The 72,089-nt window shown below is 42.7% G+C and overlaps 2 protein-coding genes across 2 annotated transcripts in view; both read right to left on the reverse strand.

Moving 5' to 3' along the window:
* PRKG2 (protein kinase cGMP-dependent 2) overlaps positions 1-3,095 on the reverse strand; it is a 22,113-nt gene extending 19,018 nt beyond the window's left edge. Inside the window, exon 1 of the mRNA XM_059845624.1 lies at positions 2,602-3,095. Within this exon, the coding sequence (XP_059701607.1) occupies positions 2,602-3,095 (494 nt within the window). The remainder of the gene's footprint in view (positions 1-2,601) is intronic.
* A 13,086-nt stretch (positions 3,096-16,181) lies between these two features.
* On the reverse strand, positions 16,182-43,359 carry RASGEF1B (RasGEF domain family member 1B). The gene is made up of 14 exons (XM_059844067.1): positions 43,217-43,359; positions 31,053-31,235; positions 29,480-29,602; positions 28,567-28,704; positions 25,785-26,000; positions 25,611-25,685; positions 24,216-24,311; positions 23,534-23,636; positions 22,870-22,949; positions 22,379-22,474; positions 20,864-20,959; positions 19,076-19,199; positions 18,362-18,434; positions 16,182-17,542 (listed from the first exon to the last, which is right to left on the reverse strand). The coding sequence occupies exons 2-14, from the start codon at positions 31,227-31,229 to the stop codon at positions 17,518-17,520; spliced, it is 1,422 nt and encodes a 473-aa protein (XP_059700050.1). The 5' UTR covers positions 31,230-31,235; positions 43,217-43,359; the 3' UTR covers positions 16,182-17,517.
* Positions 43,360-72,089: the final 28,730 nt, after the last annotated feature.

Here is a 72,089-nt window from a genome sequence, read left to right on the forward strand (position 1 = left end):
CTGCCTTGTTTAGACCTTGTGGGATGGTAGCCTGGTTAGTGAGGGACTTGTCGGTGCTGTAGTCACCTGGTGGAACAATCCCATTGAACAATCTTGTTCTCACTGCTCCCTGAGACAGTCTCTGCATCATTTCCTCTTGCAGTAAAAGCATATAAATGGGTGACTTGTAAAGACAAGAACTGTCTGTATTTGAGCTGCTGGTGGCAGAGCCCAGTGGCTGGATTTTAAGAAGGATAAAACATGGAAAATGAAACAATGGATGAATCTGTGGATAAGGGTTAACCAGCCAAAACAAAGCAGCCCAAGAACCCATCAATTTGGTGTATGTTCTGGCTCAAAGGCATCCTATAAAGCAGTGCCTCAAGTCCCCACCAGAAATAAAGGCAATTAAACAACTTCTGCACTGATGGGGCTTTTATGGCCCTGCTGATAGTTTTCTTTTACTGCTGAAGTGAAGGATAAATTCTGCCTTTGAGTCCTTATGCTCTTAATGTTGACAAAGTCAAGACCCTGACAGATTTCTAAGGCATTTAAGGCCTCCTCTTGTTTTTATTCATAAAGCAATGGGAGGTTGTCATCAAAACTAGGTTATGTGGGAAAAATCTTCCAAGGACAATCCAGGAATGAACAAACCTAGGGCACGTAAATACACTTACATTGTTACTATTCATGTAATGACTGAAAATAAGTAAAGGTGATGAGATGACGCAGGAAAATAAAACCAAGTAGCTATGGTGAGGACTGTGTTTAGAAATAGGTATCATAACTTTCCTTCTGCTGAAAGCAACAGGGTTATTGGAATATAAGCTCTAACTTAGTTTTCACGTAAAGCCAACCTTGCTAATTTGATTCATCCTGCCTGCATCATGTGTACAATACTGCAATAAAATACAGTAATTGCATATAACCTGAAACGTGAAATGAGCACAAAAGCTTCCATAACTATGGAAGAGGAGACTATGCTTCTAAACTTTCATTAAAATCATCCATGCTGAGATACTCCAAACAAAAGTATGGCACTCAAACCTCTGCCATATGAATACCATCAAATTGTGCCATTTGTTTTACAAATATTTCCAAATGGGACTAGTGACACTCTGGGACCAATGCAAATTCAAGAAGTATGGAGCTTCCCCTCCTTCTGAGGCAGCTCCTTGCACAAGCAGCACTATAAAGATACCTTACACAGAAGTGGGGCTGCCTTAAGTCCTTTCTCTGTAAAGGGGAGGCAGCTACTGGTAGCAGCAACTCCAAACACCCCTACAGACACTGTCAGGCTAAGGGGTCAGTATTTGCTAATTATAGCACACAGGATTCTGCAGACATGAAGGTTACACTTTGTCCTTATGTGTCTGAACTGCCTGAAGTTGACCTACTACAATATTTACAGACCCGGTAAGGAAATCAAATGTCTGTGCCTTTCATCATTTGGCTGTTTCAAGAGCAAGGTGATGGGGTCTTGCACAAGTGCATGTGTATCACAGGCTTATCTAACATAGAGACATAGCAATGCCCAGCACTACAGCTCTGTGGTGCTTTTTTTTGGCATATGTTTGCTTCCAAAATATTTGGGAGATCAAATAACACTATGACCACTACGACATCAAAAAGTGATGTGCATTATGTTTGGACTGCTTAAGCTGCAATACTTGCTTTGGTTCTGGCTGCAGCACTTTGCTAGTCCATGCCTCTTCTCCTGGCTTCACTCCTCACTGCTGTTACAATTCTATCTCTGAAGGCACCCTAGAAAACCATGTGTTGGACTGCAGTACAAGGATTATGCCAAGGAGAAGACAGGTTACAAACAGAACACTCTTAAAACTATGATTTAAGCTACCCAGGTAGTTGTGATAAAATATTAATGCAGTTCCCTTACTCTGGAAAAACACTGCCAGCTGAAGTTCTCAGCTCTTTGTGGTGACTCAGGCAGCCTTTCTGATTCATGAGGCACCCTCTAAGGTGCAGTGCTGGACATGATGGATGAGAAAATATGCCTCATAACTCTCAGGTCTACTATGATAAAGATTCAGATATGCCATGAATAATAAAGCTCCCCACAAATCTGAAGGCACTAAAGTCACTGGCTGAAGTCCAGGTAGAGTCTGGCTAGCACCATGTTAAACAGACTCTCAGGTTCTGTCTACACTGCAAGGTAAAAGAGGGTCTAAGTTATACTTAAGGATACCAGTCTGATATCTCTGTCTGCAAGGTCAGCTCTGACAACAGAGGTTTCTGGGTCTGTCAGAGTCTAGAAGGTGTAATTGGATTCAAAGAGGAACAAGTAAGATTCAGTTCCAACACCATGATTGTTAGAAGCTGGAGGGAAGGAGAAAGCTGGCAATAAAGACAAGTCAAAAAAACCCTGTAAGATTCTCATCTGAAATACAGAGGCTGCCCACCACTCTTCATCTGAAGTCTGAGGGACACAGACGATTCTTGGTTAAAGCTACCCACAAACACAACCAGAGTCTACCACAGCTGCAAAGCCCACATGAAAAGGATGAGTACTTTGATCCTGACTTATCATGAGGAGACGATATAATTAGGATATAAGTAATAACCTTGTAACACAAACAGAGAAGCCCTCTGAAACGAGCTCACCTGGAATCCTTTCGGACGGTTGCTTTTTCAAGGGAAAACAGAGTTCGCCTGCTCAAATCACACAGTCCTGTTGTTGGCTCTGCAGATACACCTTCCTTGGCTCCTCTCCTCCTATCAGCAGAGACTTTAAATGGAGAAGGCTGAAGAGAGTGCTCTCCTTGAGTGCTAACAACATCCTGGAGCTTGTTCAGCTGTATGCACTTGCTCTGAAGCTCCTTGGTGAGTTCTGCTATGACCTTAGTCTGCATAGCCAGCTGCTCCTGAAGCTCAGCAACATGGCTTTGACTCTCTTGCAACTCCTGATCTTTTCTCTTCAGCTCCTTTTCCAGTTCAAGTACCTTGCAGCAGAGGATATCAGCTGGCCCATTGATCACATTGATGCCTAGGCATGGGTCCATTAGAAACTTGTGGCTGGCAGCACAGCCAATAGCCAGGTTTGCCACGTGCCTGTTTGGCTGTCTCAGGTGCTTGGGTTTCACTAATCTGTTCCCCATTTTGTCCAGAGACCTAGGTGGGAAAAGAAATCTGCAGTTTTATTTCATTCCCGAATTAAAAATAAAATTAAGTCATGGAATGTTGAGCAGTGAGTTTAGTAATTAGCTGGCAGCTGAATTTGCCATATGCAACTGTAGTAAACACAGCTGATTGCTTTCATCCTCTCCAGTCCTGCAAGTCAGCAGAGTAAAGGGCAAGAAGAAGAGGCAGGGAGAGGTGGTAGAAACAAAGCAAAAGATCTCACGGCTACTACTTCATTTTTGTGAGTTGAAGAGATGTGTAAGCTCCTTTCAGCCTAACAAAGACAAAACAAACAGTAGGAAGAAAAAATGCTTGTGCTTGACTGCTAAAGCAAGAAAATTGTTAGAAGCAAAAAATAAAAGTTGGGTCACTTCCCCACTGAGGAATAATTATTGTGTAGACTAATTTAATTTAATAGACAGGCTAATTTAACCAGTGGGTACATACCTGCCTGGCATAAAGGATATGTGATTAGTAGGTATCTGTCTTAACACACAGGCAGCTGGCATCATTTCTGCAGCTCGCCTACTCATCTAAAACTGGCTCGTATTTGTTAGTACAACTGCTGTAACAGCTGCTACTGCTGTCAAGGAACAATTATGTTTTTATGGGGAATTACCCCTTTCCATTGGCTACTCATGAAAAGTGACCAGGAAAAGAGGTAGTCCTGGGCTCCTGTCAGAACACACCTATGGCTCCAACAAGCACTTGTTGCAAACCAGCAGCCCTCAGTAGATTTGCAATGAACTGACCCCCCTTCTTCCTTGGACACAATCTTTGGTAAATTTCATTGGATCATTTCAGGACGAGCAAGGGATGATGCTGCTGTTGCAGTCAGGCATCAGCAGGCCCAAAGTAGCTGGCTGTCTGCCCCATGGATGAAGGACACCTTTTTCAGGCTGAACCCTAAGTCATGTGGATTAAGATAATCTCCTTCACCATTTTATTGGAACTGGATAAGACATGGCCCTGACCAGGTGTGTTGGTCAGATGACAAGCTCCAGCAATTTGCTTTTCCTTGTTAGCATAACCATACTTTTAACAGATGCACAGTTATGTTCTGGTTTACAGCCTTCAATGGGTCAGAACTGAAACAGCTGACAAGGTACCTCACATTCCAAGTCTAGTTTTAACATAGTCTTTCTTAGCTCTGTCTTGCTTATTGTGACTTTGAATAATATTTTTCTCTTGTGCCAGTTTCACAGATGCATTTTGAACAGCTGGTGCTTCAGACTGTTAACAGAGACACCTCAGTATGTCAGAAAGGAAGCCAAATCTGTACTGCACAGGAGAATTTAAACAAATTGCACATCACCAATTAATTCTGAAGAGGCACCTGTGTGTCACTGCACATGGCTTAACCAAAGATCTTAGCTCAGTGTGCAAACATATTTAAAAACAACCCCAAACAACAATCAACATAAACTAAAAGTTACAATATAGAGAGGAGATTATGGGAAACACATCATCACACTGTTGCAGCCCCTGCTACTAAAAGCAGTGGCAGTGAGTGCATTTCCAAAAAAGGATATCCCACACACTTTAAAATAATGTACGGCAGAGTGACTGCCCCAAGGCACAGAAAAACCAACTGTTTGGATTGTACCCAGAAACAGAACAGGTTTACTGTGTGATGTTTGAGGTTCACAATCTTCCAGCCTCACTGGAGTGACAATGTTAGCAGCTTCTGTCTTCCCACCGTATATGCACAGTTAATTGTCAGTGGAGAATGGAACAGGCAGCTGGATCTGACAGATCTCTGTTTCCACATCGTGCCCTTAACTGGCCGCTTGTGTAGGAAACTCATATATGTGACAGGAATTAATAAAAGACTGACAGGTGATTTTGGTAATTCAGCATTACAGTAGCCCATTCTAGCAGAAACTTAAAGCCTTGCTCCTCCGAGGTCTGACCAGCTTTACCCGCAGCTCCGGGGACAAAAGGCACAACAGGGCATTCATTGCGCTGTGTCTGCCCACAGGGCACCTCACACGCTCCTTCGGGTCACCGAACAAACGGGGACATGCACCGGAGAGACCCAAAACCCACCCGGGAGAGACGGAGGTGTCCGCGCCCGCCGCGGGATCCTCGGGGGATGCCCGGGGGATCCAGCGCCAGCCGAACCTGGATCCGCCGCAGGCCCGCGGGGTGCCGGCGCTGCCGGGCCAGAACCCCCCCGGTCCCGCCCCGAGAGGCCGCGGCTGCCCCGCTCCGGCCTGCCCCGGCCCCCGCCCGCCCGGAGCCGCGGGCTGCCCTCACCTGCGTGCCCAGGAGCCGGGGCGGGCTGGCGGTGGGCACGGAGCGCTGCTCCCCGCGGAGCCGGGCTGGGCACGAAGCCTCTCCTGCTCCCGTCACGGCGGCCGGGGCTGCGGCGGGCGGGAGAGGGGCGGTGGGGCCGGCCCGTCCCGCCCTCGGTCCCTCCCTCGGCCGTGCGGGGGCCGTGCGGGGCTGAGGGGCTGTCCCCGCCCGGGCCGCAGCGATGCGGGGAGGGGTGCCCGGCCGGGCTCGGAGGGAGGCGGCAGAGCCGTCCCGGTGGGCAGGAACGAGCCGGGCTCCTGAACGCAGCCCACCTGGCACAGAGGTGATGCGGGCCCAGCTCAGGCCGACAGGTGTTTGTCCTGTTTGCTTTCTGGTGCTCCGTGTGCGGGTTCTGCTGTGGGGCACGCAGCTGCAGAGATGCTGCAGCCCTTGTTCTTGCAAACTGACCCTCAAACAGCGCTGCACAGCCTGCAAGGAGCTGGCCCATGCCCTAGGATATATCTTCACTCGCGCTTGCCCCAGAATGGAGCATTGCCCACGTTCAGCACTGACTCTTGGTAGAGTGCAGTGTTTCACAAGGGCTGTTCTCTCCTAGCACATATCTTTATGTTGATTGAAAACATATGTCTCCAAGGATTGTTCACTCAAACAGCCTGACAAACCAGGGATGACAGGATTTTATAGCAGGCAAAGAGCTGCATGTGTATCTCTCCTAGGGATGCTGTCTAGAAGGCTTGGTCTAACACCAACCTGTGGCCTTTAGGACACTGGCTCTCCAGTTTTCTTCTCTACAATTGCCCTCTCCTTTTGGGACTGCCTACTTATAGATGTTTCTTTGGTTCCAACAGATCTCAGTGCTCCACAATCTCTGTTCATGTCTGGGAAGAAGCAGCTCACATAAACGCTAACAGGACTGGCCCCCAAAAGAGAAAAATGATTAAAAAATGCTGATCACATACATTTCACTGCTCAACAGCCTCAAACTAGAATTGTTATAGCGCTCAGTGAAGCATGTGATGAGAAAACTTGTCCCAGCAACCCCTTACACTCTGCAAGTGGGCTGCTCTGGGATGCAGCAACTGGCTCCAGTTCCCTGAGGCAGTTTGTCAGCACCCTCTCCTCTTGCAAAGTTCACAAGAAATGCAGCCAGGAATCCAGAGCCTGCTCCCTATTTGTGGTACAGCAGGGCTCTGTGGGGTCTTGCTCTTTGCTGTATGGTGAAAAAGGTAATGGGAACACGGGGAGTTCACCTCCCAGGAGCCTTTGGAGATCAGCATTCCAGACCTGAAAGGACTGAGGTCAGCTGCAGGGCACTGTCTGGAGGGCCTCATACCTGCATGGGCAGGTCCAGCTGTCACACCTCTTCTAAAAATTCCTTAGATATCTTACAGAGCTTTTTTATCCCTTCAGAACTTGTTTCAGGGTAGCAGTATGTTTGGGAAAAATTAGGGGTGCTTTGGTCAAGATAAATTAGAACTTCATTTGATACAAGTTAGCTTGAAAATTTGGAAAGCTTGCAACTTATTTTGGTGTTATTGTGAAAATAAAAGCTGTGCAATCATATCACACAAGGCCTGTATCCCATAATAACCACTGTCCTATCTGCAAACTGCAGCAGTAAGCCTGTGAAGCACAACAGGGGTGGTCTGTTGTAAATCCTTTACATTTGTACTGTTGTCTTAGAGAGAAATAGTTGAGACATTTATTGCCACAAAGTATTGAGGAGCAGGAGCTTGAAAACATGGGGATTTAGATTGTACCTTTCTGCTGCTTTCATGTTTTGTAGTAGAATAAAATTGATGGTGTTAAATGTTGCTTGCTTGGTGGTGTTTTGGTTTTTGGTTTTGGGTTTTTTTTTTTTTTTTTTTTTAGGTAGAAATCAATTTTTTTTAGGTAGAAAATAACAGTGCTTCTGCTTCTTTCATGCCTTGAGAAGTATTTCTTTAAGAATTTTGCTCTTAATTTTGTGACTAGCCTGTTGAGTCAGTAATCTAGAAGAGGGACTTCCACCTGAAACACAACACAGTCTCACTTGCTCACTGTACTTCCAAAAAGAGTGTTTTGTTTGGGGTTGATTCCTTCTTCCCTTCCACCTCAAATAAAAGGTTTTTTAATTGTGGATGTGGGGTTGTTCTTGTGGTTTTGGCTCATCTAGTAACGTAATTAAAAATCAAACAATCAGAAAAACATTGTTTGAAACCTAAACACATCAATAATCTAAGCTCCACTGCTGTCAAGAAAAAAAAAATATAGCATGTTTTGTCTGCTAAGATGTATAAACAGCAGAAGGTTTTGGAAATTGTCATGCTGGCTTTGTGAGTTTGCCACTCAGCACCCATGTCTGCACAGAACTGTCAATAAATGTCTCAAGTCTGTGAACTGGCCTCTTGCACACTGGGTGAGAGAAGCATTTCTGGGACAACACCCTTGACAAGAGGTGGTGCTGCAGTCCTGGCTTGAGGCTGGGATCCCAACAGTGGTTGTTCAGAAGGCAGCAGATAACAAGTGAGATCCTGCTTTTCTTTCTGTCCCCATTTGCAAAAAAAAAAAAAAAAAAAAAAAAAAAAAAAAAAAAAAAAAAAAAAAAAAATCCTTCTCCTCAGCCTTGTGGGAAAAATAGCTTCTCATCCTGCTAAAATGATCACTGGGCAAAGTTCACCATATTTTACTGCCTCTCTTTACAAGTGATTGACAGGTTGAATGTTGCTAGGATGTCTTGAGCAGCCTCTTCATGCAGATATGATAACAAAGATTATGGCATACAAAAGAGGCACTGTGGTATTTTTGGGGTGCCCCATTGAAGGAAGGAAATGATGAATCTGATTCCATGTTCTTAGAAGGCGAATTTATTATTATATTATATTATATTATATTATATTATATTATATTATATTATATTATATTATATTAAAGAATACTATACTAAAACTATACTAAAGAATAGAGAAAGGATGCTTACAGAAGGCTTAACAAGATAATAATGAAAAAATCATGCTCTCTCCAGAGTCCTAACACAGCTGGACCACAATTGGTCATTAAGTTAAAACAATTCACATGTTGGATAAACAATCGCGAACCACATTCCAAAACACAGGAGAAGCAAATGAGAAAATATTGTTTTCCTTATTCTCTGAGGCGTCTCAGCTTCCCAGGAGAGAAATCCTGGCCAAGGGATTTTTCCAGAAAATATGACAGTGACAAGGGACTGTATGAGGGAAATGGCACTGCTTCTTAATTCCCAAACAGTAACCAGTCTTTAGATTACTTGGAAGAATAGGTGGTATTAGGATTCAGTTGTGACCTAGCACACTTTGAAAAGCACACTCATTTTTTTCTAGTTCAGCTATCACATATCAGATTTCAAAGCATCCTGCTATTGTGGTTACTTTTTGCTTGCAAACCTTTTCTTGTCTTGACCCAGGTCTCATCCTTACATTGAAAAAGTTCTCCTGTGGGACTGCCCATCAAGTCACAAGTTTGAGCAGTCAGGTTAAACTGCCACAGCAATGCTTCTGAGCACTCCCTTTTCCTGAGCACTCTCCAAAGAGATCTATCTCAGCTCAACATCACTGGTGTGGGAATATAGTCCTGCACTGTGGAATGAAAGCTCACCAGGAGGGCCTGGATCATCCCTGCCTTAGGGGTGTTGAGGCCTGGAAATAAACCCTTACAGCTCCCTTCACATTTTCCCTCCCTGTCACTTTTTGTCTCTTTTCATTTTTTCCCCCAGCTGCTCATCTCAGGGCTGCATTTTGGTTTTCTGTTGGATGCAGACATCTGGTGGTCGAGCTGGTGATGGCAGCCAAACAAGGGAAGCCAAACAAGGGAGGGCTGCAGGGTCTTTTTTCCTTATACTTTGGCCCAGTGATAGGAAAAACAAATTCTGCTATGCAGTGAGGATTTATTTTGTTCCCCTTTTACCTTGTCACTCATTCTCCCCTCGTCAAGCCTCAGGAACCACTGGCCCTGGGCGTTTAGAAGAAAGGGCAGACTGTGCCCAACTGATTGCAAGTCACTTCTGCAATGTAAGTGTGCTCAGAGCAGGAGAGGAGGCTCTTCCAGCAGCACAAGTGACACCTCCCCAGGTGTCTGCCACACAGATGCTCCACAGTGCAAAGAATGGCTTCAGTCAGTTCTGCCAGCTGCAGATAACTGCACCCCACTCCTCCCTGAGACAGCCAGGAGCAGCTGGAAGCAGGAATATTTCCAGACAAGGTGTGTGGTCCTTTCTGGACCACCTCCATCTGCCTGCAGTCTCCAACCCTCTTTTTCTGGGATACATTTTGTGTATGCTTTGGCTCTGTAGTGCAAGAAGGGAAAAGAGCTACACATCACCTTGTTTTAGTGCATGCTGAAGAACTGCTCACTTAAGACACAGATCCTTCAGATGACACATCTGGAAGGGTATTCAAGCTCTCTCACTGAGACAGTGTTCACTAGGACATGTATATTTATTCTATAAACTGAAAGAAACATGTAGGGTCAGGGACTACTCCATACTCCATCTGCTAAAGGTGGGATCAACCCTAATTTTACCTTTTCCAGGAAGCACAGCAAAGAGTGAGATCACTTTGCCTGAGAGTAGATGAAGTGCTGGAGGTGCCTGGTTCTTTACAGTGTCTTAAACTGCATGTGCAACACCCTGGCTTGTAGGAATGACATCAGGTGAATCTCTCAGTACACAAAGCTCTTTTGCCCAAAGAGTCCAAGGCAAATGTAACTTGACACAAAAGACTGGTCTCAAAAACGAGCAGATACTCCCCACTGCTGGCTCTGGTCTGTCTCTATCACTGTTCAGTGTTTCTTCAAAACTTACTGTGTTTCCAAGACAAGCAATTTCCTCAACTTCAGACAACTGTTTTGAGGCCATTTTGCTTTCAAATGTTTGCTGCTGGAAAAGCAGGAGCCAGCCTGTTGCCATGAGCTTACCTACGTTATATAATTTGCTCCATAACCAAGTAAATTCCAAACTGTAAACTCGATGACTTGTCTGCTTACAGGAGGTTGTGGAAGCAATGTGATACCGAACTGATAAATGAATGGACTGAGAAAAGCAGCAAGAATGTTATTGAAATCAACATGTCAGAGACAGCACTTAGAACCAATGTTTTTGCAATTGACCAATGACAAGCTTGGGAGAAAGGGGAGAGAGGGAGAATAAATTTATTCATAACAATTTTAATATGCTCATTGGGTTAATTCCCCAAGTACTTGAGTATTTGTTTCCAAAAATTAAATGTGTGCATGATGGCAGGCTTGTTGCTTTTTTCTTAACAAAAACCTAGAATTCTTTTTGGGGTTTGCATGTCCCCATCTGCAGTTAAGAGGGAAAAAAGGAATTACAAGAGAAAATTTCTGTGGAATCATATACCACACATGGCCAATCCCAAGAGAAACATTCAATGAGTGCAATCTTGACTCAGTAGGATGTAAAATGACAGGGAGAAAACTCTGATAATGCTCTCGATGTTTTTCTTTTTTCATTCTGCATTTTACTTCATCTCAGTCTCAAAATACCTGAACACTTTTCAGTTGGGCATTAACTAAAATAACATTGGTGCTGAGTCTCATTTCCTTTACTCCAAAGAAACCATCTTTCCAGGTGGTTCAAAACAGGATGCAGTGCCCTACCTGAATCACTGCTTGCTTTTAGCTTTATTTCAATTACAAGGTAGCTATTCCAGGGAAAAAGCTGAGAGAAGTGAGGTTGTGCAGGATATGTGCCCCAGTAAAATTCCTTATGATGCTTAATTCTCATTGGCTTCACACCACATGTTGGCAAAAGTTGAAGAGTGTGGAGATAAAGCAGTTGCTGGCTTCTGGGTATGGTCACAATCTAAACACATCTTTTCTTGGGAACCTTAATTCATTTTTCCTCATCCCATCTCATCCGGATCTCTGGATTTTTTTCATTTGTATCACAAGAGGGCACCCTGCATCAGCCTAAAGTTTCCCATCCATATCTTGAAAGGCAGAAGCTGAAACCAGGAAAGTTGGTGGACTGAAAGGGCTTACAGGGAGAGGGGCACTGAAGGAACAGCCACAGGGACCAGCGGGCTGCACCCTGCATTGTCAGTGTCCTCTCCTGGCATGGGAGGGACAAACACCCACCCTCCTCTACTCCCACTCAGAAGAGGACCTCTGCAATTTTTAAAACTCAATTCAAAAGTAGCAGACTACAGATAAGGGATTTAAACAGGACAACCATGTAACTGAAAAGGCTCTCTCAGTCACGTTGGATAACTGGAGTGTCTTCTTCTTTTTACTGAAAACCAGCTAACTCCTGATACACCAACTGGCACTCTTCACAAGACATTGTGTAAGTATGACTTCCATGGCAGCTAATAAAAAGGAAGGAGTTTTCTTCTTTGAGAAGAAAAGCAGCATTAAATAATCTAATCAAGTATGCTACTATTACATGAAATGTAATTTGTGTAGAAAAATATATGGACTTAAATAAATTCCCACTTCACTTCTAAAGGTGGTGAATGACTGTTTCTTAAGTATAACAAGCACCTGATAGCACATCAAAAATACTTGTACTGTGTCCTGAAAATCTGTATTATGAAAGAACTATCTGGGATAAATCTGAATTTGATTTTGTACAAGGAAAGGAAAATTCTATCTGTTAAAAAGCAACACTGTGATGCACTGTTATCATCATACACTTACCTTTTTCTTGAAACTTAATCTACTAATGACATACTCTGTGAATATTGCCCCAGAATATATTTTCATTAATCTTTTGTTGAAAACAGTTCAACATGTATTGCAATTTTAAGTTCTCACTAGACCTGTTGAAACAGAAATTCACAGATCAACTCTCCTTAATGCTCAACCCTCCAAATTCAGATTGGATCTTCACATGAGACCTGTCCTCTGTGAGGTTGCTTGAGAGTATGTAATGCTGTAAGCATTTTTTTATGGGGGGCAAACAGCCTCTGAATTCCAATTCTGCTGGTTATCAAATTGAGTCCCACAGGGATCAAGGAGCATCACCTGCTGATTCCTCTAGGCCTGATCCTGAACTGCCAAACAGAAAGAAGTACCAGAAGAGTTGTATGTTTGCTCAAACAGAAATTAGGGAGAAACAGTAATGTTCTTCTTTGTTAGCATCAGAATAGATTGTTACCTTAGCAACAGCAGTAGGATGAAACACATTGGATGTAGCCAATACTCGTTTTATCTCCTGTTTCTACATGCTATTTTTCTAAACTTTTCTTACTAATTGCTCAATGTTTTTGTAAACTTCTGCTGTCATTCTACTAGGTTACTCTGGTTGGCATTGGATGTTGTCTTCTCTAAAGCCTGGTAGCAGATGCAGCACACCTCTGATCCCCTTCACAAGAGAATCACCGTGGGATTTCTGAGTGGAGCTTCTTAGGCAGCAAACCTGAAATTCAACATCTGCAAGTCAAACAAACTACTGTAACTTAAACTTTTATTGCTTGCACTTCCTTCTATCCAATCCTGCTGGCTACAATTATGTGACATGCCTCAGGAAAGGGGTGCCAATTCATTTCTTACCAGATTCTCTTTTCTATTACTCCATATATCCTCTTCTAACATTTTAAATGGAAAAGCGGAATTCAACTCCTCTGAACCATCTGGAGGAGAAAAGGACAAGGGAAAGCCTAAGTCCTTCTGAAATAATTTTCTCCCAGCTCTAATTATTTCTGACTTCCTACATATACCTTTATCCCAAGGAAAACTTATTTAAAAAGCAATGAGGCATGCTATATGTAAATGCTAGTGAGTTCTCAGACACTAAGGACTGGTTAATGCCAGGAAAGTTATTTAATCTTTCGACCACTAGGCCAGACTTGGGGGCCTGCAGAAGATCCTGCTGTAACACCAACAGATATTTTGCTTGGTTTATTGTTTCCTGGAATACACTGGCTGCAGATGCTGCTTTCCCTTGCAGCTGGAAGTCCACCTAAGAACCATTTCCCCTTCCAGCCTCTGGACTTCACAAGACAGGGGAGAAAAGCACTACAAGAAAGCAGGTAATCTGGCCCCACAGAATCACTAGCACTCAGACTTCTTTGGCTACATAAATAGCTGATAAAAACCAGCCGCTTTATTCACACTATCTTTTGCATTTTTCTTCCTGAAAAGTAATCTCCATGAAAGGAGGACACTGTATTTACTTGGCTTACAGTGAGATCTCCTTTTGGGTCACACTGTAGCTAAAATTTTCTAATGAAGGAGAAAGAAAAAATCCTGTTCCACAAGAGCTTTATGCAGCACAGTGTAATGACGTTGAAGTGTCAGTGGGTATCAAATGATGCCCTTGCTGGCACCAAACCCTCCCTGAACTTTATCAGTTCTTGGAGTATGAAGTGTCAGCGTAGCACATGCCTTACCTTAAAGCAAGAAAAATCTGTTACCAAGATTAGACAGAGGAGCTGAGAGAAAAAGCAGACATTGGTGCACTACAAAAGGATTATTCTTCTTTTACAAAAAAAATACTGCAGGAAGCCCACACAGGAGCGTACTATACACATGTAGTAAGTGTAAGTGTGAGTGCAGTGGTTTTGGTTTGCTAATTTGAGATTTTTGGCTAATATACTAATTAACGTAGTGGGTTTAATGCTGGCTAAATGCCAGTACACTTATTTATTAGAATTATTTATTTATTTTTTGCTGTGAGATAAGAATTAGGAGGAGAGCAAAGCAGGCTTAAAGCTTTAAAGGGCATAAAGAAAACTTTATTAATAGAATTAAAAGACAGAATAGTAAGAATTAGAATAAAACTTTTAAGACACTTTTTTTCCTCCTATACTTTTTTTAAAATTGATAATGGAAAGAGACAATATTTGGGACTTTTAGTTAGTTTACAAATTTTAGAATAGTTTTTTTTAACTTTTTAAAAAAGATTTTAAAGGGGAGAGAGGTGTCTCTTGATTTGCTATGGAGACTTTTCTAGAAGAAATAGATTTCTTGTGGTTATAATGTCATAGCAAATTAGCTGCTTGGAAAAGGAAAATTTGTTTGCAGTGTGAAAGTTTTTTTAATGCTTTACAGTTGTCTTACTTGTTTTTATATGTTGTTTTTATGGGCTATGTTAACTTGCAGGGTACTATTTTAAGGATGAGCTGTTCTAGCATTAAAGTTCTTTTAATCTATCTCTGAGAAACAGATTTTCTTTTTTTATTTTTGGGGCAAGGTTTTTTATTTCTTTTTTTTTTTGTTTAAGCTCCTTATTAGATCATGATTACTTCAACATCTGCTTGCTTCAGCACTGTTACATTGCTCAAATGCATTTTATGAGTTACAAGAAAAAGAGTTTGATATATCTATTATATTTTTACTGTAGTTTTATAAGAGAGTTTTAGCTTAAGACTAAAGCATCTTTTAGTTTTCTTCTTATCTGGGATTTTGACTTTTTTTATTGGCCTCAGTGTTTTTATGTTGTTTTCTATGTGTTTTTATTTTTTCTTTTTTTTGTACCTACGTAGTAAGGAAAGTCTCCCAGAAGGACAGGGAATATTCCCTCGAGTAGCAGAAATCTTGGAAAATGAATGATGCCTACTGGCCTCTTTGTTTCAGTGCTAGATCAAGGAACAGTTTCAGCTCTGTCAAGAACATCTGTCTGGGAAGGCTGACAAAATACAACACAAATGCAAAATACCCACGTGGATGTAAAGGTTCCTACTTGTTCTTTTAGACATGACAGCTGTAGATAAGCTCTTGCACACTTTTGCATTCATCTGACCGCTCTTTTCATGATGATGCCATGGAGATGTTTTTCAATTGGGAGAGCAGGGAAATAGCTGGATGGTAAGGACAGGTATTGCTCTTGTAGGCTTAGCCAGACATCTATAGACTCTTTTGAACAAGCTGGTTCACATGAGCCAGCTTGTTCAAAAGAGTCTATAGATGTCTGGCTAAGCCTACAAGAGCAATACAGCCATTTGTAAGAGGCAGAGATTTTGTCTCTACACCACAAGAAGAAAGTGCACCAGAAAGAAATAAGTAATGTTTGAGCCATTTGTACAGGAAACATTGTTGTTCCCTCCGCCCCCATTAAGCCCTGAGCATCTGGCAGCACTGAGCTGGGATTTTCAGTCCTGCCTGAACACTCAGCTTGTAGAGTTAATGAGTTCTTGTGACTCCTCATTTCTGAGAGTCTGTGATGTTTCCTTTGGGAGCTGCTCGACCATGGAAGAATGAGTCCTTTTCTCTCCCATTTGCTATGGACAGGTGTGAATGGCCTTTTACACATCAGTGGTTCAACCAAGGGCCTGACATAGCTTGGGATGCTCAAAATTAAAGCCCAGCATGGTTTGGCTGCACCAAATGATGGAGCAGAGGGCACAGAACATGGCAAGCCTCTAACATCAAACACTGAGTAAATAATAACTAAAGGAGCCGCTCTGGCTTAGCAGAGGTTTGGGATTTGCATTCCCCTCTCAGGCACCAGACATAAGTTTCAGCAACAGGGGAGGGATGTAGAGGGGAGGATGGGAAAGACCTCACCTGATGAAAGCTGGGAGGCAAGCCTGTGCACAGCAGAAGCAGTTTTCTTCTTTCAAGAGTTGGCCTCTTCTTCCTCCTTTACCCCAACACAGGGAATGGGAAAGGAGGAGAGGAAACCTTCTCTGTCAGGGCTTGAAACCCTGGTGAGAAGGGAATTCCTTGTGGAGTATATAACTCAGAGACTTTCAGTACCTTGTTTCAGCAAACAGGCTGTAGTTAAGGACAGTATCCCCATTAACAAAGGCTACCTCAACATGTTACTATGGAATTCAAAATAAAAATAAATGCCTGAAAAGGTACAGAAAGAACATAAAATCAAGAGATGCAGTGCAACAAATAAATATATTTATTCTTACTTTTTTCCTTTTTTTTTTTTTTTAACAACAGCAGCAGAGTATTTGCTAATAGTTTTTTTTTTTTTTTTTGCCAAGTATGTACTTTGCTTATTGATTTTTGCATCCAGGGTGATCTACAGCTACAGCTTAGTTTTGTATTTCTTTTTCAATCAGGTTCCTTCTAGGATAGAGTGACTAAGTATTCAGAGCTACTAAAAACTTATTAGGTGTGTAACACAGTGAACTACGTCACAGTCATAAATATAATCCCTAAAGCAAACACACAGGAAGACTGTTTTGTTCCTAGCTGGAGTTGAGAAGAAGACTCTTTTTTTCTTTCTGGCATCTTGCTGTTTCAGTCAAAGTGGATTGTGTTCTCCACTGTTACCCTTTCAAAAAAAACAGTTATAAAAATTACTTAATAAAAACATACTGTCATATTTCAACAGTTTTTATGCCAGTTTCTCAATTACTATTCTAGAAAAGTCAGTTTGTTCAACCTAATATAAGAAGGTCAAGTATGGAAAATCAAGAGTAAGAAAACCTCACAGTAAAAATAAGTGTGTCTGTAGCATGCAGTGGTCAGTTGTAAAGAAATGAACAAAAGAAAAAGCCTCCCTAGAAGTTGTAGAGCTACATAGCTACTACCTTTTTATAGCAGGTGTATTTTCTACCACAGCTTAGATTTTTATAACTTTATATTTTTTTAAATAACTTAAAATAATAATGAGTTTGCCTGCCAGCAGCCAACTCAAAATCACATTGGAAAAAGACAAAAACCCAGCCACCATTACAGTGGTAGGGAGAAATTCTCCTCAGCAGCCAATTTTTGTGTCCAGTCCTTTCCCTTCTTAACAATCCCAAACTTCTGGGATATATTCAGCTTATTAGGAATGAGAGTTCTTCAATGCAGACTTGGGTTTCACTGAAAGTAATGGTGAACATTTCCCCTCTGTAGCCTCCTGTGAGTCCTTTTAGCAGTTCTGCAGAATCCTTGTAGCAGCAAGCTGCAGCAAAAGGAAAGGAAAGAATATTCCATCCAGGTGTGAAATGATTCATAGGCAGCATCTGAGATCTTCAAAGGATTCTCAATCAATACTTCAGCCTGAATTCCAGATGAGTGGGCTGTGATTTTATCTCATCTGTCAGATGGGAGAAGCTGCCTGTTTGTTCTTGAATTAACTTCTTTCATCTTTGCTGCCACAATACTGCAACTGACTGCACATCTCTCATCATTCTGAGTGCCACTCAGTGCACAGAAAAATAAACCAAGCCATGGCCCTTGGCAATCCGTGTAACACAGCAACAGCAGACAGGGTGTGCTCTAGACTCTGCCCAGAAGCGCTGACCTGAAAGGCAGAGGGAAATGCAAATGGGTAAAGGCAACCACTAGAATGATGTAAATCTTCTCAGACAGAGTGACTGTGATAAGAGAGCTCTGAAAGTGAGATTCCAGTTGCTACAGGTTTTCATTTTGTCACCCTGTGTAATGTCGAATGTCTGTGCCCTGATGTGAGTAACTCTCTTCACGTCTTCTCCTCAAAATGAGGGGGATCAATCAGATGGAATTGTTACATCCCCCGCCCCAATGGTTCATCTATCCTTCCACAATTAGTAAAATCAAAAAGCTGCTGAGGCTGCATTCTAATAGTAGTAGAAGAAAAGCCAAAAATATGACTTTGCTGAATATTTTTCCCCAGCCTGAACTCTAAATTGTTAACTGGTTTCATTACGTTGCATTTGCCCCAGAGCAAAATAGGCAAACCTCACTCCTGTCTGAAAGGCTGGTGCAGAAAGGGATGCAGAAGCTGTGAAAACCTCTGTGTGGAATCTAGAGTGCTCTGTAGAGTACTTGTGAGGAAGTGGGGATTTCTTGGAATTTAGAAAGTACTTTCTTCCTTCACTGAGTAACACGAGGAATTAAAATACAAAATTACTTATTCTCATTCCCATTTCCTAAGGGAAAGAAGGACTGAGAGGGTTTAAGATAAAGAGTGATTGTTCTGTTTTTTCCAAGAGTCCAAGGGATTGGGGTGGGGGGGGGATTTACAACCATGCTGTACCCCATCTGTTGACACATGTAACACTCCATTTGGTTTTAACTGCTTGATGCTTGCTCTGTATCCTATTCTGTTTATTTATTGATCTGGGTAACCTCTGACACAAACCTTAGTGTCTTCCATCTGTCCTTTTCAATGTGGTTCTCAGGACCTTCACTTTCATAGGAAGCCAAGTAAAGTGCTGCAATCAGAAGCAAATACATTATGTTAGGCCTACTGGCATTTTAAAATTTGCTCTCCCTGCAAAGCAGACTGAGTTAAATGAACTGAGGCATGTATTATCCATCCCTCAGTTTAGGGCTTCAGATTCCCTTTAGGAAGTATAGCATTGCTTAAAATTGCACCCAGACAATGCTAACAAACTGTGCATGAGAACAAAGACTACCCTGAGGGGGGGAAAACCAATCAGAGGAAACTCAAAAGCATGAGGAGAAGAAAGCACTCAAGAGAAAATAAACGGAGCCCAGGGACATGGTGCTTTGTAAGCAGCCAGTGAAGTCCCTATTTTCTTCCTTAAGCAGCACCCTTTAGTGCAAAGCATCCTGAAAGTCCACATAAATACATTTCATGTGACATTTACAGGGACCACATCACATTAGTTCATTCTATTTCAGAACCAATGCTGACTTTCACAGACTAAATGCACATAAAAGAAAAATCTTATCTTCTCTGTCATTTGTAAGGGAGGAACATTTTTCACTTGCCAGACAGGGATGTCCTCAGGACAGTCTCTCCTTACTGTGAGGAAGCCACAAATTAACACAGAAAGAGATTAAGCAGTAGCCAGTGACACTATCCCTGCAGAAGTCCAGAGCTCCTTACCATCATCACTGAAGACTGGGACAGAGAGCAAGTACTGCAGAATCTTCCAATCCCTTTCAAAAGGACACTCCACTTGCTTCCATGTCATAAATTCACTGACTTGTTTTGCCAGTTCCCAAAATTTCTGTCAGAATATAAAGCAGAAGAGGTTGCTATACCTTGAACAGCATTGCTTACCCTGAACATTCTTTTAAAAAGAGGGAGAGATCTTGGTTTGGAGACCAAGGCTTCGATTGTCCTTGGCTTTTAAGATGGAATTGAACATGGTCTGACTCAACAACTCAGCTTCTAACTTTTTTGTTCTTGTTTCAAGCTATGGTAACTTCCCACTCCTGCACCTTGTTAAAATTGCTGTCGTGAATACAAATATAGTAGATCATGAAGTGCACTTAATTTTTTTCTTTCAAGGAGCTGGTAACACTCCTTATGCCCAAATTTTAACTTAATTGATGCTTATGTTTTTTTTGTTTTGCAATTAAATACATAGTGATTTTCACATCAGATGCTTAATAATGGCATTTCAAAATCCAGATGTTTCCTGTCAGTTAGCAAATATGAAATGCTCTATTTTCTTGCTGGAAGTGTATGCCAAAAATAAACACTCCCCATGTAGTGTGCTGATGCCATTTTTTGATAAGCTCTTCATAGTAACGTTTAACACGCCCCAAGTGCAGGTGGATTCCTTGAGCAAAAGGGCACTGCACAGCCTAGTTTTAGAACCTTTAGGCTAATTCAGGCCCATGACTACAACTGAAATGTACTGCACTTTTGTGTGGATGACCCAGGCTTCCTGAAAACTGAAAGTACCAGGAAAAAAAATCATTGGGTAACTCACCCAATGTCAGATAACAAGCATGAAATCAGAGGCACAAAAACTACTGGAAGACAAGAGAGTCAAAACTCCCTCGCTGCTGCTCTATCACATATTTCTTCAGAGACAATCTGGGACTTACATGCATGTAAATGCTGCCTATATATCTTGATAAAAGAAGAATTTGCTTTTTATGTGAGGAATTAAAAGATAAAGCCCTAAAATACTAATTGGAATGTCACCGTCATATTTTCTGGAAAAATCTCTTTGCCCAGGATTCTTCTCCTGGGAAGCTGAGAAGCCTCAGAGAAAAAAGGAAAACAATAATTATCTGATTTGCTTCTCTTGTGTTTTGCTGCTTTGAAATGTGTTTGGAGATTGTTTATCCAACAGGTGGTTGTTTGATTGGTTTCATGTGAATTGTTTTGACTTAATGGCCAATCATGGTCAGGCTGTGCTGGGACTCTGGAAGGAATCATGAGTTTTTCATTATTATCTTTTAGCCTTCTGGCTGTACCCTTTCTCTATTCTTTAATACAGTTTAGTATTGTATTTTTTATATAATATAATATCCTAAAATAATAAATTAGCCTTCTAAGAATATGGAGTCAGATTCATCATTTCCTCCCTTTGACGGGGGACCCTGAAAATACCACATTTGAACATTTTGTCATTAACTATAACAAACCTGTGAATTGAAATGTTGAGATGAATTTGATCACTGGGAAGAAGTTCTGACTTTTTTTCCTCCCACTAAAAAAACTGGGAACGTTGAAAGTTTCAATAAACACTTCATCTTCGATAAAACTGCTTTTTCCTGACTACCTCCCAGCTCCCCCTGAGAAGTAACAGATATACTCAAATTCCAGTCTATATCTGCTCTCCCAGAACCCAGTGGAAATTGGACAGTGATCTGCTTCAGTTTTCTGTTAAAGAGGTTGACCCTGTACTAAAACCCCACTCAGTGCTCCCCTTACCTCAAAATTGACGTGGCCATTGGGAAGGCGATTGGCACAACCCTCATTGAGGAAGTAAATATCTTTGATCAAGAGGCTGAAGAAAGGTATCACGATCTAGGGAGAGAGCAGCATTATGATCAGTCTGGTCCTGAATCAAGACACAATGGTCTACAGAGAAAAATGAAAGGAAGTCATGTGATACAAAAGGTAAGCACAATACAGAAAGACTAAGGATTCCACATCTTTACACAAAACCTGTGCATTCACTACATTCTAAAATACAAGTCTCTGCACAAAGTCCCCCATTTCTATGTCATGTCCTTCTTGTTTTCACTTTTTTCCTTCTTCCTTGCAGTTTCCAGAAGATAAATGGTCAGAGGCACCTACTTCTTACACGTAATTCCTGCAGGCAATCTCATAGTGTAGCTTTCTCCCCTGACAGGACTTCCTTGGTAAATGAGGGGAGAGGCACATTGAAGCGTGGCAGGGAATATTGGGGTAGCAGCACAAATGGCTTGAGATACAATTCCCTGAGCTCATGCAAGTCATGGAACCTTGGTACTGGCTGGCCTAAAATTAAGCATTTCCTGCCAACTGAACAAAGTATTTTCTTTGGAGAATGCCGGAGAATTTTACTTTCTTAAATTGGTTCTATTTTAATTTTCATCCCGTGGAAGTTTTCACAGCTACACATCCTTGTTACAACTGGGGATAAAACAAATATCACTTATTATTTCCATGGAACACTTCACCATATTTCAATATCTCTAAGTTCTTTCTTTGAAGTCTTAAAACTGACTTTTCCCTGAAAAGAAGTAAGCCTCTTACATTTAGACTTCTGGTAGTTTGAATGATATGTGAACAGATCCTTAGGACTCAGAAAGACATTCCATGTATAACAACAGTATAGATCAGCAGACTGCATGTGGATTTGCTTCATCTGCCTGGTAGTTTATTCCATGAACTCCAAGATCATGTTTATTCAAAACAGCATGAAGTCCTAATATCATAAGGAGTTGATGAGCAATTGCTTCCAAGTGGGGAGCAGCTGGGAAGCTATTTGCTTCCTTTCCACAAGAACCACCACTGAGATTCTGCATCTAAAGACTATACACAGGGAGGGAACACTACAGCTCTGTCTAGATTCAAGGTTTAGAATACCTTTTATGAGTAAGTTTTAAAGCCTTTCCACCTTAAGCCATGAATTACTGGAAGTTTAGCACAAGCAGCAGCTTTAAGAACAAATTACTAGCAACCTCATGTCAGCCCTTAGCCTGTTTGTGGTATGGGTTTGTGAGATAGAGGAGTCTGTCAAACAGAAACGAGCTGAGGAAACGTACTTATCTTACTTAAATAATCAAAGTGATCATTTAATGTTTGGACTTTCAGCCAGCACCAAACTGATCTGGCAGCTTTTAATAAGCCCACCAGGGGTAGAGTTGCTGAGAAGGAGAATTCCAGGATAAAGGTTTACCATACAACTTAACAAGCACATTTCCCTTTTGCCCACTGCCAATTCATTTGCAAACACACCTTCTCTCTGCTGCTGTGAGCTGTCAGGGACCTCTGAGTCGCTCCACGCAGAGCAGTTCGGTAATTGTAAAAATTGCTGGACGGGTCCATCTGATGCTGCAAGGCATGAAAAGATGCAAATAATGAGGTACACACAATCCTTTTTCTACTGAGCAACTCTTAAATAGGAAAAGGTCTTCTGAACAGCCCCACAAATGCAGCTTTGTAGAGGACTGTGGTATCACTCTGTCTGTTCGTTTGATCAGAAGAGAACCTTATTTAAAAAAATGTCCATTCAGCACAACAAGGGATCCAATACATTCTCTTGGATAAATCACAAACTCATATAGTGCTGCACCTGTGTGATCTTTGACAAAGGTCAGCTGGACAATGTCCATTAAGAGCACAAATATACTAAATTAAATGTCATAATGAAGCCAAACTCACATCTTTGAGTAGTTAAAAGTAACATGGTATTAACAACCTCCTATCCAAATATTAGCCAAACTTACCTCAAGAATATCAAATTTGGCTGTCTTCACTTTTGCCCAGGTTTTCTTTAATCGAGACACAGGACTCATGTTCATGCCAGCTTGATGTAAGAGAAAGAGATTTTTGTAGTATTTAAAAGAAAAAAAAATTCTTTCAGGTAGCTTGGACCAGTAAGTATTTATAAAGCAAAGAATCTATTACCAATAACAAGTATTTTCAATGAAGCTACTCAAGAAATCAGAGTGACTATTTTCTTTGAATTCCAAAATAACCTTGGAAACAAAATCTTCATCTCTTACTGAATGAAAGGTCTAAAAAAATGCTATGGCATTATTTAACATGGATTTAATAAAACACGTATATACAACAGGAAAGTTCAAATGAGTGTTCTGAACACTATCTCTTACCATAATTCATTGTAAACTACAGCTAACTATGAAGTTTTCACATTTCAAATGAAAAAAAACCCAATTCCCAGTATTTTCCTACCAGATATAAAGAGCTGTGGAATTTTTAAACCACTAGGATGTGACAGAAATTATGGAAGATGTTTTAATTCTCCATATTACAGGGAAAGTTACTATTCCAATTTAGCACCGAAGTTGGTTTTAAAAAGTGGGGCACTCTGCTTTCTCTATCCAGATTTAAACAGGGATAAAACAATAAATCAGTACACATACTTACAAATAATAGCCATTAAGGAATTGAAGTTGCCAATGTTAAAACATTCCCGTGCCACATCGATGAAATATTCTATCACTCTTGCTCTGTGCTTCTTCTTCACAGGCTGCAAGAGATGCATTTGTAGGGTTATGCTCAGCAGGAAACAGCACTCAGACACATCCCCAGGGAAATAAGATCCCCGTTAAAAGTCTTTTCCATATATACCACAGCTTCACACTACCCTTTACATGTAGAGGAAGTTACACTAAAGTGTTCAAAAGCATTCAGGACAGCAAGGACAAACCAGACCCCAGGCAGGCAGAGAACAAGGAGAACAGGCAAAGAGGCTCTGCCAAGAAGAAGGATATGAAGAGCAGAGCAGAGTAGAGGGTCAGCCAGAGGAGAGAATGTGCCTCAATTCACAAGGGCCTTCCAGAGAAGAGAACAGCAGACCAGACACGCTCGTGTACCAAGAAGGGCTAACCCAGAACAAATCATCACTGTCACATGAACAAGGCTGAGGCACCAGTATAATGCTAAAAAACACTGCACTTCTTTCTCTTCAGACCTGCTCTGACTGCATCCAAATGTCAACAGTTACAGAACCAAGAGAATAAAAAGTCCAAAAGGCACCAAACTTGAAAAGGCTTCACAGTTTTAGATAACTAAACAAAACCTTTCAGCACAAGAAATCCTTGCTCACCATACAGATTTCTGTTGCAACCAAGTAACTGAGCCTGTTAAACCACTCCACGTAGGCTTCAAGATTCCGAGTCTTCTTTCGATCTCCGTAGCAGCTCTACAGACAGAAATAAAACAGCAACTTTTAGCACCATTTTTATCTTTTCCCTTTCTTTTGGCTTTCTGCCTTGCCATTCCCAAACATTGTCAAGTAACCAGGAATAACTCAAATTACCCAAAGTGACAAAAAAACCTTAGAGGGAAAGCAGCAGTGGTACTATTCAAGCATATGTAACTTCCTTCTGAGCTGCTGGCCCAGTAAAACACTCCAGCAAACACGTGGAATGCTGTCAGTCCCACTGGGATGCTTTAAGGACCTAAGACAGACTTGTGCAAAACAATCAGGGATAAATATCGGCATGAAGCTCCCTTGGATTTGCACACTGTTTCAGTCCTTACTCCTGTCCCTCTGACAGAGTAGATAAAACATTAGGCTCTCTGCAAGTGCAGCAGGAAAACAGATATCAGGCACATTATGTTTGTCTGTTGATGATGAATGGACATACTGCATCCTATGCTTGGGAGAACAGCTCTACCATTTTGATGGGACTATCCCTTCCCTGAGCAGTGCTATGCTGTATCACCTTGGAATCATTCGCACACCACATCTCAGGGCTGCCTGCAAAGGGGCAGACAGCAGTTTCAGTGATCTCTATCTGGAAAAACAATTTCAGAGATCATCTGACAGACCATCAAATTGTAAACTTGCATCATTCTATTCTGTTTGTCAGTTTAAAAATAATTCAAGTTTTAATGGACTGACTCTGTCACAGTTTATTTACAGAGGTTAAGTCATTTTGAAAAACATAAAAAATTAAGTCATTTTGAAAACAGCACTCAAAGAGATGACAACTCCATCATGGCTGGTTAAAAACACTGCATATTTGCCCTCCACCTCACATAGACCTAGAGCCCTCCAGATCTGTGTTTTTGTTACGTCTATTTGCTCTACCTGCAAATTCCCCACGTGCCACTTGGCTGCAAAGAGTTCATTTTACTAAAAAGAGAGAACAGATGTTGAAAATGAGTAATGCAGAAGCAAAGTTAAGCTCAGCTTCTTCCAGCTGTAGGCCACATAAATGGCCTGGGGAAAACATTCAAAGGATTAAATTCTCCCTTAGCTTAAGTCAGAAAACTCAGGAAATGTGTTTATTAAAGTCAATTTGTTGGCTGAGTTCTCAAGCTTCAGGAGTTGTACCCCAGAAATTAAAAAAACCACATCAACAAAATGTTTAATGGGAATACTACAGCTTGTTTTCTACTGGTCCTCATTTATTGCTGGACCTCACTCCCAGCTCATGGTGCACCTGATGGCAAATGATGCATTTCAGAGCTGCTCCAGATCTACTCCCATTACCTTGTCATTATTCAAAGGATCCTTTTGCACAAACGCCTGGATAAATTCTTCTGGTCCAATATAATTGAGCCTCTCCTAAACAAAGCACAGAAGCAGCCAAGTCACATCTCCTGTTAACCTGCACTTCAAAAAGAGGGGAGGGATGAAGTCATCCCCGGGAGTGTAACAACTCACCAGCTCTATGTGTGTCAGCTGCTGAGCTAACACATAGGGATCATTGCAGACTGTGATTATGTCCCTCTGCATGGACTGGGGCTTGGTCTTGAGGAGCGTGAGGCGATCTGTGGATGTGGTGGCATCGATTTTGGCAAGCACCTCCTCGTACTGGGCCACCGCGGCCAGCTTCCGGAGCAGGGTCTGCAGGAGCTGCTGCACGCTCTTGCGGTACATCTGCTTCAACATCAAACAGTCAGAAAGCACTTCCAAAACGTCAGAAGACACCACAACAGATGGATGCTGATACCTGTGGCTGTTGTCAAGATAAGCTCTATTATGTGAATTTGTAATATTAGCATCTCATCAGACCAAAAGGAATCCAGCTGGGGGTTTAAGCGGTGATTGTCTCACAGCTTCAATATTGACCCAGTTAGCGCAAAGAAAAGATGTGTTCAGAACACATCCTGAGAAGTACCAACCACCACTGGAGGAAATACAAGAAATGAAAATACTTCATCTTCTCCTGCTTAAGGCCACAGAAAAAAATATATGGCCATTCAATGATAAACAAAGGGCCTGCTTCTCTCTGCAGCAAATCAAGACCAGTTTCACCAAGGTCAGAGCTCAAACTTGCAGTGAATCTGATGAAAAGGAGTAGATAATAAAACCAAATCTCTCTTCTTTTGCCTTTGCAGGCCTTTCCATGTAGTGATTTAAGTTACCAGGAGTGACAATTTGAAATAGGAGCAGAACTCAACTCTTAAGCAGATAGATCTGTGTAACCAAGTTGGTTACTCTTCCAGATTCCACATATCATCCTAAAGCCATTAAACCAAAACCTAAGGGGCTTCAAAAAGGATCATCCAAAAACTATTGTCTGTACACTATAGTATGATCAGTCCAAGGCAGCAATATTTCATTTATTCTGATGAATTTCCTTTTCTCCAAAGATTTTTCCAAATATGTTGTTTTAAAGGAGCAATATGTTACTGTGGTGAGAGGTTTTGGTTGTACTCCTACTACCAGCTCTTAAAAGAACAGGAGTACAGTAATTCAGGAAGTAGAATAAAAAGCTATAAGTAGAACTGTAGTGAACAGGAGTAGGAAACTGCTTCTTTTGTATCCTTTAAGGTAATGACTCACAAAAATCCAAGTGATCTGTCAAAGGCAAGGTCAAGGAAGTTGCCATTTACTGTTCCAAGCAGTTCACAATAAAACAAGTCAATTTACTGCAGTGCCTGCTTTAACTTTGTCTTTCTGAAGGAAACATCAAAGTCAAATAAACCTCAAAGCTACAGCTAGAAAGGATTTATGGTTCTCTGAGTAAGATTGCTCCCTTTGCACAGTTTCTAGCAGCTTTGTACATCTGCCTTTCCCTTCAGTAGACAATTTCACTGTTTAAACTGTCTGTAGTGCCAGAAACTTCATTGCAGACAACCCTTCCCTCTTCTCATTTAATTCTTCCATCCTCCAACTCAACTTCCTCCAGGCTAAGCAGCTCTTTTTCTTTGTGCCAGTGAGTACTTTTCAAGTGGGTGTGAGCCTTCAATTGCAACTACTCTGCCTGGAACTGAACTTCAATATCCTACCTTGCTATGAAGAGTATATAGAAACAAATCAACCTGGCACCCCTGGAGTGAGGGCACACCTCTTAATTCTTCTCAATCCAAAGGTCCCTGGAGCTATCTTGCAACCTTCAGCTTGCACATCAAATTATGTCTCTTTTTCATTTGTACTTCATACCACATCTCACTCTCTTGTCCCATCTTCTTCCATCCCTCCCCACTTTGACAACATCAAAATGTATTTCAGCTTCCAAGTTCAGTGTAAGTTTGTTTTTTTCCACGCTTGTGTACAGCCTCTCAAGGCCCTTCCAGGCCTCTGGCAGCACTCTCAGTTTCTCTGAGTCCAGCTTACCTCCACGCCTGTTAATGTGCTGTTTGCTGCCTCATCCACACCATTACTTAAAAGCTTATATAAGGAACACTAGTCCCTGAGGAGCACTGGAAACACAATGCCATTTAGCAATTGCTACTTGTGTTTATAGTTCTTCCAAATGCCTCTCCAGTGTCTTTTGCAATCACAGTTATTATGCCAGCTACACAGGATTTACTTACTGAAACCCTGTTAATGCCCTTCCACTAAGTAAATATAACCCTTGGCTTTTGGCCGAGTTTATTTCAGTACGTAAAAGACAAGCATCAGTTAAGGATCAACATATTTCATAATACCCATGTGGAACTTCCATCTGAAAAGTGGGATTTTGAGAAAGGTCAGGCAATTTCTTTGCCTGCTCCATCCATGGGAAGGAATAGGACAGATTTCCTCTGAGTTGATCTTTAAGCCGAGGACAATTCTTCCTGGTCCACACCTCTTTTGGAAATTTCTCCCCAAACCTGCTCTAACTTTTCCATTGACCTACAGGTCAAAGGCCGAATTCCAACACACCTTATTCAAGAAATTATCAACACTGACAGGGATTTCTTAGCTACTGCCCTAGCTAGCTTCTTCCAAGTAAAATGATAAATACTAACATCCACCAAGTTGTGCCTGTCTGCACAAAATGGGATTATGTTATGGGCTTAGAGGTGGAGAAAACCTTGCCCATGCTTTGGAGAAGATCTGCTTATGCTGTGTGGTTTCATCCTAGGCTTAGGTACCAGACAGAACTTTTTGCCTACCAGCACATTGGTAATGAGTTTTCCTAAGCACCCAGAGTCCCCCCATGTTATGAACAGCAATATCAAAGCAGTAACAGGAATGCCTTTTTATCCAGTAACTTTGTGTGCAGACAACTTACCTCATCCCCACTGGCTATTCTTTGTGCCAGCTCCTTTAAGTTCCTCATCATTCTTTCATCTCGGAAATCATAAGGAAAAGTCTCTGTCCACTCAGTCAACAACTGTAGGATTTTTGGTGCAATTTTCTGGGTCCAGTTCTATTTGGAAACAGTAGTGACAAATGTTAAATGTAACAGCAATGCAGGAAATATTTAGCTCAAAGGAAACAGAATTCTGCTCTGCAGGATACTGCGGAGCATAAGGGTACGAATGTCAGGTAAATTTTAATCTTAACTTCATTCAGCATTGGATTATAGGCCAGAGACAATGGCCATGGAAGCCAATGAAGAGACTCATTGGCTTAGCTGACCTGGAAATTAGGCTTCAGGTGGGTGGAAATGACTCCCCTCATTATCAGGAGTGCCTCAGTGCAAGGCATTGATTAGTGTTTCCGTAAGTTATGACTAACCCTCAACAAAGAAAGTGGTAAATTTCAGTTGTGCCATGACCTATGCATGCACTACACCTTATAGGGAGAAACCTATAAACAGACAGGGAAGGGCTGGTGAGGAGATGTGGTGGTCAGAGGCTGCCTCAGGCATAGTGACCGTGAAACGATTTTTGGTTCTCGGTGAAGTAAGGACGAGGGTCAACAAAACCTCTGCCTTGGACTTTCAGAAAGCAGATTTTGGTCTGTTCAGGACCCTGTTTCACAGATTCTCTTGGTAAAACAAACAATGCAGCAGAAGCAGCAGCCCTCATGGAGGACAGGCTGAGCAGTGTGGAAATTCCCCAGAAATCTCAGTGAATAAAGGGTCTAATTCAAACCCGCATCAGGTTTTCAGTCTGTTCTATCCCACTGAGGACCCTCTCGACTGGAGCACTTTGGTTTGGGCAGGGACCTGGGAAGTCCCTGAGAGTGTGGGATCTCACCTTGTCCAGGCCAGGCTCACTGAGTCTCTGCTGCTCAGTGCACAGGTGGCAGACTTTGGCCATGAGCTCGTACGGGTGCATGAAGAGGCGGGAGCTGAGGAGGAAGGTGAAGATGTACGTCCTCTGGGAGCAAGAGGAAGACAGAGAAAGGCATAAATCACCAGCATTTTTTACATTTTCTCAAAATACCTTCCTGAATAATCTGCTCCTCATACTTTACTATCTGCAGAAGAAAACTCTACATGTGGTTGTGCCAAAAGCAATTACTACAGAGGTAAGCATTTAACACTTATAATTGCTCCAGAACCAGTATTATAAGTTTGTGCTTGAGCCAAGTTATGTAAGATTAAATCAAAACAAGGCAGGGCAAAGGTGGTTTAGCTCTCCTATTGCACACAGCCTTATTGCAAGCTTATCACCTGAAATTACTCAGAATAAAATTTAAACTCATCTTCTCCTGCTCTAGAGTAAACCTTTGTTGCCTGGGTGAAAGCAGAGGGAACTACATAGCTTAACTTTACAGAATAAAAATCAGTAACTGATTCTGAGGTTACAAGAAGAGACTCCTTAGTTTGCTTTGATTTTCCATGTATCATGATTTGAACTCATTGTGAGATATTCAGAATATCCATTCCACTTTCCACTTTGCCAGTAGTTAAGTATCTATGGCACCCACTCTACAAAGACTCTACAATGTTCTGTCTCTAGAGACTTGGAATAAATCAGCAAGTTTGACCAACCTGCGTCTAAATTGCTACATATCTGAAGTTTACACTAAGCATTAAGCACTAGCTTAAGTACAGTTCTGTGCAGCTGTTAATTCTGACCCAAGTTAAAAAAGATCCTGTCTTGGAAATGTGGACAGATCTATGACAATAACAGAAGCTGAATATAAGCAGAGTTACATCTTCAGTAGGAGCATGTTTACAAGTAGAGCTGCAGTTTCATCATCCACCAGTTATCCCCAGCTGCCCTTTCCTGCCACCTTTTGATACCATTCTTTTTTATCTTCTAAGAATTATAGAAGATGTCTCAACGCATGGATGTGCCCACACAGGTCAAAAATTCTCAGATGACAAACCTCCTGCTGTCACATCCAGCCTCTGCTGATCCTAAATAGTGTGGTACTAGTTTAACATTTTGGTTGCTTATTGCAAGTACACATCGACCTCAGATGAGCAATGGGAAATATGCATTAAAAACCACTTGGTTTTGCAATAAATACTTTCATTCTGTCACAATGGTGGTCATGCCTTTCTCTTCAGCTTGCCTGGCAGCATTTTTGAGGGTCAATTCAATGGTACACACAGTCCATCAAGCAATAAGCCAGTCTAGGTGTGTGCTTTATAAATGAGTCACCAGGGTTGCTCACCTTACAACGGGAGTAATAAAGCATTAGACTTCCTAGGCTGGGTGAGTTATTGCAGGATGCACTCAGGTAAAGCACATGTTATCACTGCTGGTCAGCCACCTGACCCCCCCTTTCCTTAGCCATGGATGTGACACAATCTGCTCTTGCTGCACATGTTTCCCTCTAGGAGACACATCAGGCCTGGCCACACAGTTAACTTACATCGGGATAGTAATCCACATTGGGTACCAGGTGCTGGATCAGAGCTTCCAGAGACCCCGACAGGAGATTGTTGTCGTGGTAATAGAGCCCTCCACAGTTGTCTTCTTTGGTCTGATACAGGTTCCTGTTGTAGCTGCTGCTGTCAAACATCGCTGCAAAGGGAGGTGTCTGTGGCATCTTGCCCTGAGGAGACACACAAAAGAGATAAGGGATAATTCAGGGAAGGTACAGAGTAGGGATTTTCTATCTTCCAGAGATAACACAGCACTAGAAAAAAACCCAGTGTCACGCCATGGGTTACTTGCACACAGTAAAGATTGCACTGTTTTCAAGCCTGTGCAGACTCATCAGGAAAGGGCCAACACAGGCTTTCACCACTGCCTGTCACAATTGCCAGGTGCTTCTTTTTTATCTTGCTGTTTCTTTATTAAATGACAGATAAGATGTCCAGGCTAAGAGTCAGAAGGAAGTACAAAAATCCTAACAGGCTTTGGGAACTCAGACTTTCTGTAAAGCTTTTGGGGATGTGACATAACATCCACTTTGGTAAAATCGAGTGTAGCTCCCTACGAGCAGCACTCTGAAGGGGAAGCAGGTTCAGGCTGTCCCAGGCTGACACACCCCCCAGTGCCAGTGCAGAAGGAGAGAGACTGAAGTGAAGCCCTGGAAAGGTTATGTGAGAGGACAGTCTCCTTTATGCAACACGACAGCCATGTAACTGCAATCCCAAACCTCCTATTTCCCAACTCCACCCTGGTAAATTGGTGCTTGGTTTTCCCAATAACACTGTGACAGGTGTGACCCAGGCTAAAGCCTGATGCTTCAGTGCATCTGCCTCCACCTACTCTCTGAGTGGCTCTACAGAAATTTGGAAAAACTTGCCTGGGCATAGTTGCTTACCACTGTTGTCCAAGTTCACCAATGATATAAAAGATGAGACCAGATTCAGAGTTTTGTTAAACCTTCTCCCCAGATTCTGTGAAAATGTGAAAAAATCCAGCCCTGTGTTTCCCAGCCTTAGGAAAAATAAAGCAATTACTCATCAGTCTGCATCTCAGTGCCTATGGAATCAGAATGTCTTTCCAAGGAAAAGATCAGTCAGTGCTGCAGGCTGTTTAGTCACTCAGAGCAGTGGGTGGGCAGCAAGGGGGCCATGACCACTCAAGAGCTCTTCTGGTAATGAAATATCTGAAAAGGCCAAACGATAAAATCTCTGATTGCTTGAGTGTTGAGTTATAAACTCCTTCCTTCTCCCTCCTTCCCTGCTTTCTGGGAGTAGCAGTTCTTGTCAGTTTAAGGAACTTAGGTTTTATAGCCTCGATGGGAAGCTAAGTTTGTGCCCAGTTTTAACCTCAAACATGCCAGTTTTAACTCTACTGCAGCAGTTACTTGTGGGAACCCAGGAAATTCCTCTGGCTGCCCTGGAGGGCTTGAGCCCCTGCCCAGGGGGCTCAGAGACCTTGGCACAGAGCCGAAGACCCCTGTGCCTTTGATTTAGCCCTTGGAAAAAACAATTACCAACCTTGTAATTCTTCTTTATATGAAGAATTACAAGCCACGACAGTTTAAGTAGAATGATAGTGAATTCATCACAGGGTGAAAAATAGATTTTTGGGGTTTTTAGAATGGGGATTCAGGGGGCAAGATGGAGAGATCTGGGCGTGCCCTGCCTTTCTCCTTCTTCTTCTTGGCCTCCGTCTTCTGGGTGATGCTGGCACTTTTGGATTGGTTTAGAGTAGAAGCTCACTGTCTAACATAGGTGATAGGTATTGGAAAGTAATTGTAAATATTGCATAAGTAGTTTGTAGTATAAAAGATAACACCGCCCTGGGGGCGGGCAGAGTGCCTCTGACTGTCCTGCTGAGCGGACCTCAGCTGGACAGGAAAAAGAATTTTATAGATAAGATACAATAAACAACCTTGAGACGGAGAAATGAAGAGCTCTGACTCCTTCAGGCTCCCGGCTGGGAAAAGAGACTTTCTAACTTACCTCAGGGTCACTCTGACCAGCTAGAGACCCCGAGAGTTACTGGGTGCTGATGGGCATTCAGGGAGAGACAGATAAACTGCAAAAGGGATGGCACTTTGTTTCCAACCCTACCCACAACTTCAAGGCAAGGGAGATCAAACTGAGAAGACAATATCCACAGGCTGCTGTGCTCATGTGTCGACATGTGCATGAGAAAAGCATTATTGCCTCTGAGCCATCATTGTAAGAGCAGATGCTGTTTCTTTTCTCTCCATTGTATCAAATCCTATTCGGGAAAAGGCTCTTTAAAGCCACAGACCTCAGTGAACACCAGCCTGTGAAGGCACCCCGTTTTGAAAACAAGTAGTGATGTGACAGCCTGGAGATAAATAGAGTGCTGCCATCTGTGTGCTCCCCAGCCCACAATAAAGCACTTTTCAGAGGGAGCTCGGTGCAGATGAGAAGCTATTAAGTTATTAGCCAGATTCCTTAGCTCGGACCTGGAGCACCACACAGCCTTGCTGCTGCTGCTGGCAGTGTGTCCAGACAATGGAGACATTCAAACCAGCACAAGCCTGAGTGGTTCAGTAAATAAACAGTAAAAGAAAGCCAAAAACAAAGGCAGAGAAGGACAGTGGAGAGAGCCTCCTGGCCAACACGACCTGTGCTAATTCCACCTTGAGAGGTGCCAAAAGATATCTGCATCAAAATGGGAAAGACTGAAAAGTCTCAGTGTCTGAAAAGTGACATCAGACACTCTATGCAGCTGTCCAACCAGCGTTTCAATTCCATTCAGCCCGAGGAACTGGGAAAAGAACAAAGTAAATACACATGCCACAGTGTAAAGTGCAGGACTGAACTTAACTGGGCTCCTGTACAAGGGAGTTCAAGTTACTGGGTAGGTGAGGGGCAAGCTTTCCACGGCCATGCTGTGCACCAGTAAAGCATCCTGATGCACAAAGACTCCTGGTCTTGCAGGTTCTTTGCAAGGCTAACCCAGTTTAAGGAACAAAACTTTACTGAAGAGCTGACAGGAACCTTCTGCAGCATTTCCTAGGTTTTCATATCATGCATGTAAAGCCACAGACTTGAACCAACTCCAAAATATTCTTCAGCCCACTGACACTGAAAGATGTCCTGCTTGCACCAAAATTCAGATTTTTTTCCAGCTACTGTAGCATGGTTTATTCAGTCAAAATGCAAGTGGTAGTGAACAGTGTTCAAACACTGCAACCCACCAAACACTTGCAGCACTGTGGCTCCAAGGTATTATTCCACAGGGAAGTGAGAAAGGCTAGTCTGCATCTGTAAAACAACTTGACACCAATACTAGCACTTGTAAAAAACCAAGGCAAGTAGTTGTTTCAACCCAGATCTCATACTAACCAAACCAGCCTAATTCAGGGTGAGACTGGAATCTGCAGGGAATTCAGCCAGACTGGCCAGCAATTAGTTTTGATTTCATGCAATCCTCACAACACAAATCAGGCAGGCTGAAGACACAGACTCCTAGGGCCTCATCAACAGGAAAGAAAAAATCATCAGGCCATTAATAGATGTACTGATTTGTAACCATGAAATAAAATTCTCAACAGTCTGCCCCAAAGGGTACATATTGTCTCACTTGTTTGTTATCTGTTTCTGGAAGCTGCTTGACAGAGAGGGCTCAGTCCTGCCTCAGTGAGACACCAAGTCATGGTGATGCTCTGTGTGGTCAGAACTGGGTTTCACTTGGAAGTGAGCAGGACACAGGACAGCTCTCCGTGCGATGAAAAGGGCTGATAGCAAAGTGTGACAGGGATAAATATAGCATAGCCAACGGGGTGATTCATCCAACACATGTGCTTTTCCAGCATGACTCCTTTATTATCTTGGCTTTGACTCCTCTGCTGTATTATATTTGGAGGTGGAGGCACAAAGCAGCATGCTTAATTCTAATTAGAAGCTTCTTTAGCTAAAGCTTCAGCCAAACCCTGCCTTCAGAGTAACTTGAGTGGAACTGAAATTTGGTTACAGATCAGATAATGGTCCACAAATCCATGGCATATAGAGCAGAGGTATCTTGGAACCTAAAAATATTGTTGACAAAGCACAGCAGGGCAAGATCTAACAAGAAGGAATTGGGAAAAAAGACAAGAAATATTATTCCAATGAAAAATGTCCTGGGAGTTAAAAACTGGAACTTTTTAACTGGGCTTCGGAAACATTTAGCTAACAATCATATGAAAACCCATTTATTTCTTCTCTTTTTATTTTTTTTTCCCTAAGAATGAAAAGAGTGGGGTTTTTTTTTGTTTTGCTTTGGTGTTTTTTTTTGTTTTGTTTGTTTTTTGTTTTTTTAAATTAAAGATCTGACTCGAAGGAAAGAGCAATGAAATAATTTCCTGGCTTTACCAGTGATACACTCCTGTGTCAGAGAGAAGTCAAAAACTCTGCACTGTGGAAGGAGGAACACAACATTTTTTTTTTCTGCATTTAGTATCATTATGCAGAACAGGAGACCTTGGGCACTGAGGTCCATATTCTAGCTGTGAGTGGCCTCTGACAAGAAAGAAGCTTCAACCTCCCCAGTAACAGCACTGTAAATAGGAAGTCAGAGCCAAAGACAATGTGCTCAAACCCCCACCATCTCCTGCAGGAGCCAAGTTTCAGTTTGGCAAAACTAAAGGAAACAGACGTGGCTTCCAAGGCTGCCAAGTGCTTTTCCAAACCTTTATGTTAAACAACAACAACCAAAAAAAAAAGTGTTTTCTACTACAAACAGTGGAAGGTTGCACTGGTTTGTTTTAATTTATATTGAAGAGCTCAGGCTGCACATCAGATTCATAAAACAAATCCAATAATAGGGACAGCTGGAGTCCTTCATAGAAGCACCCACTGAAAAGTTCAGTAGTAGCCATAAAAGGTGCCTTTAAAGCCACTGCCAAACATTTTCAGCTCCTCTGTTAGGTACAGTTTTCTCCCACACTATATCCCTCAGGCAGAGGAATGGTCTGAGTCCCAAGGCACACCTCCCCTTAAAAGATGCAAACTTCAGAATTGCAATTACAATTGAGAGCTGTTCCCTATACAACCAGAAACCCTAAAGCACATTTAGCAGGTGATTACCATCCACCATTGTTATTAAGGATGCCATCATAAGACTGAGGTACAGCAAAACAAAAGACTGACTTCCTGCAGGAGCCCAGCTCCAGAGAGGGCTCTCATTATCCCTACTCTTTCTTTTGTTAGCAGCAAGCCCACAGAAACCCTTACTGGACCTTAGCTCTCTTAACCTCATCCCTAACTTCCTGTACAATTTCCCCATATTCCTCCAAACTTAAACCCCTTCCATATCTCCCCAGCCTGTCTTCCATGAAAAGCCAAGAACCTTCCATTCCAATGCTCCAGCCATAGGAGCCACCACAGATGCCAGTGATATCACACCCATGCAGGCATGTGCATGTCTCTAACTCTCCCTGTTTGTTCCCCATGCCATGTGTGTTTGTGTAGAGGTATCTGAGCCAGGCCCTTGATAAAGCTGACTGGAGCAGCTGGAATCCTTTTGCAGTGCTTGGGCATCCACCCAGGCTGCCCAAAACAAAAGCATACCTGACGCAGAGGCCGCCCATGGCATTCCACACAGCTCTTCCTGGTGTGTGTGCTTCTGCTCACAAAGCTTTTTTTTAGCACTGAAAGGTAAAGGGAAATTTTACAGCTCAAGCTACTGAGAAGATAAGAAACCTGAAAAACTCCCAGATGGGTGTTTCATGTGTCTTACGTGCAGAAATTAAGATCACAGGACTATCCCAGCTCAAGCCTTCTTGCTTCCACTCTTTGTGATGAACTTGCCATACAATTCTCAGAGCGTGACTTCAGCACCAACTCTGAGTTATAGCTCCTTCCTAGAATTACTTATTAAGTGTATCTTTTAAGAGGCAAAGTACAGAATATTTTTTCATGAATCAAGAGGAAGATTAAGAACCTTTCATTAGGAATCCAGCCCAGAGGAAGAGGACCAAAACTATCCAGGCTGGACAGTGTCACAACAGTAAAAAATACATCTTGCACAGTTGCTGGTGGGGCAACTCTGGTTTTCTCTAAAACAGCAGAGAATGAACAGTTTTGTTAAGTTTTCCAAAAATCACCCAGGCAACAATAAGCTGCGAAGGAAAATGAAAAACACCAGTAAGCAAAGAATAAAACAGGAACTGAATTTCAAGTAGAGGCATTTTCCTCCTGAATGTGCATTTTTCTTGGGTCTATAAATAGACCCAGCTGATGATCTGGGAAGGTCAGATGCAGCACTGCTGACTGATCACTCACGTATGAGAACTTTGGCACAGTAATTAAGTGAATCCTGAATGACTCGAAATTAAAGTCCTTGGACACTGAACAGCAAAGGTGTGATGGGTATGAATACATTTGTGGGTTTACTTGGGAGCATTAAGAACATTGTGGGGCATTTAAGAATGGCTTGAATTTCTCCAAATCTGCAAGCATAGAAAAAGGGAAGGAAACAAACAAGTTCCTCTCTGTTGCTGATGCGCTGTAAATCCATGTCCTCTGCTTAAGCCTCACAACTGAGCTCCCCTTCTATCCTTTCCCATCCTCTTCTTCAGTGGGGCAGGAAGAGAGAGAGAGTCTAATGATGCTGAAAGTGGCTGTGACAGCATTGCTGCAGTGCCAGAGGAGCACATGCAGGCAGACTGCATCACGGCAAAAATCCCAGCTGCAGGAAAATTACTCAGTCCAGGGCGAGGACAGGACGTGTTCCTCCCAAACAAAACACATGATACAATTTGTCCATGTTGCTGGACACACAAAAGCAACAGCCTTGAAACACATGACACTAAAAGGATGCCACATCTATAACATACAATTTCTTAAAGCACTTGTCTCTTACCATGTCCACAGTGCTGCTGAGATTTCTGTCTGTAGGTTAAAAAACTAAAGAGACCACAACTATTTAAAAAGAGATGAAGCATGCTCCATTACTGACTGATCAATCTTTCTGCTAAGTTAAAAATTAACTTATTTTTAATTTTATGGGTAATTTCTTCATCTGGATGCTGTTCTTTTACCATTTGAATGCAAAATAAGGCTTTCCCCATGTAAGTGTGGGGATTTTGTACCCTGTACATCTTTTTGCTAATCCCAGTTTCAGAAGAGAAGTTTAAAACATGAATAAACAGGATAAGTATACATTATAAGTGACATGATGAATTGGCACAGCAGTAATTAAATGTCAGAAGGCACAAGACATTTTAGAAAAGTTTTGTCCATTGCATTCTCCATAGTGACTCTTTATAAACTTGAGGGATTTACAGAATGAATGAAATGGAAAAAGATGCACAAGAGTCTCAGGCCAGCCAAAGGATTCAATGAAACACTTCCCATATTAAAAAACAGACAACACATACAGCTAGCCTTTTGTACCAAAATTTCTGAGCTGGACTGAAAGCAAGAATGCTACTAAAGCCTTCCAGTTCTTTACCTTACTGAAGCAGGGTGGGGATTTTAGAAGCAAAGCATTCCCCTTATTTGACCCAGTGAAGCACAGAACAGTTTTGACATTTGTTCTTAAATATTACAGCCTTAAAACACTAAAATCCCACCTCTCTACTCAGGCAGCTGCAGACTGGTTTGTCAGGGTTGCCATCCACCAGCAAGATGCAGAGCTCCAGAGCCTGGAGGAGTTCACCAGCCTAGCTCCCACACTGCTGAGGGGCAGCTGGGATGCTGCTCCTCCTCAGCTGATGGGCTGCTGCAGTTCTGAGGTCAGGAGCTTGAAGGCAAGGGAACAGCAGTGATGCTTTATTCCAAAACATCACACTGTAAAACAAGTGATTCAGCAGCTGATTCACGGTGGCTGAGATGTCCAGGAATGGGGTGTGGGGTGGGGTGGACAGATGGGGCCTGTGATGCCACCCATGCTATGCTACCCCCCTAGTGAATCAGAACTCTGACGTGGGTCCTGTAGCTCTGTATCTACAGAGTTCTGCACTCTGCATCATTTCTGTAGCACACTTTGTGCCTCCTGCATACTTCAAACTGACAAAACTGAAATTTGATGCTCTCAACAGAGATAGGAGCAGTTTCCCCTACACTACCACCAGAAGAGATTCACAGTGGTATTAGACTTTCACTAACCTTGGGGAGTGTGATCCATTCTACGTGGCAGGGATGTGAGCCCTGGGATGCGACAGGGATGTAATCCTCAACCCCCCAGGTGATCCAAGCCAGAAGATCCACCTTCTCTATCTGCATGGGTAGTAGCTAAGCACGGCTCTGGACCATTTCAGAGTGATAACCAGCTTCATCAAGAGCTGCTCACATATCCATCCACAGAAAACAGAATTATTATGGCATTATTTCAGTGCTTCGACCTGGCACCTGGTAGTTTGGATCTGCTTCTGACTCTGCTACAAGCTCCTCACGTGGCTTTAGTCACTCAGCTTCTCATTACTGCATTCCTCTGCTTGACAGTACAAAGAGGGATAAGTATGGGGTTTTTTCCTTTCATTAAGCACTAAGATCTTTTTTCAAAAGGTGCAGAGAAGGTGTATCTTATATTACTGCCAGGAGCATGGTACTAGCCTTAAGCATGAAGCTCTCCTGACATGGTTCCTTTCTTCAACCTCATCAAAGCAAGATACCTTCTGAATCCCAAAACTGTTGCTCTTTGCAGACACCCATGCTTGGCCTTTTGGGGCTACCTACAGTACACTTCAAAAGAAAACACCTTTCCCTTTTGTAATCATAATAGGCAGCCAAGTTATAATTTACAAGAGCAAGCTGTGGTAGTGTTAAATAACAGTACTAAATTTCATTTAACTGTTTCTACCTAAAACCTCATAGCCAAATGTCTCTGCCATTTAGGTGATGCAGAAACATTGCTGGTTTTAGGGCAAACAATTCATATGATCTTTTTTTCCCCAGTGACTGAGTCCTTACATTTCCATGAACAGTACAGAATTTTTACTGACACTTCAATATACACCAGGTTGAAAGCAGTATATTCATACTTTCTGCAACAAAAATACTTCAGTTAAAGTATTAACTGATCACCCCACCATCACAACAACAGCATAAAAAAATACACTTTCCAGTGTCTAGATTGAAGATAAAAATGGATGTTTGCACTTGGTCTGCTAAGAGAGGAAGTACAGCTCCATATCTGCACCAGGTACACTTGCCTCACCCATTTCTATCTAGGCTGGGTATCAGCCGCTAGAACAGAGCTGGGTCTGAGGTGCAGAGGACTTGTAAACAGTTGTCTGCAATCAGCTCGCCTGACTCCTTGGGAAATCAAAGAGAAGCATCTCATAGCTAAAATGACTGCAAAGATCCTTTTCCCCAGCCTGGGCAGGGCCATAGCAGTCTGGTTTGTGGCAGCCTTCGAGACCAGCAGCAGTTCCCGTGCCCGACTCAGGGTGGACCCCTGGGCTTTGCAATCGATGGTCAAACGCTCCTTGCCCTGCAACAATTACAGCTATTAAGTCACCACCCAGTAGGAATGATATTGAGCAAATGGACACCACGCTGGGCTGTGAAAAGATCATTACAAACGTGGCCTAACAGCGTCTGAATCCCTGCAGGATGTTTAAGGGAGGATCGACTCTAGTCCTGATGGACAAGTACTGTCAGTTCAGCACGCTACATTCATGCAGAAAGCACCTGGCCTTGTATCAATGAGAGCAATTACCTCCGAGAATACCCCACTCCCCGGTCTGACTCAAGCTGATTTATCCTCTGTCTTACTCCTCATGAATCCGAAGGTCTCGCAGCTCCCCGGCTCCTCTCTGCAGGTGTGTTACCTGGCATTTCTGGCCCTTTTTCCAGGTGTGACAAGAAGCAGGCAGAGTACCTGACCCCACGGGAGGGGCAGGTGATCCGGGGAACATTTTATTCTGGGGAGAAGATGCATTTTGATGAATCAAACCCAAAATAGTCAGAAAGCATGGATCTGAGTCATTCAGTGCTATTCTGGAGCCGCCTAGGGAGAGTGAGCTGGATTGTTGTCATGATCCTGCACATTTTCCATTTAAAAGCACAGCCATACTAAATGCCACCCATCCAGGTTCCTCACAGTAGCAATTCAGTTTTTTAATACTACTTCTTACAGCAGCTAGAACAGAGGAGAAATTAGCAACAGCTTTCAACTGGAGTAGTTGCCTCCGGTTTGTGAATTAATGTATTGTCTTGCTGTGGCTGCAAAATGCTCTCTGGAAGCTTTGTTTACAAGCTCATTTTCTATCAAAGTGTTTATTAGATGATGTGGCTCAGTCCCTCATACCCATACCAAGCAAAGGGCGCTTGTCAGTGCTTGCAGAGTACACCTGTGTGTTTACTAACATTTGGAAAAAATGCTTGAGTATGTGCAATCACAGGTTGCCTGCATTTCAGTGGAGGAGGCACAATCTATCCCAAACAGCCCTTGGCATATGTCAGCAGACCCTTACAGTGATGTACGGCACAGACTGGCAATATGATCCACACACAGCTCCTTCCTGTCTTCACCCCAAGAAAACCTCACTTTCTAACCACGCAATTAGAAAAGTAAAGCCCCACACTGTCAGCTTTTCCAGCTTTTCATATTCCTTTCCTGACCACGCTCCAGGGCTGAGCTGTGCCTGTCCCTTCTGTGACAGCAGCTCACCGCACGGACCGGGAGCGGGCACGGTGAGCCTGCACTCCCCGAGGAATGTTCAGGTAACCCACACAACCGGAGCACAGGCAACCACACACAGAGCTGTCCCCCAAAACCTCGGCAGAAAGAAACCATAAAGAATGTAAACCAACAGGCATTCAGCACACCATACAAAAAATACACTTTTACTCAGTGCGTGGCACAGCTGTGAGCTTAACCCCGGCTAAATCAAGAATTTCTTTCCTCTTTCACAAAGATTTAACAAATCCTACAGTGGCCTGTTTCAATCCTGCTGTTCCAAGGAGTGATATCCCCACTGCTTATCCAAAATCAGAGCTTGCTCTCAGCTATTCGTTCTCTCCAGTACAACTCATCAGTTAGCTACTTGTCTTGAGTATATTTAGCATTGATTTTCAGCTGATTAACAGCTTCTCTCCAAGGCATCTCATTTGGAAGCCGTAAGATAAGCCTGAGGAAGCCGTACTTCAAAAAGCTCTTCTCAGCTTTCAAAATAAAGAGACAGCCTGGAGACCCAGTCCTGCCTGCCCAAGTCCCAGTTTGCCACAGATGGCACAGATGACATCTCAGCCCACCAAGGCGCTAATCTCACTGAAAGCAACCCCCTCAACATTCCTCGCATAGACAGAGCTGCCCGAGGTACAGAGCACCTCTTTGTTCCCGGCTCCTTGGATTTTTCAGGCCATTCTTGCCCTTTGAGAGGAGCCAGCCCTCCTCCGCTCTGTTCAGGAGAACTCCTCCGGGAGAGTTCCTCGTCCCCGAGTGTTATATTCAGCTTTACACACGGGCAGACTGGGAGGCACGGCTTGTTAGGGCTGCCTTAGTTTACAGTCCGGACTGCCGCACTGGTCTTGGGTCTTTTAACACCGATTTGGGGTCATTTAACATTGATTCGGGGTCGCTTCACAGTCCTTCCTCTCTCCTCGTACCCCTGAACTGCTGCCACCGCACACAGCGCAGGACCCTGAAGTTCTATCACGCTTACACTCGGCAGATGCCCAGCGAAAGACACACACACACACACACACACACACATATCCCGCCCACACCCCCATTTTACTCAGGCCTTCAAACAGAGTCTGGTAAATCAGTGCTTTTCTATCCTTCCCACCCAAGAAAACCAGCAATTGGCTGAACTGACGCGTGTAAAGAAAAGCAGGGAAAGCTTCTCCAAAGATTACAGCCACGGAAAAAGAAAAAAATCACATCGTGCAGTTTTAGGACTCTGTTCTATCTTACTGCAGGGAAGGGGACAAGGAGAAGGACCCATCACTGCTGAGTTGAAGTCCCTCCCTTCCCCAGTATGCTGATACCCCCCAAAAAAAGTAGCTCTGTCCGTACAGAACTGGGTGGCCAGGAAGGAGATTAAAAATCAGGAGGAATGAGACTGTCCTGCCGGAGCTGGCAAAGAAGACAGACTGGATGGATGGATGGATGGATGGATGGATGGATGGATGGATGGATGGATGGATGGATGGATGGATGGATGGAGGGATGGATGGACGGACGGACGGACAAGACGCACCGCAGACTCACGGACTGTACCTGAAAGTGTCAGGCGCTCCCGGCCCCAGACGCTGCCTTATGGCTCTCACGCACTCATCATCCACGACACAGCACTGCACAGCACGGCACGGCTCGGCTCGGCTCCCCACGGACTGTGCGGGCGGCGGGCGGAGCGCCGGGAAGCGCCGCTCCCGCCCCGCCCCGCCCGGCGCAGCGCAGCGCGGTGCGGCGGGAGGCGGAGCGCGGTGCGGCCCGCCCGCCCCCGGAGCGGCCCTGCGGAGCCGCCGCGGGCAGCGGGCGCCAGCAGCGAGGTGTCTCCCGTGCTGCTGCCAGCCGTGGCCTCAGCTGGTGTGCTGCTGGCCCGGCCCATGAGTCTCCCAGGTCGTATTTCCAGCGCAGAGGATTTCCTCAGGCCGGTGCTGTTTCTCCTCTCTCCTCAGTTCTCATCCAGTTCCCCGTCCAGCTCATGCACGGTCATCTTCAAAAAGGTCTTGCACAGGTCCGCTACAACTCCTCACCCACCGCCTTTCGTTTTCTCTTCAACTTGGTTTACTAGCTTAGATTTGGTGCACCGTAGCTCTTGGATGGAGTGACAAACACATTGCTTCTTTGTGCTCTCTCCACAGCACTCTGGGCTTTCTTCAGTTCTTGCACAGCACTCTCAGTCAGCGCTTTTCCAGGATGAAAAGTCCAGGTTTATCCAGTCACTCTGTAAACAGGGTCCAGATCTTGGACAAGCCTTGTTTATCCTCCACCAGTGTTTTTGCCGTACCTCTAAACCTTCTGAGATGAGGGAAATGGAGCTGCATATGCACAGTTCAAGGTGCAATTGAACATCAGTTTTAGGGAGCAATACTGCAGCTTTCCCTGCTCTCTACCCCCCTCCTAACATTTACTGATCTATGCTCAATTTGCTTTTTTTTGACCCCTCAGAACATCCAGCCGAGGTCTTCCTATGGAGTGGCAGCAGCCAGGTCAGATCCTGCACTTTACAAGCGAGGCTAACTACATGCATCAGATCTTTCAGAAACTGAAGAAAAATGTCCCTGGTAGTTAAAGGCTTGAGAGACAGAGATGTCTCTAGCTACTGTTTCTACATTCAAGAACAGAAGGAGCTTGAATAAGCCTCACACCCTGTGGCCAGGATGATTTTGAAGGCAATCATGCAATCCTGCCTACCTGCCTTCCTATTTCTTCAAATAGAGGCTATAGAAAGAAATACCTGTAAAAACTAGTTTAAAGGTAGTTGTGCTGTCCATGTAACTAATAGTAAAAGGAACCCCAACACAACAGGCCTTCGTGCATGCAGCTTTCTCTCTCTGGAATTAGGACTCAAACACCCACGTGGTCTCACTGTGGATTCTAGAAATTACTTGCAAGTCTTTATATTCTGGATTTACACAAAAGCCTGTTCTGTCCCTTTGGACAGTGTCACATATAATGTGAAATATAACAAAATGACATTGCAATGCTATTTCTGAAGGAAGATGACATGCTGCCAAGTCATGGGTCCCAGCACTAGTACACATATCCTGGTACTTTTCCCATTTTGGTGAATATGTCAGAGGACGGTGCTAACAGAGGATGGTGATGTATTTTCTTCAGGCTCTGCTTTGTGATGGTTCTGCCTCCAGTTCCTCTCTGTGACAGGTTTCTCAATGCAGTATACTACCTGGCTTTCTTGGTTCCTGTTTACCCCTACAATTCCCTTCATCAGACAGCCCTTGTTGCTATACATACAAGAAATCTTCTGTAAAAAAGAATTTTACTTCATCCAGGTAAAGAGGCTTCCCATTTTCTTGTTCTGTTTTCTTGCCCCTCTCAGATGTAAGGGCAAACATTGCTTTCCACTCCCCTTGTCTCCTGTGTTCTCAGACAACATGTTTGGTTAAAGTGGAAATATTTTACTGAAGTAATTGCAAGTACAGGCACGTTTATTCTGCTTTGTTTTGGTGCAGGCTGACAAGAGTGAAGGCAGCCCTTGGGCTCCCTGGCAGGGAGGAAAATCCCAGGGAAGTGACTCTGTGTGGTGCTGCTCCGGCCTCCTTTGCATAGTGCAGGTGGTTATGAGTCACTTGGCCAGAGTTGAGAGGAGATCAAAACTTGGAAGGAGTAAAGAATTACAGTTATGAGTCAACACTGCAAGTGCAGAACATGCCTGGTGTGTGCTGCTCAGATGTTTTGCTTGTTTATTCTCTCATTTTGATACGGTGGTCCTCACAACAGCAGTGCAGATTAAGGGGATTAAGCACAAATAAAGCCTAAAACATGACATGGGGAATGATTAAACAAATTCAACCAATTCTTGCCAAACAAGTTCTCCTAAAATCCAGGCCTAGTCCTCGTGGATCTGCCTGTTAGAAACCCAGCATCTAGGCTGGGCTTTAACGTGAGCCCATCCACCATAGCAGAAATATGGGCTTGGGCTGCAAACCAGGCCTCTGCTTTGTCTGTGGATTTGGGCTGTGGAAAATGTCATCCACATCCCCACCTGATCTCTATTATTACTGTAAAACAGCAGCATTTGAGAACAGAATGTGTTACTTAAAATAAAAAAAAAAAGATTTTAGGAGGGAAGAGTATTTCTCTGTGTCGTAGACAGAAAATCCCTGAACAAACAAACTACAATTCTGGCTGATTGTGACCAGGCTCCTGGGTTTTTGACCCATTCCAGAAAAGGTGAGTTTGGCAGCAATGCCAATATCAACTGCTGAAGGAGAGAGAGCTTTAAAAATTTGGTAGTTTCATAGACTAAAAATGCATTTTTTCAAGATATTTCTATTTACTTTTCTGGCGACTAATAAGTGAATTAATATGCTTCAAATCAGCATATTCAGTCTATTCCATCTCTCTTTCAGACACAAGAGCTACAAGTTATAAAGAATGGAGAGTAGGGGGAAGGCAAATTTAATGGTATCAGATAATTTGAGGAAATGCAGCTTTAGAAAATCCACCAAGCCTGGACATAGTGAAAATAGAGTTGTTAACTCTATGCAGCTTGTGTTGTGACCTAAGTTCTGTTACGTGGTTGAAAATCTGTGTACTGATAAAACAACCTGCACCCTCCCCATCTCCAGATTTATCCTGACCTCCTGCAGGATGGCTTGTGTCATGTGCCCCAGCCCAATACTGATCATTTCCAAGTGATAAATCAGAAACCACGTCCCTCAGTTTGTCCAGCAACCATTTGCTGGCCAAGCAAGCATGCTAAAACAGTTAAATGACAGTGAACTTTAAACATTGAGAGAGAACATTCTCTCTTGTTTCAGCAAGTAACTGTCTGGACAGTTCTCTGTCAGAGCAATGTAAAACAATTGGCCAAACAAGCTGCTGTCTGCCTCCTATAACTGCAAAAGGTCACCAAAGAGTAATAATTAAGAGAAAACAGCCAGTACCCTTTTTTTTTTTTTTTAATTTTAGGATTTGTTGCTGTGCAAATAAATCAACCCTTACCCTGTGGTTTGTAGCAGTTCCCTGCATAAAGCAGAAAGACATCAGGTTTCATTTTAGCCCTATGTTTATTCAGCTTGAACTTCAACTAGGATCATATTAAAAACAGATTACAAACCATTTAAGAGCTCTTAATGCTTGCCAAAACTAGCCTGTGGTTTTAAGTGAGATGCAAGGCAAAAAAAAAGAAAAGTAGTATTGAAGTCACTGTGGAGAAGTCATGTTACCTAAAACATATTTGGCATTTCAAAAAGTACTCAGCAGAACTCCGTACACAAAGAGTAATCTGGTGCAAATGGATGGAAGGGAAGGATTTAGAATGTGAAGTCAATTGTCTGAAATTCAAAAGTAAGCAATTGTCTGAAATTCCAAAGCCTGGCAGCACTAGCACACGTTTAAACCTGTGCACAGAACTCCTGCTGAAATCATTGGGACACCTGCAGAATTTCACACATCTGTTAAGTTTCTTGCAGATCCAGATACCAAAGCTCTTGACCACTCTGAATCTTCAAAAAACTTCTGCAATTCGCTCTGTAAACATGCAGAGTAGATGAGTCAGTCTAGCAGATCACTTAATCTTTGCCTTGGCTTCAAGTTTGAAACGAAGTGTGAAGATAGAGGAATTCAGGCAACATTCTTCAGTATTTAGATGCAGTAGTGTGGCAGTGCAGGGGTTGTGTGAGGACATTAGAGGTGTAAAAGCACTCAGGGCTCTTGAATGGTAGGCATCCAGCAGTTCCTGTAGCAGATCTGTTGTAATGACACTTTGATTTTAACTGTTTACAACTTTGTCAGAATTTAAGCGATTTAAGCAATTTAAGCAAAGTGGTGGTGGCAAGTTCCTTCTTCGGGCTAGGACAAAATTCAGAAAATATGAAAATGTGCTCTTCTGAAAAGGTGGTGGACAAAAATCTCTCGTTATTGCTCATCTTACTGTATTGACTATAGCTTCCTTATTTCTTCCTGTTACCTACTGAAGGAAAATCTGTGCAAAACCTTGGACAGGGTCTTGAAAACTGAAAGAATACACTCCCTCTAATTTGCCTTGAGTGTTTTGCCTTTAATGCAAGAACTGCCCAAATTCAGACAAGCTTTGTGCCTGCCCTGTGAGCACATGTAAAAATTTGTCAGCATGATTCTCACAGACCTTCTCATGATGGACAAAATCAGTCACAGGTTTTAGGGGCTGAGCTGGACTTGCACTGCAGTGATCCCCTTCAGTGCAGTGGGCACCAGAGCTGAGGCGATGGAGAGACTCTCTTATATTCTCTGTGCCTTCCATGTTTGCACCAAGATAGTGTGAAAGGGAGGGGAGAAGTTGATCCTGGCTCAGTATGGCTTAATCCCAGTTTTTATTGCTAAAAGATGCAGTTTTTTAATTGCAATCACTTGCATTATCAGCAACCTCTACTTAATTGTCCCAAAGGAATAAACTGTCCAGGATGAAATAATTAAGTCTCCCTTTTATTTCTATAAAACTTCCCCAAAGTATCTTAGTTAATGAGTCTTTGCAAATTTGAAAATTATTCCAGCTTGTTTTACAGACAAAGAAATGGAGGCAAATGATGCAGCATGTGAACACCTAACACTGAGAACAGAATCCTGATCCCCAGGTCCTCTGTGGCTTGGGAGGTCAGAACCTTATGGACTGGGAAGTGTGCCTAAAAGCAGATTATCTAGAAGAAATAACATACTTTGCACAATCACGGCCTTTAATTAGGGATAAACCCACTCGTTCAGGACCTTGCCTCTTTTTATACACATGATGTATAAATATGGGAGAAATGGGAGTACCACTAAATATAATCTATCTTCTTTCCTGATGGAGAAGTGGAAATGCTTCCAAAAGTGTCAATGCCATCTGCCCAAAGCTTTAGAAGACCTAAACTGCTCTTTTAGTAGCGTTATCCCAGAGCTGGATGTTGGGGTCTTTTTTGCTGTTTAAATGTTGATTTACTGTGGCTGTCCCTGGAGGCTTCTCCCTCACTTCCTCAGGACCAGGAAACATTTGCCGTTTCTCCTGCCTCCCCATCCTCTCCTCTTTCAGTCTGGCATCCTGTCACCTGCTGACAGCAATCACGCTGTGAATGGCAAGTCATTTGCTTATTGACAGCCTCCCATTTACTGTGACACCTGCCAGCAGTCTCTGACCCCTGAATAAACATTAAGACATTAACAACCTGACACAGGTTCAAGGGTTTGAATAATAATGTCCTGCAGACTCACTACACTCACACAGGCAGCCAAAAAACCCCCTTTGCACTAAAGTTGGCCATCCTGGGGGCTGGGAAAGGCTTGCTGGAGGAGTGGCTGCAGCAACAGAGTACCTGCATGGATGAGCAGCCACACTCTGCTGTTCCAGGCAGAGAGGCCTCATCTCTGGCCAGTGAAGCTTTGACCATCTTTGCCTCTGCTGCAATACTGGGATCTGGGCTATAAGAAACAGACTCACTGGTTTAGGGAAACAACAGGATAGAGTAAAGAGGAGAAAAGGATGTCTGCAGAAAAAACCCTCAAAACAAAACCAAACCAGCACCACTATCCCCTATCCCTCAAAAACCAAACCTCAAATTAAAACAAATAAACCACCTCCTCCCATACCCAAAACCAATCCTTCTTCTGAATTTTGGGATGTTCATAAACCCTTGCTGAACTGCTCTGGAACTGGAGGGCTCTGAACTGCTTTTGGAGTGCAGAGTCTTGTGCTTCAAGCGTCATGAGGATGAAGTAGTGTCCATTTCAATGGATCATCAAATGGAGAAAGTGAGCCCACTATGTTTGTTTTCAGTTTTTACTAGCACTGGGTTTGTTTCTCTTGTGTGTCTGCCTGGCATGTGGCCAGTCTGGGACTCTGCTATAATGGATGATCTATTAGCTTGAAAGACATTCTCTTCTGTCACTTCCAGCCATCCCAACCGTGTCCCAGTAAGTCATGGAGGAAATGAATCCTTTCAACTTGTGACAGCCGTGGCTCTTAGGAACTGTAATTGCAAACCTCAAAGCCCTGGTTAGAAGTAAGAAGCTTCTGTACCAAATGACTTGCAGGAAAACCTGGTCTGCCTCCCAGATGTTTAATAAACTCGGCAGTGCCCTCTCAAAATCTCTGGCTAGAGTTCAATCGTCTCTACCCACAACCAGTGCACAAAGGATTCAAAGACTTCATAAACCACAGCTTTTGTTTTGAAGTATGGGTAAAGTATGCTCACACATTTCCCTGGGCATGCTGTTGGGTGAGGGAAGCTGGGATGTTTTCCACCCTTATGTGCAACAAAATAGACTCTTACACTTCAACAACAAAGATGTTGAAAAAAACCATAGAAAATTAAGACTTTATTTCATGTAAGGTGTTAGTCAGTTGCTGGTCAGTGCAGAAAAAGGAAGATTTATTCCTAATGAAAGCAATTTGACAGTCTAAGTGAAAGGAATTTGGTGGGTAACCTCTGTCAAGTGCAGGGAATAGATTCATATTTTCCAAACTCTCACCACAGCATCTAGCAGCTGTGTGGGGAATGGCTTTTGTATTCCCTGAGTATTTGTAAGATACTGAAAATCCCTCCCAAATCAGAACATGAGTATGAAATCACCCCAAAAATCTCATGTTCGTGAGCCAACAATCCTGGACATATTTCAGACTGAAATTTCTATTTATATAGTTTTAAATGTGTAAATTTCAAATTATAAATTTAGTATTATTTAAGATCTTGTTTAAACATGTGAAAAAAAAGGTTGGCTTGGAAAAAAAAATCCCTGATTAGTTATTCAGAAATAACTAAGTAGAAGAAAAGAAGCTCTGATCTTTAATTGTCTCCCTGAAAGAAGGCTATCAGCTTGTTTTTGCAAGAACTACCTTTTTTTTTTTTTTAATAACATTGTTCAATTTTGCAAATTTGTCTGGTCAAGAGGGGAAAAATCTGTCAGTGGAAAATTTCTTACTCTTTCCACTTAATTGAAAGGTTGCCTGCTGTGTCCCCAGCTGTCCCCTTGCAGCTTCCAGTGAAGAGGGGGATTACAAAGCTCTGAAGAATAAAACCTTGCTGGAGCTGGCCCCCTGCCCCCAACAGAGCAGCCACTACTCCCAAAGCAAGAAAAATAGCTGGCACTCAGCCTTCCACCCCCTTTATTTAGCATGGTGTGCATCTCCCAGAAAGCTGGGAGCTGCTGTTCCTGAGCTCACAGACTGCAGGGCAAGACATCCAAGGCAGAAAACAAAGCTAAGCAAAACAGAACCTTCTCCTACAGGCAGAGGCACTGTCTATGCATCTGTCTGGTTAGGTGTCTCTTCCTGCACAAATCTGCTCAGATTTTCCTTTCCTAAAAAATAAACCCAGCAGTGGTGGGGGAGAAGATAGAATCTGTTGTTATTGATGCTTCTTCTGCTGTTATTCTCAGTAGATTCAAAGACTTGCATTCAGTCAATACTTTTGGTGTGAAGCAAAAGTCTGGAAGGAAACAAGAGAGGCTTAACAGCTTCACTGACATCATTTGACTTTTCAGTTTTTTTATTTTCTTAAGCAAGCAACAGTAATTTGAAAACTGTTCACATGTTACTTCATGAAACAGAAATGGCTTCAAAGCTCCCATTCTTGAAGCAGAATAAATAGTGACTGCTTCAGTTCTTGTCTAAATATGGTTTAGGATGGTTTTACACCCATTATAGGCTGCAACTCTCTGCTGTCAGTTCACTCCTCCCTGGCAGTTTGCTTTTCCCCCCTCTTCCAGTGTAATAGAAAGGAAAGGCACTCTGCCAGAAACCAAGATTCCTATTCTGCAAACCGTTCTGCACACACTCAACATTAATAAGAGCTGACCTGAGAGAGAGTCTCACTAAACATTTACACAGTGCTTCAAATGGAGCCCATCAATGCAGGTATGTAGGACACAGGCTGAAAAGAAGGAGGTTTACACTTAAGACTGCCATTTCTTCCCCGGATTTACAGTAATGTTTAAATATTATTGCTTTGTTGTCATCTCTACTTAGCAGAGCTGTGCTACTTAATAAGAGCATAACCTCAGCCAAGAGAGATGTTTCTCATCACCTCTGACTTCATTGCTGGGATGAGCATCACTGCACAACAGGCAAATTCATCAAAAGACTAATTTTAAAGCAAGAGAGGCTCTGGATATTATATATTTTTTTAAATAAATTCCTACTTCTTTCTTGTACTTAAACAATAATACAGCCATGGTGTCAGAATTCAGAAACATGACGGTAGTTAAATATAGGAAGCATTTTTATGAAAGCATCTGAAAACAAGCCTCTAGAAACCTGAAATGCCACATTTTCCATTTTGCTGGAGTTCTGGGATAACTCTGTACTCACCTTTCATAATGCAACAAAAGCTAGAATTGTCCCTCCATTTTTGAGCAATTCAGTTCAATTTTCCAGCCCCAATGGTTTTAGCAGAAGGGTTGTAGCTTGAAATTTTTTTCTTTCTTGCATTGAAAGAAATTTTATTTAGCAAAAAATCTAACATTTTCTCCATCTGGTTTTATCTAAGCTTCATAGTTATTGGATGAAGCCTCTGTATATGACCAAAATATACATTTAAAGCTCAAAAAGGCACACAAAAATAACCCTATTTTTACATCAAGGTATTCCAGCTTATTTGTCAATTTTTGGTGAGAATTTGGAGGCAGAGATTCTGGGTGTTATCCACTTCACCCTCCTCACAACCTATACAGTAGGCCTTGTTTTAGATGTAGGAAAGTGCAGCTGGCAAAACACATCTGCTCTGGGTTTTTTTGGATGGTGTAGGAAAGATATTTTTTTATTTTCAAAGGAATTTCTATTTCATATTTTAAAGAAAATGAAATATTTTCACAAAACAATTTCCATTTGATTCTAGATAAATAGGTTTAATATACAACATTGATTTTTTTTAGCCATTAGTCAAATAACCAATTATATATCAGCATAGGTCTCTATTTATGAAGAATAAGCATTACTTATTGCATTGATCTAGAGCCTGGTCTGTACCTTCCCTTTTCCAGCATAGGGAAGAAATAAGAAGTTTAGAAATAGGTACAGATTGCTGAGGACAATCTCTGTAAGACAGTATTTCCTCCTTCAAAATTACTAACCAGTCTTTGAGGACAGGATTAATTTAAGAGTAGGCTTAGATGCAATTCATAATGCTAAATGAGCAGGTGGCATTCTAAATAGTCACGCAGAAGTTTCTCCCTCTCTTGGCAAACACAAATGTTTGATGTGAACAAAGCCAAAAGGGTTTTGTTATTTGCTGAACACTCCACTCTGGCTCCCATTTCCAAGGTTTCCTTCCCTTGGGACATATGGGCCTTCAGTTACTCACTCACACAGATTAGAGGTTATCCTTAAAAGTGTTCTGACTAAGGTAGCACAAGGCTCTAAGGGTTTCCACTGCTTAAGAAATGCCCTCAAATATTATGCTTCCAAAAAGGGAAGGAGGGAGGGCATTGGGATCAACAGGGGGGACTGGCTGAAAGAGAAGTCCAACCGCAAAAGTAACAGCCAAACTCCAGGATGCAGAAAATAATTAAGGAGGATTGTAGTTCCTAAGAGGAAATCAGGGATCACTATGTACAACTTTCACTAAACCCTTTTATTGCAGTTTAAGCTCAGTGTAGCTGTGCTGTAACCAAACAGGAGAGCACCAGCAAGGAACAGTGTGAAATCATGTGCATGAAAATCTCCTAAAACTCTTTGGTTCACCCGCATGGAAAAGGACCAAGCCTGTACTGAGCAGCTTCAGAAGCACAGGCAGGTAGATGATAAAATGCTGTTTTCCAAGACTATATAACAGATTTCAGGTTTTTTTTTCAAAAGCTTTGTCCACGCTGCAGAAGATATGAAAACAGAACTGCAGAAAACCACAACCACATGGTGTGTGTCTGTCAGGAAACACGGTCAAAGGAAAGGATGCTTCACTAAACCTTGGGGACAGAGTTGCCAACGCATCCTGATGAACCAGAGCAAGGTGGGAAGTCCTCTCCCTGCTCACAATGCTTTCTACAGCTGTATGTGCATCATTTCCCTTCTATGCCCATTCCCCTTTTCCAGTTTCCTGCAGGATAAGCCTTTCAGTGCAAAACCAGCTTATTTCTGTGTTGCTGGGCAATCCACAACTCCAAAGTAAGGGGCATCATCATGGACACAGAGTTCGGTGTGCTTTCAAATATAGAACCAGAAATCAAAACCATCTCCTGAGCCAGTTTTTAACAGTGAGCAGAATGCTCATGAGCATCCTTTATAAATGCAGCCACCACACTTCACTGCATCAAATGGGCTGCAGAGTACCAGTAGGACAAAAGCCTTTGAAATAAAAACAATGCTGGCAAAGTGGTGTGGTGCTTATATCATCAGTGAATAATTATCATGATAGTTTTAAATAAGTTAAATAAGGAACTTACTCTGGATTCTGTCATTCTTCAATTCTGTGGAGTTTGAGATGAAAATCACAGAATTCCTATTCCAATGAGCATCATGGAGAATAATTACTATCATAAAACAAACCTCCTGGCTTGATTTCTGTGGCATTTCTTTTCAGAAGTGTTTACCAACAGGTCTTTCCTGCACTCTACAGAAGAGATTCTGTTTTCATCTGCTTGCATATGCCCTCTGCTACAACACTGACAGTTTTCCCATCCTTACCCTTGAAATCTTGCAGATGATGCATATAAAGGGAAACAGAGCTTGTTCTTCTAGTATTGCTGAATTAAATAAAACGGGCAAATTTGGACTGAGATATCAATCACTGAAGGGTGAACTCTAGTCTCATTTTAAAGAAGCCTCAGGTGTGAAGAATTCCAATATCTTATAAGCTAGAACCAGTATAAGATGTAAAGAGGTTCAACTGGTGTTAAAGCTGATAAAACAACTGGGTCCTGGGGGTTGAAGGAATACTCTCTCCTCTTCTCCCTTCCATAGTTCTAGTACTGCCATTGCCCTGAGTGGAAGAGAAACTGTTTGTTGTAGGAGCTCATAACTTTAACTGTCTGCCAGTGCTGCAGCAGATCACCCATCTGCAGTGCTGCTGATATAAAAATGAGTTCAGAGAGCCGACATGTTGGCTAGAGGCATTATTTAATGTGGTTGCCAGAAATCCCTTCATAAAAATTCATGACTCCAGCAGCTGGTCCTAGTTGCCATGAGACTTCTTGTGTGTTCTTTCTCGGAAGGCAGAGAAACCAAAACCATTCTCCATGTCTCCGCAAAGATCTGTGCCTGATTTCAACTGAACTGAACAAGGAAAGGCTCCCATCACCACCCATTACAGAGATGGCTTTTCCATCACCTTACAGCTCAGAGCATCTTTCCAGTCTGCCCTACTCTTCATCAGACCAGGCAGCAGTGAGCTTTTAACATAATGATCAGGCCCAGCAGAAATAACCCAGAAAGGTTTAGAGGTTTTGCTGTACTCATCCAAAGGGGCACTGCTATTCTTATTCACCTCTTAACAAAGCACAAATCTTTACCAGGAAATATTAAAATCATGTCCTGATAGCTCCCTTCTGGTCAAGACCTTACAAACATTTCTTTTTGTACCCCTCTGAAGCTGTCAAATTGATCTGTTTTGAAGGAGAGGTATTCCAGCTTGTGTGAAGCAGAGGGACATAATTTCCCAAATTGGCCTACTCAAACAAGGAGAAGTAGGTGATAAAATTTATTTAGTTTAATCCAGCACATTGATAAGACCTCATCTCCAAGCACTCTTTAGAGATTACAACTCACAGTTAACAGTCAGAAATGAATAATCTGTGGGGAATGAAGCCTATGGCTTCCACATCCTTCTGGCTCGTGTCCATGGGAGAGTTTACCACACTGCCTGGGATAACAGGATTCCCTGAATACACATCCCTGTCCCTCCTTCCTTCACCACTAGGTATTAGCACTGCAGAGCTCTGGAGTTGCTCAGCTACTGTTTCAGAAACAGGAGAAATCTCATTATTCTGCAGAAAATACACAGAGCTATAATGTGGTGAAGTTCCTATGGAGTTATTAATTGAAACACAATAGCTCATTCAAAATCAACTTTTTAAAAAAATTACCTGGTGGCTCAGATTGTTCAAAGGCTTCTTTAACTGTCTGTACCTATGAACACTTTCATTTGCAGTAGATTTTCTTGGTGAAAATGGTATTAAGGACAATGAAATTTCCAGTTACACAGATGTTTCTGAACTCAAAATTGTGCAGCACTGGAAGGAATTATGCTATTCTGATTGCTCAAGAATAACAGAAGCAACTTTGAAAACTGCAGTCTTTTCCTTTGTGGTACTTTTCTGTGGCTCTAAATGGAGCTAACTGGTTTCCTGTAGTATATGCAGTGAGGCAAAGAGATGTGCAGGGGCTTGTAAAACAAAGTATTCTTTAGGATGTATTTTTTATTAATGTAGCCTAATGTGGTGAAGTTTGGCCACTGATCCACCAAGTCTCAACAAAGTGAGTTGGGTAATATTTTCTGGGAAGGCTCCACAGGGAGAGCTAAGTGTCAGCCCTTTTCTGCCTCATGCCTTGCAAGGCATGAGCTCTTGTCTGCTTTTGCAGAGCAAACAAACCATTCCTTAAGCACAAAAAATTGGGGATGAATGTTCTGAAGCTTCCTCAAGAATTTGGATCACCTTATAAAACTACACTGAGTCCTTCACATCCAACTGTACCCAAGGAGGGAACTCTGGAACTCCTGCCTACAGTTGAAGCATGGAACAGAAAAGGTGATTTCTCTGCTTCTAACAGGATCAGCCTTCCAGCCATTTCCTAAGACCATGTGTAGTCCTCTAAAAGTAACCAGAGGAGAAAAAAAACAAGGAGAAGCAACCCCAGGAAGTAGCTGAATCCTGGCTAGAAGTGAGGCCACATTCTGTTATCAGTTATCTTTTCCCAGCTAGTGACCTTTAGGCTACAGAACACGCTGGGGGAGGCCTCTGGCTAAGGGATTAAAGGAAGGCTTCAGAGCACTTAGAGGGAGCTCCTAGAGAGATGGAGCTGAATTCCCTCTTCTGGGGCTGAGGATCTGTGTGAGACGTGCTGGATCTCCCTAATGCTCTATCTGCCCACATTTAAGGAGATTTCTTTCTATTGCTCTTTGTTGTGACATGTGGATCCAATAAGTGTCCCCTTCTGGATATCACATACTTGCTGTGCTTGAGTTTTACCACCCCACCCCACACTTCCTTTAAAAGCCTGCCTTCCTCTCCATCGCTCACTTCCTTCAGTTTAATAGATCCCAAACTTCATCCTTGTTCTGGGCACAAAGGTTATTCCTGCAACCCCAGTCTGGACTGAAGAGCACTCTCTCTTTGCCACAGCAGTGCTGCGACTTTGATTGGCTCTGAGGATGTGAGACAGGGCGAGGCTTAATGGCTCTCAGTCAATCAATGCTTTCCAGACTTTACCCTCAACCTTAGTACTGTAGCTAAGGCTGGTTTATTCTGTAGTGCAAAGGGCTGGTCTGTCCAAGCAGCAAGAGGGGCAACATCTGGGAGAAGAACCTGCTTTTGTAGTCATGGCCAGATCTGTGAGCTCGGATGGGTTGTGTTTTGCTCAATGCACCTTCCAGCCCTGCTTGGGGCTGGCCATGGCTAGCTGCTTTCTTAGTGCACACGTGTCAGCACTCAGCTGAACTGTACTGTCCCCTGAGGTACTGACTCAGTTTCTTTTCAGTCTTCCATCAGGGATTGCCTCCCAATAACCCCTGTAAGTCCCATGTCTGCTGCCTTCACCACAAGTAACTGCTGCTGCTGCTGTGCACAGCAGAAAGAGGAAGCGGTGAAATGGTACACTGATTACAAAATGCATTTACTCCGTAGAAAGCAATGGAAAAATTTACTAGACAGAAAAAAGGCAACTTCCAACAATTTACTGAGCAAAGAGTCTCTCCCATCCCAACAACCTCATTTGCCCCCCTGAACTTAAAGCTGCATCTGCCAACATATGGGCTGGGTACAGATTGTCATGTGTAGGCTTAAGGTGTTTTAGCAAGTTCTCCAGCTAGGAGCAGGTGTGTCTTTTGAATGCCCTTTCAAGTAACATATGGACTTCAGAGAAAATCCAGCAGGGTTTTCAGATCTCACTCTCCTAGCTCTGTCTGGTCAGACACTGTAGGGAAACCCATCTGTGCCAGCTCTCAAGCTCCCTTTGTTCTGTGCTGCCACTCCTGTTGTGACAGTAACTACCACAGTGCAGATTAGAGCTCCTATTTTGATGTTTATGTAGGCTCATCTATGCCTGAGACTCTTATTACACAGAGAGTAAATTCAGGAGTTAACTGCTTTGCATGCACCCAAAACTTCCCTGTGCTGTTAGGGACTGAAGTACAGCAGCAAGTTACCACACCCTTTACTCCTCACCTGGTTTTTCAGAGTTCAACTCTGACAGCTAATTGGATTTAGCAAAAGTGTGCATTAGCGTCTAAATCTGGTGTGAACTGGTGTCACTTGGATTATGGATTCTCGCCTTCCAAGGAAGAATTTCAAACTGGGAGAGAGCAACCTGATGAATGAAACTCAGGCCTGCAGACTGTCTGATCCTGGTAGATCCATCTAGCTTGCAGGCATGAAAATCCAGGGATAAAACTAAGGATAAGGAACCTAGAGAGATTATACTTTGGTTCTCATTCCTACTATACCCCTGCTTGTGGTTCCCAGACTCTCCTTCCTAGCACATCTGCTGGGCAGGTAGGCTGTTTCATCTGTATGTTATTCCAAAGGCAAGTACCACTTTTCCTGCCTTTGAAAGGAAAAGAGATGCGAGGCTTGTTTTTCTTGCCTCCAAGCAGAGACCAGTAAATTGATTGCAAATAATGCCAAATTTATCAGAAAATTAAATTTAAACTGAGAGGCCTAAATTCCCAAATAAACTAAGTTATATAACTTTTAAAAATTGCATCCTGCATCCTTAGCCACAGGCATATTTTTGTCTTTTTCTCATGCCTTACATGCTGACGTTCTTTCCATTACCACTGTCATCAGAGAGCTTCTCTATGTGTTCCGTCCCTTGCTGTCCATATTTTCCTTCTTGAGTAGATCCAGGTCAGTCCAGTGATCAGAAAGTTCATCAGAGTGAGTTCACTCCAATAATTTCAGGGGTAAAAGTCCTGTCTGTCGTCTGCTGTACATTGAACAACCACATAAAAGACAGCACTGAAAGAACTTTGACTCTGTGGGTCATATCACCAATTGCAGCTTGGAATGAAAACATCTTACTCATGAGTGGAAAGGAACAGAGAGTCAAGAAGAATGTCTCAAGAGAAGAACTGCTGGCAAGCAGAGTCACTGTGGGCCTGTGTTCACATGTCACAGGTGGCAGGAGAAGCCCCTCCTTGCCTCCCCTCACCTTCTTCAATGCCTGTGTACAACAGGAATGAGGCTTTGCCTGTGGAAGACCACTCAGGGGATGATGTGGATGATGGTCCAGCTACACCAGAGGTGTTGTGAGGGCCAGACTGGCCTGCCCTTTGTATCAAGATCATCTCTACAAGGAAGGAAAGGTGGGTCATAGTTGTAGGTGACTCCCTCTGAGGGGAGCAGAGGGTCCTACCTGCCAGACAGACACTCCTGTCAGGGAACTCTGCTGCCTCCCTGGTGTCTGGTTTTAGGGCATCAGTAGGAAACTTCTTAGCCTGGTCCAAGGGCCCTCTCAGTACTACCCATTGTTTCTCTTCCATATGGGTGGTAATAAAGCTGTGAAGAGTAGTCCAAGGACAATTAAATAATACTTCAAGGCCCTGGGATGGTCGGTAAGCAAATCTGGAGCAGAGATAACTTTTTATTTTTCTTCTTTCTGGACACACCCAAACACCTTGGTGTCTTTCTTGTGTCGTGGTGCCCCAAACTGCACACACTGCTTGAGGTGAGGCTGTACCAGTGCAAAGTAGAGCGGGACAGTCACCTCCTCCAGCCAGCTGGTGATGTGTTGTGCTTGATGCACCCCAAGACACAAGCTGGCACAAGATCATTCAGTGACATTTCAGCTTTGGAAACGTCAGACTCGCCAGTAATTTCATAGCCTAGTTCTTGCAATGTATGCCCCACTTAGCTGCTGAACTGTGAGTCACAACTTGAGCATGGGAAGGGAAAAAATGTTGCTCTTACTTTTGCTGCAAGTAGGTGCAGGGAGAGGATAATGAACTATCACTCAAACTCTGCTTTCAGTTCTGTCACTGAAAATCAGCAGGGATAAAATTTAGAGTGGTATTAATTGAAAGCCATTTTTTGCCATTTTGATCCTTTTGCATAAACATGGAGTTGGTCAATCAATCAATCAATCAATCAATCAGTCTGGGGGTAGATGAGACTCACAAATTCTGTTTTAAGGGTGTCCCTGAAAAAAGACTGCCACATGGAAAAGGATGATGTTCTCCACTTCCAGTCAAGTCTGGTGTTCAGATTTTGCTAAGGTCTTGTAAGTCACCTCACTTCATAACCACTGAACCTGATGCTGATGGTGGAGAAACCTCAGAGCACAACTTTTAAGAATCAAGGCAGTGGAAATCTTTTGTCAGTTATTCACATTTCTGACACTTTAAAATGGAAAAACAAGTCATCCTCCTGGTTTAATAGTATGGCCTTTACCTTTGTGCACCACCATAATTACAGCTCTTCACATGACTATTGGAATATCTATTACTGAATTTCCTTATAAGATTTTATTAATTATACTCTCCAAGGACAGAATTTAGCAGGCCCTTTTCCACGGCTGAAATGAAGGAGAGTATTCCAGAGGCATCAGTGTTCCCACATGAATTTGCCCCCAAGCAGCTAAAACCACTGCTGCCAGCTCTTATGGAACAGGGCCATGATATGTTTTTTTGTTTCAAAGAGATGCTGAATGTTTACCAAAATGTTCAAATATGTTTTGAATGTGATAACATCTAGAACTGTAATGCAAGAGATAAAGAACCTCTGTCAAACCATCTTCAGATTGCTCAGAGCAACATCCTTGGAATATACACACTCATGCATGCTTGAGGGGAACGTAGCACCGAGTTAAACAGCCTGTGGAGTTCTCCAGTTGTTTCACAATATTGCTTGTTGACAGAAAGTAAGAAGCTTTACAACAGACCACATGCTTGGGAGATTTTGGAGACCAGAATTTAGGAATGGGAGTGCTTGCCGAAAAACCCTCAAAAAAAAAAAAAAAAAAAAAAAAAAAAAAAAAAAAAAAAAAAAAAAAAAAATCAAAAAACCCTAAAAAAAATCCTTGGAGGATCAAAAGCTAAAGTTAGCTCAATAATACTGATCATGAGTAGGTCCTGCTGCTCAAATCCTGAATCTTAGAGGCACTCCTTTTTTATTGCCAAACTGATATTGCTAATGCATTTTCCTAACCAGGCTTATGGAGTTTTTTCTAATGGCAGGATGACTGAAATATAAATATGGGGAGGCCTGGCAGATTGACTCTGTCACACTCCCACCAACTCCCAGGGTCTTTTTTCCCCTCAGGTAGGTAATGCAGAGGAATTTCTGTATTAGGTACTGAAAATTTAATTACTTACAATATGAAAACGAATAATGATAAACCATTGTAATTATTTACTCAAATAGGCAAAAATAATTTTCACTGAAGAAATCTGACGTGGTGCCATTCAGTTTGTCCAGGTCAGTGTCCAGCCCACCTCCATCTCTTTCCTTCTGCCTTTATTAACACAGAGACATATTCTTTCCTGAGCTTTAACTCAGGCATGGAAAAAGCTCCTTTGGAACTAATTTATTACCCTTCTTTAAACCCACCTCAAAACTCTTTTTTGTAGAGATGAGTGAACAGGCCACTGATGTGCCCTGACGTGCCCAGACTGTCGCAGCTGGAGCTGACTGGTATTGGTTGCACCAAATCCTGATTCTTCCTTTTCTGGGCATATCAGTTTACCCTTCACCGACCCAGATAATAAGTTCCCTTATGATAGAAGAATTTTGTTCTTGTTTTATGCTCATGTGGTGCTAAGCACCATCGTGTAATGAACTGTGATACATAGAAGTGCAAAAAATAAGGTTCTGGTTAATAATAATAGCAATGGCTTTACCTAAAGAAATCTGAAGCAATACAAGAATTTAGAAGAAATGAAGGCTTCTGTGTGGCTGGAAATGAAGACTTGCATGGGCTACTGAGCAGCTAAACATTTCTAAAACTGGATATCCCTCATGTCATGGGCAATTCTGTCATGTAGCAAAGACGAAATTTAAATGGTTTCTGACATCTTGCTCAACCATCAAAATTCTATTTGCTTATTTGTTCTGTATTTTTACTACAACAACTTTCTAACACCCAAGCGGACTAATTTTTCGTTTTATAAGACATTAAAGTTATGATTTTGCCCTATGTTAGGCACAATACTAATAAAACATTCTTGAACAACTGCTGAAAGTTGATGGATCTTGAGTGCTGTGCTCGTTCCACTGAGGAGCTGCTGCCATGACATGGAGTAATTGTGTGTTTTCCTAGGGGAAGAAAACCCTTCCTTGTCTTACTGATTCTGTCATCAAGTATTAAAAAAAATCCCTCTGGTTAGGCCCCACTGATGACAACCTTTGCAACAGGTTGCTGATGATCTTGAATTTCTGCAGATGCCTCCTGTGTTAGCAGCAGAACGTTCTAGAGGCTTTTCCCCTGCTAAACACCTGCCCTGGATAAAGCGAGAGATATACTGAGTATATTGGGAATATTTACTTGCAACAGAGTCACTGCCTTAAATAAGAGCAGTCTCCAGGTTGCTTTACCTTCTGCTCTAAATCCAAAGCTTGAGGATTGGAATGCTTTATCCCTTTTCCCTAATCCACCAGGCTCCACTGGGGACAGCACATGCAAGCATACAAGGATGCTTGGATGCAGGGATCCCAGGATGCTGAGGTCATCTGCTAGCCTAAGAAAAGTTCAATTGCAAAATGTCATGGTAGCACTTGCACTTTCAGGACTTTTAACCAAATAAGATGCCATGAATTTCATACACCATTGGACCAGAAAGATTTTCAGAAGCACGCTGTCTGTCCCAAAATATGTCCCACTCAACTATCACTGAACTTCATGTCTGGTATAACTTAAATGATAGATTTCTGAGAACTCGTAGTCAAAACAAACAAACATTCCAAACAATAAACAATTACAAACACAAACCCCTCAAATAGCTAATGCAACAGGTGAATTTACAAGAGTTATTTGCAGCAGCTAAATAAGCTCAATTTCACTTTCTAGTCATTGAAATGTATCTTCAGCTAGTTTAAATTCACAGAAGTTCATCAAAGTTCTAATTACTATTCCATGTATATGATTTACCAAAAATGCAAAGGATTTTCAAGACTATTCATCAATCAAAACATGACTGCATCCTGCCCTGCATCTCAGCTTCCCAACCACCTTCTCCTGGCCACAAAAACATGCCTGGATCTCAGAATCTCCTATCAAAGAACTCATAATCCTACATGCCTCAAAATGTTTTGGAAGAGAGGTCTTTCAGCTGATTTCCTAACTATTTTGCAAGCAACTAAGACTCTGTTCTGATGAATCCCCAGTGAATTAAAACAAAACTGAAAAGAAAAGCAGATTCTGGTAAGTGAAAAAGCATCACGGGTTGAAACCTATGATAAACTGTTTGTGAAAGAGCAGTGCTTCAGAGAAAGAGACAGACTAAAAACAGACTAAATGGTCTCAATGTCTCAATACAAGAAAGCTAGAACTAAAACAATATTTCTACCTTTAACAAGTCAAAAATAATAAGGAAGATTCCCAAGATGCAGAAGTTGGAACCTGACTGGAGAAAAAAAGTCTTATTTATTTTACTTACTAATCACTTTTTAAAAAATGTATCTCGTAATCTTTGTGGTTTTGAGGTTTTCTAGCTAATAGTTTGAAGACTTTAAAGGTCTTTTCTGCTTCAGAAAAACAAAACCAACATGTAAAGTAAATTCAAATTGAAGTCAAAAGAACCTGCATAGCCTTAACATCAAGGCAAAGAACTGCAGCCAGAAGCTGTGCACTTTTCCTTCTCAAGTGGAATCTCAGAGGATCAAAATCTGATTCTCTCCCCAATTGTTTGACAAAGAAGCTCCTGCCTTCAGCTGCCCTGAGTGAAAATACACGGGCTGCTCATTTTGCTTATCTTGCAAGCCCTGCAGAGGAACCTCCTCCAGGCACAGGGGCAGAGCTGGGCTCTGGGAGCTGTGCTCTGTGTGTGAGCAGATCCCTCTGACACAGCCCCAGGTGACCCTGTCCCCATTCCTGCAGCAGCAGCTCTGCTCCTCCATCCTGCCAGGCTCTTTAGGAGCCTCATCCCTTGGCAGCTGCCCCAGCCATCCCTTCAGCAGACACAGGGGACAGACATTCCCTCTGTTCCCCTCCCCAGTCCCACAGTTCTGTTACTCAGATGAACACACAGGAGAAGTTGGCACAAAAACCCCACCAAACAAGGCTCTTTTAAAGACTTCTTGCCTCACATCAGGTGGGCAAGGCTTACAAAAATTAATCCACTGCTGCTGACAGGGGTCCCTACCTAATAAAGCCACCAGATTTTGGGCAGGAGAGTGTCAGCTAGGCGGGAGTTAACACAGAATCACACTGCCCCTTAAACTCTGTGGCCTTAGTCTGAATCAGCTCAGACCCTATTAATCTGCCAGTTTTCAGGAAGCATGCATAGATGTTGGGAAAAGCTATTGAAGTTTTCCTGCTTTTTCCAGAAAACATAACGTAAACACGCGTGTTTATTAATAGAGTGGGAAAAAATGCACATCTCTGCTACTTATCATTCTTTGGTTATTTTCACCAATCAAATTTATTTTTTCCTTTTTGGCAGACATGCTGTTTTTATGTTGGGAAGCTTGTCTGTATTTCAAAGGGAGGGAATTGCTTTGATGACATGAAAGAGAAGCAAACAAACTGTCAGAGAAAGCATGTGGGTCACTAGGACCAATGCTGACATAAGCCTTCAAATAAACTTTGTCCCAGGTTTGTTTTATTGTTTACACAAGAAATTTAGTTCTGTTTTTCAAAATGTGCCTTTGGGCAACTACACAAATCCTGTTCCATTAGTGTAATTGTACTAATTTTAATCACAAGCAGCTTGTAATCACTGAAATACCTTCTGACTAAAACTATTAAAGCATTTGACAGTGATGCATGCAAAACAGCATCCTGTGATTAGGTTGTATCATTAGTGGGAGATGTTTCAGCTCATATGATTAAATTTTCTTGACATTTGGTATTACATTTGCAATGGCTGTTTGATCATGCACTCGCACACATGACAACAAATCTGTGCTCATTCAGACAAGGTCAGCACAGAAATGCTGTAAACAGTGTAACAAGCAGCCTTGTATTTACCCACGTGGAAGAGAAAGAAGGAACCTGTCTTGAAATTCTTGAAATATCCCAACCCTGTGCTGCTGTGGTCGATTTTCTCAGTGCAAGTACTGGTTTAAAGAAATTTTTCCCCTAACAGCTCATTCCCAGCACAGCTTGGACATGGAAAAGAACTGACAGGAAAACTTCTGTGTCAGTCTCCCAGTGCATTTCACACTTTTTTCTCACTAACTTCTGTACAGCTGAAGATGAAAATCTAGCCTGACGTTAAAGAAAGTTTCCTGTCTGACCACTCTGGCAGTCACACTCCCACCCCCCAGGCTCTCACTGTTGGGACTGAAGCCCCTTGGCAGTGGGGGGATTCCAGTGACCCGATGGGTGCCCCACTTGACTCCCCACACACCTCACATTCACACAGTCAGACAAGTTTCCCTCACTGGCTGGAGCCCAGATTTCCCAAAGCAGAGTCCCAAGATGTCAGCATCCTTCCCACTATTTAATTGTGCTGCAGAACAGATCAGCTGAACAGAAACAGCTCCCACTGGTTCCTCTGAGGAGGGACACAGGAAAAAAAGGAAACCCATGGCTTTTGTCCCCTCTCAGGTTAAGTGTGCCACAGTCTGGGTATTGTATTTGCTGGGAATGCCCTGACAAAGGCAGGACTGATGCACCTGACTCCATGTTCTCAGAGGGCTAATTAATTACTTTATTATACAATATTATATTAAAGAATACTAAACTATACTAAAGAATAGAGAAAAGATACCAAATGCTAGAAGGATAATAATGAAAACTCGTGACTCTTTCCAGAGTCCTGAACCAGCTTGGCCCCAGTTGGCCAAAGAGTCAAACAACTCACACCAGAATCCAATCAGGCAATCACCTGTGGGTAAACAATCTCCAAACACATTCCACATGGGCAAAACACAGGAGAAGCAAATGAGACAAGAATTGTTTTCCTTTTCTCTGAGGATTCTCAGCTTCCCAAGAGAAGAATCCTGGGTGAAGGGGTTTTTTTCAGAGAATGTGAATGCCATATCTGGGGTCTTCCTGCTGAACCACTGGGTCCTGTTGGGCCTGAGTGCCTGGTCACCTGGCTGGAGCTGCAGGTCCCTGTGCTCTTTGTGGTGGGAAGGGCTGGTGCCACCTCATGGCCTCCACCGGGGGCTCCAGCCTTTACCCTAGCCAGGATCAACCTGCAGCTCCCACTGCCCTGAGCCACTGGCACTATGTGTATTCCTCAAGCCTGAAGCCAGTTGAGCTGGCAGAGCCCCTGGGAGCTCCAGAACTATTCCTTATGTCAGCAGTGTGTCCAGCCACACCATTTTGAGGTGGCCACTTAAGTGTGGGTTTAAAATGAAAGCATTGGGTTCTGCTTCAAATAATGCCATGGATGTGGGGACAAACTGTTCCGAGTGTGTTCTCTTTGATACCCCATGAGCTGCAAACTGCTGTTTCCATCTCCCTGAAGTCTGGCCAGCATCCTGGTACAGATGGCTGTTGTACATGTCTCTGCCAGGACAGCCACACTGCCAAGGCTCTGTGGTGCTGATATCCTCACTCAGCCAGGGAGAAACCTTTATTTAGGCACACTTATGCTGGCAGAAGATGAGTTTTGGCAGCACAGAGTGCACTGGCACAGGATGAAATGAACAGAATTTGTTCAAAGCACAGATTTGCTTTCCGTGAACGTCCCAGTCTTATCAAAGCACTTCTGTTAAATTCCCACTGCACGCATGGAGCACAATTCCAACAGGACCAGGATTTTCCTCTCAAAACCATAAGTTGTGTCATGAGGAACTGCTAAGTTCATTCCCACTGGGAGACAACTGTGATTTGAGAAACCTTTCAAATCATCAATTTATTTTGAGGATGTAATACAGACAAAAAGTCTCTACAGGCAGCTCTGCTGCACGTGCTGGCCCAGGATTGAAAAGCTGTAATTTTGGAGGATGTTATGAAGAGGTAGATCACAAATATATTCTGTTTATTTGCTCACAAAGGAAACTTTCAGCAGTATGTATCATCCCAGAAACTTCTCCTTTTTCCTTTATTTTTTTCCAGAAGTAGTTCCTTACCAGAAGCATGCAACTGACAATGAACCAAAGGCACATTTGGTCTTAGGGGTCTGATTAGAAGTGAAAAGTAACACGACTACTACAAGCATTCCTGAATTAGAGGTAATCAAGATCCTGAGAAGATCACTAGAGGCGGGTCAGTCTCCTTAAACCCTTTGTCATCTTAAAGCAATCAGGTCCAATTAATTTGCTTTCAGTCAAAAGACAGCCTTCAGCTAAAAGCATTTATTCAATGAAGGCATTTACTCTGAGTCTGTTCAAGTCCAGGCTGACAATGTTTACTTCCCCAGAAATTTCTGCCTCAGTTTCACTCTCTGGCACTCTTCTGTCCTTTTTTTTACAGGAAAAGCAAAGAGCCAAGCAGGGTGAATCAGCTCATTAAGGGATTGGATGAGCACCAGAGCCAAAGCCATGGAATCAGGCAGAGAAGCTGAGTGGTTAAACTGAGGTGGCCTCTGTCACTACTCAGAGAGGACGAATACTTGTGGAACAAGATTTTGGTTTGCCCTTTCATTCTTTTTACTCTAGGGGTGATAGGAAATACCACAATAGTATTTAGTTATTATTTCCAAGCAGAAAATTCCTGTTAAATTGTCAAATTAAATGCCCAGGAAGTAGACAGGAACTTAACAAAAAACTAGGTGTTTTTTGCTACACACTGGAGTTCTGCTGTAACCCCTAAACCTTTTCAGTACAGATTCAATGAAATCACCTCAAAATCCAATCCCAATTACATGTGAACTTTTACTGAGTTTCAGATGAGCCTTAGATTATTGGTTTTGGCCAGAAACCGTGGGAAATACGCTAACTTCATATGATCAAACCACAAAAAGGATGAAAATAAGCAATTTAAGCTGAGCTTTGTTTTGAAAGGTTTTGCAAAATGAAGCCCAGTTACTGGGATTTCACATGATGCAAACTCAGAAATAAAGCCTCCACAAAGTCCCTGAGAAATGAAGCAGGAGTATTTGACACTGTGGTCCTACTTCCCTTTAAGTGTACCTAAGTGGCAATTATTGCTACTCTGTTTTCTACGCTTTTTTTTTCCAAGGTTGTCCATGAAAACTCAGATCTACCTCAAACATCAACCCTCCCACTGAGGGATTATGTTGAAAGAATTTAGCTTTGGGTTTGTATATTTTTGCTTGAGTGTCTTGTTTGGGTATTATAATGTGAAAAAAAACCACCTACAGATAGATGTCTGTTTTGCAATTGAGTTTGTTTTTGGCAAATATAAGTTTAAAATTGAAAACAGGGACTCAACAAACCCATGTTATCATAAGCAATATTCCTGATCCTAAGCAAAGGCAGAAAACACTTTTGAGTTTGATTGGTGCCAGTTTGAATTGAGATCATTGCAAAGTTGCTGCTGACATCAAAACAGCACTGGAGGGTAAGGAAGGCTCTGGATTCAATCTGTGTGTTAGGCTGCCTGAAAGCTCCTGAAATGCTGCATTTCAGAGCAGTTAAGGAATAGCTGGACATGGCATCCTGGCAACAGCACAGCCCTGGTGGGTAGCTGGTACTGCTGGAGACACACTGGGAAAAATGCTTCCACAGAGGCCAGGCAGCCAAGTCCTCAGAGATGTGCTGAAATCCTGAGGCCCAGAGGAGTTTTTGACAATATACAATCTGCTGTATGTAATTTGCCTTGGGAGCTAAACATCCCCTTGGTTGCTATTCCAGCACAAGCTGGGCTGCCCCTGCCTGTTTGCAGCATTTCACAGATTTCCTCAACATCGTGTGATGCCCCCATCCATAGGACCTTAAAATTTAGATGCCATGCACTCCTTGAGGCACTTACAAGTTCTTACAGAGATCCAGGGTGAGACCCAGAAGTCCCTTGGGACCTGTTTCTGTAGCAGAACACGCTGGCAAATACTCAAATCCTCATCTCCTCCTCCTCCTCCTACACCACCGCTGCACTTTGTGCTTCTTACGTCATTCCAGTGTGCTGAATGAAGGTGCTCTAAAATCCTCTTACGACAGGATTTGTTCAGTGAAAAAGCACATTGCAAATGCACTTCCATTAGGAGTTCTGGGCAATGCCTCCTTTTGCAATGTATTTACTTGGCTCTGTAAATATCCAGGGCAAAGGGTAACCCTTGGCTAATAATACAACCCACTGATAGAGTCAGTGCACTTAAGTTTACTGACAAGAGGCTGGAACAGTCTGATGCTGAGGAAAAACAGAAACCAGGCACCAGCTGTGCCAGCATTCAGAGCTGCTGGCTGTACACAGTATTTTTCACTCAGCAGACAGCAGGAATTACTATAAAAAATATTTATCAGGAAGACCCCATGCTCCTTGAATCCCTAAAGGAATAGTTTGGATACACATTAGGCTTCAGCTCTTCAAGTCTAAATTAGCAGAGACCTTTCAGAGAGAATGACAATTGCTAGAAGTCAATTTAAATGGCATTACCAAAATCTGAGGAGTTAAAAGCACATTCCTGACATTGAATAATTTTTTTAAAGCACTCAGGAGACTTTGCAGCTTCTTCTACCTGTGTCATGAAATGGCATCATTTCTGAGCAAGCAGAGGATTCAGGGAACTCCCTCAGAGTTGGGCCAATTTGCTGTTTATTTGCTGTAAGGCAGCTCTTCCGAGGAGGCTCCATGGCAGCTTAATAAACTCACAGTAAAAACTGCAGGGTGATAAAGGGCTAAACCATTCCCCTGTAGGATCTTGTTTCAAACATAAGCTGGGCTGCCTAGGACACTTCCAGGGCTGGAAGGACCCTGCCAGGCCACCCAGGCACATCCCAAGGGTGGCTCAGAAGGGAATATTTTCTCCAGTATTGAGCAGGCTGGAGCTTTGTTGGTGACTTCCATGAGCCAAACCAGGTAGTTTGGAAATTCCCTGAACACCAGGGTAATAAGCTTTTAAAAAATTATGGGAGGGGGATTTTCTCAGAAGAAATGAGAGTATTATCCTATCTACAGAAAGACCTACAAACAGAGAAAAGAAGAAAAAAAAGAAGAAGAAAATCCAGAAATTTCATTCTTCTCCAATAGACATGCTGTAAATACACTGTACCCCACCAGCTCCATCAGCTGAGAAGCTGTGCCAGCCTTAACTCAGAAAACAAAATCACCCAGCCCAAACTAACCCTTCTGGGCTGGGGAGGATTCACATTTCTGGTGTCAGGGGAATTTTGATATGGTCCTATCTTTACTTAAAGGCACACAGCGAGACAGTAGGAACCTGTGTAATCAGTCTGAAAGCTTACCTCATCAGGTGAGAATTATTTTTTTCTTATTTTATTCCCACGCTGTGGCTGTGTTTTGATATTTGCCAGTGCTCAAAAGGATGAGGGTTGCCCATTGTCAGTAATGCAAAAGACATTTTCCCTGTATCACCATCAGAGTGCAGGATTGCCAGCTGTGCCAGTTCCTCATCTAAATGCCAAATCCATTCTTTGGACAATCCTGGGACCAGAAAGACCAGCCCTTTAGGCCAGTGGGGCTGAAGTGGCTTTTTCCAGGTGGCCGCTCAGGAGGTCTTGTGTCTATTTCAGAAGCAGCTCCATTTCTGCTGGGTACCACCCTGCTGATGAAGTGTGTGATACCATCAAGGCATTGGGGAGATGCTCTGATTTGAGACTTTATACCTAGCATAGAAGAAGAAGATGATAAAGAGGAGTTAATACTCAAGGACACCACCACCACAACCACCATATACTTTTGCTCTCAGAAAACATGAAGTTTTTCTACTGAGAATTTAAAAATAGTTCATCTGACTGAAGCCAAATGGGTGCAGTAACTTCGCCCAAGCTGCTTGCATGGAGCAAATTCAAAATACAGAAATTGGAGGTCAAAATGAAGTTAGTGCTAAAGGTCCCATTTGGGCTGCATCTGGAGCATGGTATTTTTTCACATTTTGTTTTTCAGGTTAGTTTTTTTCTGAGGCAGCAAGTCTTGTGATAGTGTGTCATGCTAGTCGCCCCTCCTACAGTGACAGTTTCCTGCCTGGGAGTTGAAATGAAGAGACTTCTTGAAAAGGTCCAATAATTTTGGGGGCTTTTTTTTTTCCCTAAGGTGGATGTGAGGGGATGTTAGGAAGGATGGCCCTGCAATCACCAATCTGTGTATGAAATGAGAGAACCTGCAGTGAATTCTCAGCAAATTTGACCCCACTGATATAAATCCTGACCATCAAAAGGGGAAGAATAATCACAGAGTTGTCATCCTTTGCCTCATGTACCAAAAATACTACTTTGTTGGAGCACACCATCTTCTCAGTCTTTAAAGAGCATGGTGTGGGTGCCTGGTACCAGATGCTTCACAACAGAAAGTCTGAACAGTGCCACCTCCCTCGCCAAGCCTGAAGGGAACTGGAGTGAAGAGAGAGAAAAAACATCTCTAGAAGGGTTCAAGGCTGATACTACTGGGGATAATGACACACAGGAGCCACACAAAATTGAGAAAAGGAAATGGAATCTCTGAAAATTACTAATAACAGGTTCCTTTTGAGATTTATGAGCCATGGGAAGCAATGATCTTACAGGCCAATGGGGCTGGACAATCCCCTAGCAAGAAGAAAGCCACCCTGTTTTTGTAAATGGGCAATTTTCTGTCTCAGTCCCTAGTATGACGTAGTTTTCTCCCCACTTTTCCCCCATTATTTCTTCATTTTCCAGTGGATGGAGACAAATTTATTCTTGCACTTTTTGGTTGTGTGATTTTCTGCTGCATGCAGATACCCTTTCTATGGAAAAACAAAGGATAGCTAGCCCTCCATGTGCTTTTTTTTTTTTTTTTTCCTGCTGAATGGCCTTTTTATTCACCAGTTTATCTCTGCAATCATATGAGGAACACGGGAGTTTTTCCTGATAATTTCCTTTTTTTTTTTAACCACAGTTGGGCAAGGCTTCAGTTCTATCCTATGAGAACTTCCCATAATGGTCTCTAAATTAGCAGTGCTTTCAGGCTGCAGCTCTCAAGGGGACCACCACATTTGCATTGGTGACAGCCAACTCCTGCTCCAGGGTCACTCCAGTCACATTTCTTTTGCATCAAGTTGACACTCAGGGTCAAGTGACGTGTTAGCTTTGACACTGCAGTGCTATTTGACTTCATCAGCCTCCCAAGGTCAGGCTGCTCTTGGCTGAGCAGCAC

This window comes from Haemorhous mexicanus, chromosome 4 (assembly GCF_027477595.1).
Source record: "Haemorhous mexicanus isolate bHaeMex1 chromosome 4, bHaeMex1.pri, whole genome shotgun sequence".
Classification (NCBI taxonomy): domain Eukaryota; kingdom Metazoa; phylum Chordata; class Aves; order Passeriformes; family Fringillidae; genus Haemorhous; species Haemorhous mexicanus.

Bases quoted from the DNA above. Each gene is read 5' to 3' on its own strand.
- RASGEF1B (XM_059844067.1), bottom strand. From the start codon at position 31,229: ATGCCACAGACACCTCCCTTTGCAGCGATGTTTGACAGCAGCAGCTAC. The intron at 26,001-28,566 runs GTAAGTTGTCTG...ATGTTGAAGCAG, and splicing joins GAATAGCCAGTGGGGATGAG to ATGTACCGCAAGAGCGTGCA. The intron at 19,200-20,863 runs GTAAGGGGAGCA...ATATTCTGACAG, and splicing joins ATGGCCACGTCAATTTTGAG to AAATTTTGGGAACTGGCAAA.